This window comes from Chenopodium quinoa, unplaced genomic scaffold, assembly GCF_001683475.1.
Source record: "Chenopodium quinoa cultivar QQ74 unplaced genomic scaffold, ASM168347v1, whole genome shotgun sequence".
In the NCBI taxonomy this organism is placed as follows: domain Eukaryota; kingdom Viridiplantae; phylum Streptophyta; class Magnoliopsida; order Caryophyllales; family Amaranthaceae; genus Chenopodium; species Chenopodium quinoa.
In genome coordinates, this window is record NW_018744151.1 from 4,895,868 (window position 1) to 4,959,482 (window position 63,615).

Below are 63,615 nucleotides of genomic sequence, written 5' to 3' on the forward strand. Positions count from 1 at the left end.
GTACAAAATTATATGTTATTATTATTATTATTATTATTATTATTATTATTATCATCATCATTTTTAATTAGTGTAGACATGATTTGTAATTATCTTTAATACAACTGTTTATACTAATACATACAAAGTAACTTTTTAAAAAGAGATACAATTAGTGTAATTGCATGTATAACAAGATAAAATTGGACTACCTTTTTATAAACCCAAAAGTCCAAAACAAATATTGGAGTAGTGTAAAAAGCAACAAATAAAAAAAATTTGGGGATGGGAAATGCGGCTGCTGGGATTCGAACCTAGAACCAAATATAGAGTGTAGGTAGAATGTAAACCAATTGAGACAGTCATCGACCGTGGTATAATTAGGAAACAAATATTATATATAATATGGAACTATTGCTTTGCACTCTCATTCTCATTTGCATAATTTAATTAATATTTTAATTGAAAAAAAAGGTATATTCCTACGCAAGGGGGGTTATATAAGACTTCACAAAATAACTTATTCACCAACATCATCCACACATAGATATTCATCCGAAATGAGTTCCTCCACCCCTTCAAATCTTAACCCTTATGGTATCCCTTCCATACTCGGTCCACCACGTAGGAAAAGGAAGACTTCTAGCGGGCGTCACAACCTCTTGGAGCAGTTAGCGTGTGGCATGACGGTCGGAGGAAGAAAAGGCCGCGCTAGACTGCAGTCTCATCGTTCTGTTCCTGACCTCATTGAAGATCCTGTACATGACCTTACGAAACCAAAAGGAACTGTTGCCGAAGAGAAGGTTGCTGATGCTGAAGACAACAAGAACGTCGTTGCTGCTGCTGAAGAGAACAAGGACGTCGTTGCTGCTGCTGAAGAGAATAAGGACGTCATTGGTGCTGCTGAAGAGATGGAGGACGTCGTTGCTAATGCTGAAGAGAACAAGGACGTCATTGCTGCCGTAGAAAACAAGGAGGATGTTGCTGATCAGGAGAAGAAGGACGTCGATGGTGCTGAACAAAAGAAGCCCGTTGCTTCTAAGGATGTTATTGTTGAGATAGAAGATGATGAACTTGATGTTGTGGTTGTCATGGCCCCTCCTACTGCTAAGCCAGAGCCTGTTGCTAAGATAGGGCCAAGGTTTAGGAAGGAAAGGCCTGGAGTATTAGCTCCAAAGATCTCTTTCAGGATTCGCAGCCTAAACGACGACGATCCAGGGCTCGAGTATGAGCTTAGGATTAATGAAACATTCCTGAAAATTTACTATGACTATGCTAGGAGGGTGGACTGTCATTCGGATGATATTACTATAAGGAATGCTCGTGGGATCATTTATTGTACTCACAATCCAATAGTGGCTGGGATTGTGAATGGAGCTGTCCTGTGGGTTCGTGGCCACCGGGTAACTTAATAATTTTATTTTGCTATTGTTCTCAGCAAGTTAAAATTTTAAGTCATTTTAGGTGTTAATTTCATTAAAATTTAATTTTTAAACTCGTTGACTTTTACCTGCTAAACACGCAAATGAATTTAATTTTTAAACCTGTTAAAATCTAATTTTTAAAGTCGTTAATTTCATTCAAATTTTATTGTTAATAGTCGTTAAATTATTTATGGTGTTAATTTAGCTAAATTTTAGCTATTAATCCTGATAAACTTTGTAGATCTTACTGTCTTTAAATTTCGGCAACTATTATTCAGTTATTAATTATTGAAGTACTTTATGGATTTTAACTTAATGTGAACGACTCAAGTGGATTAAATCCATTGTAAAACTGAATTAAATATATAAAACACGTTTTTGGATTTTAGTTGTTAATTTCGGTAATTTGTAGTTCTTAATGTCGTTTAGTTGAGTTAAAACAAAGTTGTTAAGATAGCATTGAATGAAAGTGGTTAAAAAAAATATTAGTTGAGTTAAAACAGAGTTGTTGAGTTAAGATAGCAATGAATGAAAGTGGTTAAAAAAAATATAGTTTATGTCATTAAATTTAGTTAAAATGTAGTTGTTAATTTCTGCTTTGATTTGATTTGTAGAACCATGCTGATGGCAACATGGATGTTCGTAAGAAGCTAGTCATTCTTCGAGAGCCGCGAACACGGTCAGTGAAGAAGAAGATGTTGGTTAAGCTGGACGACTCTCTAGACGGGCTGTTTCGAGCTTGGAGTGAGGAGGTCAATGTAAGGCCCAACAAAATCCTGATGATTCATGAGAACAAAAAGGTTACTCCAATTCACCTAGTTCGGGGTGCGGCCATGAGGAATGGGGATGAAATATTTTGCTTCACAGACAAGTAGGTCATGTGTGAACAAAATCATGTATTAAGGGTCTAGGGTAGATAGTGAATGCAATCGCCTTTTGTAGGAAGCCCAAAGGACCTATGTATTAGAAAGTCCCCTTAGTATGGGCATTATGATGATGATGTATTGCTTTTGAACTTGAAGCTTTTAAATTGCTTATGAACTTGATGTTAAGTTGTTTTAATTAGCACAATATGCAATTGTTTGAATTAACAATTATCCCTGCAATTATCACACTAAAATTATACACTTGAGCACACTTATGAAATCTATAACATACAATTATAAATTATACAATGCCATAAAATTATGACAAAGTCCATTTGACATAAAATAAGGCCAAAAATAAAATTGACCAATACATTGGGCCAAAGGAGCCCACAAACCCACAAACCAAATATCAGGGGCCTTATTTCTGGGCTTTACCCTTACACATTCCAAATTGGAAACTGAGTATTCAACATAACCAGATATCAGGCCTTTTTTACTGGGCTTTACCCTTACACAAATTGGAAACTGAGTTTTCAACTTAACTGAAAATTGAATATTCTTTTGTCAAAAAAAAAAGAAAATTGAATATTTAATTAAGTTAAAATAGGAATAAGAATATCCAAATCCAACAACTATCATCATTATTCTAGAACATTACACATTCTAAAAACTGAGCAAAATAAGCCCAAAAAAAACCAGATATCAGGCATATTTTCTGGGCTTTTCCCTTGCACATTCCAAATTGGAAATTGAGTATTCAACTAAACTGAAAATTATATGTCACAAAAACAAACTACAAATTATATGTCAAAAAAACAAAACTGAAAATTATGTGTCAAGAATTAACCAATAAGTAAATATAAGAATATCCAAATCCAGCAAATATAAGAACCCTTAATACATTACACATTCTAAACTTAGAATTGTGTTCAACACATGCTACATATTACACACTATACATATTGTTACCTCCCTTGCAGTTTAGAATCACCTCAGGCATTCGGCCCCTTCTTTGCTTAGCCTTGAAGTTAACCCCAGGCACTGGTAAATCATGCATCTGCATCCACACAACATAGATTCAGATTCAACGTACACAGGTGAAACAACTACTATAAGATCAAACCTCACATTATTCACTCCAGCTTGGGGTCCAACGCTATCCCGTGCATCCCTTGGGTGTTGTTCACCATAGGCAATATCCAATAGCTTGATCCACCACAAGGAAAGACCGCACAAATGAAATTCAAATGAAAATTGGTTACTCCTCTCTACACCATATTTGTTTGAAGGACTGTGCAATAAAACACATACAAAAGTGCTTACCCTAAGTTTCCCGTAGTCGCCAGACAACAATTTGTCCGACTTTGCTGCCATCCCAATCTGCTGCATAGTCCACACTTTAATTCTAGGAAAAACACCCCACTGAATAGGATCCCTATCCAACCGATCCAAGTACAATATCTGCCAATATGTTGAAAACAAGCAATTACTAAGAAAGGAACCACAAAGAAAAAACAAAACAAGCAATAATACACTGAAACACACATACTACAGCAAACATTGCACACCCGCCGCATCCACTGGCAAACCCATTAGCATATAAACGTCGAGCAAAACTTTGTACGCTCTTCAGCAACTTCGACAACACTAAAGAGCACCAGTCATACTCAACTGCCTCCATAGCACAGCTTATTGCAGGTAGTAGGTCAGACGCAAGCCGGGGTGACTGAGTGGGACACAACACCATCTCTAAAGCAATTATAAAGAACAACGTCTTGAATTCCTCTTCCTCTCCAGCATCGAAGTACCCCTCCAAGCGACTCATCATATCTGAACTTAATGGTATGCCTACAGACGTGTAGACCTGACCAGACTGTCCCCCAGACTTGGACTCCCACAATTTACCATACTTCAAAATTATATTCTGAACCTTTACACGTTCATGATGGTTCATGGTTTTTGTACAAGGAACTGTCCTAGAACCCATTGGTATCCCTAGTACCCACCTAACCTGATTCTTTGAAAACTTAAACTCTATACCGTTTGGACTTCTAAACATTTCACCAATTGGATCCATCCGTGTCATGACCCAGTATGCCAATTGTCTTGGTAAATGCATATCTAAAGCAAAATGTAAAAGACTACCAAATCCCATCTCACAAACCCAACGTCTTCTCCTATCATCAAATTTCTGACATATGCGCCCAAATGACTTGATGCGGCAACCCATGTTAGGAGGCTGCCAATGAAATCACATTAATAAAGTTAATGTTCCTCTCCTAGACCCACTGACCACTTAATCAGGAAGCAAACTTACCCGACTTGATGCCTTGGTATGTTCAGCCATCACCTCCGCTCTACCTTTGACAGTCCCTCCATAACTTAATCTGTCATCCTAATCACACAAAAAAACAGTATACTTAATTCATTCGTAAACATTAATCATGCAAAAACACAGTGAGAACAATCTTAGATTGAGTATTGTAGTACCTTAAACAATTTTGGATACAAATGCATGGTCTTCTGCTCACATACCTTACGCTTCTTACTTAGCCCATACCCCTCTTCAACATCTTCAACCACAACCCCAACCTTCATCCCAAAACCCCTCACCATTGTACGTTTATTCTTACCATTCCCCGCTGACATTTTGATAATCATGTCCGAAGAACGATTATATCAAATTTGCTGCCACAAAACTCAATCTACCCACAAACAATTAATGACTGCATAATTCACCTCATTTAATTAACACAATATCACATAGATATAATGAGTAATGAGCACCAGTGAACTGGCTTCTTGTTTTTTCTCAACCCTACATCATTCGAAGAAACAAGAACCAAGCGCCCAGTACGAATTGAGAAAAAACAAGAAGCCAGTTCGAATTGAAATCAAAAAATTGAAATATAAATCAGTGAGAACCTGGATACAATGTTTTAGACAAAACATCCAAAATTGGTCTTCTTGTTGTCATTTGACTTTTAGACAACAAGAAGACCAATTTTCTCTTAGCTCCACAAGATTTCTTGATCGGTCGACGGAATCCTCTTGTCGTACTCCATATTTTATAATTTTATTTTGATAGCTAGTAGCCAATTGACAAGAAATTTAAGGATACTAAATTAGCCAAGTAAAATTTAGGATAAAATACTCTTGTAATGTTCATCACGAATTCACGATGTACATCATGATGTTGAAGGCATGAGTTATTTTTGTTAAATTATTGATTTGAAACCATCATATACGTATACTATAAGTCTATACTATTGTTAAATTTTGTTTGCAGAGTTGAGCATCCTTAAACTATATTCCTATGTCAAAATCGATCTCATTATTTTTGTTCTTGACAGCTTCGTTATCTTTATATATTACGGAGTACATAGTAGCAACATCCTTAAGACAATTCTTAATAAATAATATAGAACATTACATTGTAAAGACATTCTGTTGTTCATACTTCTAATTCTTTCTCAATTGCTTTATTTAATTTTGCTTTCTAAATTCTAACTTCTAAAAATGGCTACCCCTTTCCTTTACTTTTCACCATCATTTCGAGTAATTCCTATGTGTTTTCTTCTAATCTTTGCCCTTCTATCCCTCTCTTTTATTCGGAATGTTAATTCGATTTCGTTCACCTATCCTCGTTTTTATCCAGACTCAACAAACATAAATTTCCAAGGGGATGCTAAATATTCCCTTGGGAACATAGAGATGAACATACATACAGAACTGTACCGTGTTGGTCTAATTACTTATGGTGACAAGGTACAACTTTGGGATAAAAGTTTACAAAAAATGTCCGATTTTAATACTCATTTCACCTTCATAGTTGACACTTTAGGCCAAAAAAATGTTACCAAACATGGCCATGGATTCACATTTTTTATTGCTCCGGTTGGTTTCGAAATCCCCCCAAACTCTGCCGCTGCCTATCTAGGCCTCTTTAACACAACAACACGCGATTTATCAACTAATCAATTGATTGTAGTCGAGTTTGACTCGTATGGAAATGGTGGATTTGAGCCTTATTATCAGCATGTTGGTATCAATGTCAACTCTGTTAGTTCCTCTGTTAATAAACCTTGGAATGGTAGTGAGCATAGTGGAGACTCTGCTGATGTTTGGGTAATTTATAACGCGACTACTGAGATACTGAGCGTGTTTTGGTCTTATAAGGATGATCCGAATTTTGGTAGAAATGTAAGTATGTCTTTACCAATTAATGTTATGAAGATCATCCCTGAATGGGTTAACATTGGTTTTTCTGCCGCGACTGGGGTAAGTAAGGAGAGACACATTCTCAAATCATGAGAGTTTTATTCTAGTTTGAAGTCAAATGATAATAGACATGTTTTGTTTAAGGAAATAAAGTTCAAGGAGGTTATGATAATTGTATCGATAGGTGTTTTGTTTGTGATTTTGGGAGGAATTTTAGTGTTCTTTCTATATCGAAGGAAGAAACAAGTCAAATTGCAAAAAGATGAGTAATGAGATTAGCATCATAATTATCTAATAATTTTCCTCTTCTGTCATACTGCCAAGTCAGAGCATCAAGGAATATTTTTCTGTTTTGCTAATTTGTTGTTTTCTTATAACGGCTTCTAGGTTCATTGCATGTATGTTGAGCTGTCATAAAGCTGTTAGAATATTCTCTCCATAAGAGCATGTACTGGAATGACTGAGGCAAGAAATCTAATACAACTTTTGATCCTTCTAAAATTCTCTCTGAATCCTCTGCATTGAAATGATTGCATAATCAATCTAATTCATTCATCAATGAGGAAAGCTCATTCAATGATGAACTCGAGAGAGGGACCGGACCAAGAAGGTTTTCTTATTTCGAGCTTAAATCAGCCACCCATAATTTCTCTAGTAAACGAAAGCTGGGAGAAGGAGGGTTCGGATGTGTTTATAAGGGCTATCTTGTTGATTTTGATATGCCAATCGCGGTTAAAAAAATATCTAGGGGATCAAGGCAGGGGAAAAAAGAGTATGTTGCCGAGGTTAAGATTATTAGTAAGCTAAGGCATCGAACCGGAAGGCAGTTAAAGGATCCAATTGGTGAAGGAACAAATATGGTGGGTCTAATACAATGGGTGTGGGATCTATATGGCAATGGGGGGCTACTTTCGGCCACTGATCAAAGGCTAAAAATGGAATTCGATGCTAAACAATTCGAGTGTTTGATGCTAGTTGGTTTGTGGTGTGTTCATCCTGATTACAATTATAGGCCATCTATAAAACAAGCTATTCAAGTGCTTAATTTTGAGGCTGCTTTTCCTAGTCTTCCATCTACAATGCCTGTTCCGATCTATCATGTACCGGTAATGACGCCAATCCCGCCATCAGATGGCTCTATTGGCCCTTCAATGATTAGTACAAGCCTTGAAATTGGTCGTTAGATGTTTGTAATTTGTTCCATATTCGCATATGTTCATTTCTTGGTGTTACATTCATGAATTTTTTTTTTTTTTTTGAAGCATTACATTCATGAAGTTGAACACACGGTGTATTGTTTTGTAAAATTCAAATTATTTTGCTTTGTAGTTTGTATATCATGAAATTGCATTTGTTGTTTCATACATAAGAGAAAATTGACTTTTTTGTGTGAAAATTGATTTTTTGAAGTGATTGGAATAATTTGATGTGCTCGTGTTACTTAACGTTGTTGATGTTGGTTACATGGTTAGGACGTAATTGATTTTTGTTTTCGGACAAAAAGTACCTTTATTTGATTAATGTAATTCATCTTAAGAACCTAACATAGAGTAGATTAATTTATATTTGGGGGTTAAATCTCCTAGAGTGTTTTAACTTGGGTACATCTTACCATCAAGTTAAAAAATACTTCTAATCTGTAATTATATTTGCTTTAAATTAATAGTGCTTAATATCCTTCAAATTAAAGAACTTGTGTGAGGGTGACGTATCTAAACCTAAACTTAGTATATGAAATAAATCAATAATGAGTACTTATCTTTTTTTTTCGTATTATGTTACGGTGAAATGACATCAAATTTTTTTTTTTTTCATTAATGGCGTTAACTGTTTGTTGTTTCACTAATAAAATACTTAAATGAATTGGGTTTGTGGGGAAAGGATGAGATGATTGTAAGCAACATGAGTATACAATTGTTTGTACTGTTGATTAGTTGTTAGCAAACATCATCAATCTGGTTTTATTATTAATGTATACAATTGTTTGTTAATTAAGGAGAAAGAGCCACTATTCAAGATGAATTAAAATTGTCATGATCTATCAAACTCAGTCTAATGCATGATGTAAACCTTATCTCAACATGTTAATACTTAATAGTAACTAAACTTGGTAATTGGATAGGGCAATCCAATGATAATTGGGTCAAGGTCAAGCTTAAAGAATCTTTAGTAGATATGACCCTTATAGGTCAGGGTAGGGTCTATATAGCCAAAGTATTTGTCAAATTTAATAGAATCTTTTTTTTTTTTTTTTTTTGACTTGGTTGTCTTCTTCCTCAGCACTTCATGTCTATCTCATTATGTCATTCATGTCTATCTCATTCTAAAAAGAAGGGTATGGAGCAAGTTCAGTCGAACAATTGTAAAGAACACAAAATATCTTAATGAGACATAGAGGGTACAAAACTTTAAGACAATGTTTCATTTTGTCACTTCACTTTTCTTCAATTTCATTATGCACACTGTGATAATACATATAGCATCAAAACAGAGATTCTCTCTCTAAACCCAAAAGGTCTGTTTTCTCTTCTCAACCCCTTAAAACCCTACCCCTGCTAACCCTAGGAAATCGTCGGAGTTCCAACGTCGCGGCCGAACTCCGGCGAGCCTCCTCCTCTTTTTCTCTTCTTCTTGTCCTTTCTTCTCCCTTTCCTCGTCCTCCTTCGAGCGTCTTCATTAGTTAAACACCTTATCGCTCCCGCCATCCATCTCGGCCTGCTACTGTTGCCGGAGTTCGGCCACAGCTCCGGGACTTCGGTTAGCCTCCTCCTCTTTTTCTCTTCTCATTGTCCTTACTTCTCCCTTTCCCCCTCCTCTATTGAGCGTCTTTAATTTCTCACACTATAAGAGCCGACGCCATCACCTTCTCAAGTTTAATTCTTCTAGTTGAAGGTGTTTGTGTGAGCTATCCCTGTTAAAGAAGTTTTGAGATGAGTAATTCCGAACGTTGGACTCCGTCACCTTCCCCACCTTAGCGTGTGTAGAAGTATATCGTTAAAAGGGTCTCTCTGCCGGTGAAACAAGGCCTAATTAAGGACTAGGCCTAACGCCGCCGTCATAGGTCATTGGTAATTGACTGTTACGGAAACGGTAAGTTAGGGTTAGGGTTTTGTGGGTCCTTGTGCTGGAGGGCTAGGCCTAACGCTGCTGTCAAGAGAAGTTAGTGACGGAAACGGTGAAGTTAGGGCTAGGGTTTTGAGGTTCCTCGTGTTCTTGGGTTTGTGTTCTTGTGTTCATGGTTTCGGGTTTTCGGTTTGGAAGGTGCTCTCCTCTGGTTTGTTCTCTTTCCTAAGTATGTTTTTTGTTGGTTGTCTTAGTTTGTTTTATGGTATTTTTTAGCCCCCTTTGGTTTTTTTGCGAGCTATTGAGTTGTTTTTGCCATAGAATTTCAAATGGTTGTGTGCAGAGGGAGTTAGGATCCTTTGTTAAGGATTGTGGTGTGGTTAAAGTGGTAAGAGAGTTTATAGATGTGGTTGTTGGGGTTTGAACAAGAAGTTGGCCTTGTCTAAGATGAAGTGTGTATTTTATTGGAGTGGTATTGGTTTGGTTTCTTTTCCCTCGGTTGTACGTAATGATTCTTGGAATCATTACTCTTGAAATTTATTATATGAAGCATGCACCCAAACTTTGTTTTGGGGTTTCTCGAGCCTCAACTTTATCAAAGCTTTCTTGCCAACAAAGAAAGTTATTGATTGGGAGGTCACTAGTTCAAGTGACCCGTTTGATGACCTTACTTGGTGATGTATTGATCCCGCCAGGTAAGGATTCTCTCTGTTGCTCTCTTTATGGTGTGTAGTAAGTTTTTGCTCCTTAGTTTGTAAGGAGTCCCTAATATGCGAATTATCCGGCCAATTCAAGTTTAATTTTGTTTTTAATGTCAAAAATTATTGTAAAGCCTTAAGTGTTAAAAGCCATGCTTTAAGTTTTAGTTCTTGTTCTATATTTTGTAAAACCTGATTTTATAAATACATTTCTATTGTCCCCCCCCCCCCCAAAAAAAAAAAAAGACAATACATTGCTTAACAAATTTGCACTCAGGCCCAATTGACGCCTTTGATTGCCTAATCCATCGGGCATGAGCCCTCGTCTCAACCATGTCTTTTTTTAGTTGCTTCGAATTTTGTTCTCATGCATGACACAACTAATTCGCCCGGCCATGCAATAAGAAAATACCACGCCCTAATCGATTATTTAATTTCTCTTGATTGGAAAGGCATGACCTTGTTAGCAAAACAATGTTTCTCTTTTAATTTAGGAGAACATGGTGTTCACTCTAGTTACAAGCTAAGCCTTTATATATATATATATATATATATATATATATATATATATATATTCAGGCCTAGCTTGTTCTTTTTGGCTAATGTGGTCTTCTCTACTCTGCTTTGTTTTGCTAAAATATGCTCTGCTAATATCTGCTCTGTTATGCCAACATCTGCTTTGCTATGTTGAAATCTAAAAAACATGGCGTCGACAACATGGTGAGCCAACCAAGAACATGCTCTTACCTTATTTTGTTTCTCTTCATATGTAAGAGACATGCCTTAGCTTGAATTTGTTACAGGTTTCAATGTAGTGAGCGATAAGCAATCGATCATTAGGAAGCTCATAGGCAAGTTGGGGTTCGTTCTGATAAATTTAGCGCTATAGCTCCAGGTGAGTGAACGTTACCTCACAACGAGTGAAGGTTCGGCTTGGTCGAGAGAGAGCTTGCTCGACAGCAGCTGATGAGAGGTCTGTCAGTGCAACTCTAAAAGTCGTGCTTGTTTTGCTTCTTTAATACATTCATGATATTCCGAAGCACTATACATAATCTTCTAGGGCTTTATGTAGTACAATTTGAAATCCGTGAGACAATCACTCTGTTCGTTGATCATTCTGTTTCTATTCATTTTATTTAATCTATTGCCTGGCCTAAATCTGTTTTGAATCTATAATATGTTTTTCCTCTAGGTCACTCGCTTAATTGGCCATCGCATTGTTAGTGAACCGCGTTAAATATGTGTTTTTTTTTACTTGTTAATTATTTTACATTCATTATCTGTTCTTTTCACATCCGTTATAATTGACCTCTTTTCGACTATTTAGAGAATAAAACAAATCAAACCCTAAACATAATAATTTCATAAAAAAGATGTGAGTAGTTCTTAAAGTAATTTGAGTCTTCCAGTGATTTAGATATGAAGTTGGAAGGTATTTGTATGTGTAAGCGTGTAACTTAGTCCAAGGCACAATCATCATCACTAAGAACCTCGTATTGATGGCGATGATATAAGTTCTAGGGGCAGGTGTAAAATGTGTCACAACTCACAACTTATATACGATTACAAATGAGTATTGTCTTCTTCTCTAAATTTGTTTTCATGGTAACAACAATTTTATTTCTAAAATATCAAATCAAAGTAGACCATATCAAACTCGCGAAAAATATGACCAAACTAGAAAAATTCATAATCAACCTAGGCCAATCTAGAAAAATTATGATTATAGACAATAAAAGTTTAAAACCGAAAACATTGCATTAACTCACCATTTTAGTAGAGGTGGTTTTGGGCAGATGTAGGGTGGTCGACGGAATCAAACAGGCCCCCCAAATATTAGATATATACTTGTATATACTGTCAGATAATATAAACTCCTCGATTAGAGTGATTTTCATTGATCAATATTTATAGAGTTACAATGAGAAACCTAATCATATTAGGTAACTATAAGATATGTACAGATATCAAAGATAATCTTATACAAAATATATCCTAAACCTAGGATGAGAATATTCTATGGATATTCTCTATCACACCCCCGCAGTCAGAGCGGGAGAAAATTGGATGCTCAGACTGGATCTTAATCACGCAGCGAACGGTAAGGATAGTATAATAACCCATGATCAAAAGAGAAGTAGTAGACGTGTGCTGGTGATGACGATGAGAAGCAACAACCACGACCTACGTATAGTAGAGATATGCGCTTTTAATTAGGCCGAAGGAGAAGAGTCACGCATATACTTGGGCCAAGTTGCAGATCCAGAGAAGAATAAGTTAAGGGATCAAACCATCATCGGGGAGAAGACACTACACTACTACGTGAAATCACAGTTGAAGAAAAACAAATAAAATTGCGCAAGAAAAGATTAAATTCCACCGCTTGAAATTTATCAATTCTCAAAAGAGAAACCAGGTAGCAAGAATTAATACTCCACAAAGATTCCAAGTGCTGCAACAATAAAAGGAGCTAACTTGATAGCAAAAGAGATGTGGAAAAATTTGACCTTATTGTAATATACCACCACCAAAACAAAATCTATGTGATTATGTGTAGAAAAAACCAATGAGGCAATGTAATAATCATTGTTGGTCATGGGGAGGTGGAAATAGAGTGAGGCACATGGAGTAGGTTGGCATATGTGGTTACTGCCAGTAGTGGGAGGCGGTAGTGTATGCGATTGCCACCCATGATGGAGGACGCTTTCACGGTTGCTACTGTTGGTGGGAGGCGCAAGGTTACGTAAAGATTCTAAAAAAAACTTTGAGAAAAGAATGCGTGTTTGCGGAAGCATAAAAAACTTTGTATATCCCGCCGGTGGATTTAATTTTCTAACCCACCGGCAGGGTAAGAATTTTTTTATATGATCCCAAGATCTAACCTAAGTTGTGATACCATGTCAGAGGACCATCTCAACCAAAAGCTTAAGCTGACACAGTTGAAGCCCGGGAATATGTTTTATACTCTGTCACGTCCCCTCACACGAGATATGATTAGGTTTCTCATATTAGGTAACTACAAGATATGTACAGATATCAAAGATAATCTTATACAAAATATATCCTAAACCTAAGATGAGAATATTCTATGGATATTCTCTATCATATACATGTTTGTTCCTCATAGTCAATGATATGTTTAGTTGGAGCAATGGTGTAGAGTACATGAGCATGGCACAAACATTATATGTCCCTTATGGTCAATGATATGAACAATACTTTTTTTTTAAAAAAAAAAACACGATTTTATCTTAATTTTTTATTTATTACCAATTAATCTACAAAAATCCTTCAACTCCCTAATTAATTATTATCACTTCCTATTTTTCGTTTGATAAAATCTACATTTCTAAATTATATTTGTTTTGCAAGTATTGCGACAATAGTGATTGAAAAACTCTCACGAAATAGAGGGCATTAGGGCCTGTTCACATTTACTTAATTTCAGTTCGGTTCAGTTCAGTTCAGCTCTAAACAGTTCAGTTCAGCTCCAATCAGTTCAGTTTAGCTCCAATCAGTTCAGTTCAGTTCAGTTCATCTCCTAATTTCCCTCTTTCATAAAATATTCAGTTCAATTTAGCTCCAATCAGTTCAATTCAGTTCAGCTCCAATCAGTTTAGTTCAGTTCAATTCAATTCAGCTTAGTCCAATAAATGTGAACAAACCCTTATTTTGATAAATTGCACTACAGGGCCTCAAACACATTGCGTTATTGTAACCTGGACACTACATTTTAAGCATATTCAATTCCTCAATATTAGCACTTACAAGAATATGTATACCCATTAATTTTTCTCCAATTTAAATATAATTAGTGCTCGTGTACTATATGTAAATTGAAATTTTCTGATGAAACTTCAACCATTTTATTTACTTATTGTAGACTTGGATAGTTGGATTATAATACTTTTTTCTTTTTTCATCTTTTGAACCATAAATAAGGGAGCTTTTAATATTTTGTATGATGATCGCCATAATATTGCATCAATTAGGCAGGGCCCCTTAGTTGATTTGTTAGGTCTTGCAAGGTCCACTTCATATCTTCCTCTATATATGACAACCCTTAGAAGTTGTTTTGATAGTGATAGAGATTTAATATTAAACATTTATACTACAATTATATATTAGTGGCCCAACAATTATGGAGAATTAATATCTTACCCCTCCCCATCAACTACCCAAAATAAGGAGACAAAACTAAAGATTAAAATCAGACCACGTCTTTTCATTTAGCCAAATGAAAGGCATCATTATTGATCGTAAAGGGGTATTTAGTATTCTATCATGCTTAGCATCTACAATAAAACTTATACATCGACAAATGGATCAGTTTATAATGCATAATTGCATATACTTTGTATGTAATGTCAACATTTAAACTTGTACATATCCACTAATATGTCGTTAAAAACATTGAGAGTAAATATTAAACTTAAAGAGGCATGCTACATGTGGGCCTAACTTAATCAAGAAATTCATAATACAAAGGCCCCAAAGTAGTTGTATGTTGCAACTAATTTTTATACACACACACAATTCAAACTGCCTCATCATGCCATTGTCATCTTGTCAATAACGTATATAACCGACCAAGTATGTTTAAGATACGTTACAAGAGATGAAAAACGAATCATCTGGATATGATTTGTTCTTGGTCAGATTATGTATTGAGTCATTCACTTCATTATCTTTATTGGTAAAGTCTTAGGCTTTGTCTCCCCTAACTAAATAAGGTGTTTTGCATTGATTTTAAAATACAATCTTGCTTGTTTAAATTAATCTGTAGATACAGTCTGATAATACAACAACTTTTGTGTATGGCTGGCTACATCGTGTGGCCAGGTGACACATACCAAGTAACCCCTAACCCACAAGTAATAATCCCTAACTAATCGAATAACCCCTGACCGATCGACCAAGTAGCTCCAGGCCAACTTAGTACCCGTTGATCGAGTGAGTAATCCCTGACCGACCGAGTAACTCTTGACCGAGTGAAGTACCCCTATAGCACTAACAAATTAACCCCTATAATGATTGGCCACACGATGTGGCCAATCACATATAAAAGTTTGTATTGATCATAATATTTGATTTGTCTGTACTTTAATTAACTTTGTTAATTTACTTATTAGTATACTTTCTCTATTGTTTTAATATATTCTAACATGGAGAGAGTGTACAAAATTTTAAACAGTGAAAAAGTGGAAGTGAGAAAGAGATTGGCAAAGTAACAAACCTTATCATGTGGTTGCAAGCATTAAGTTAAGCAACAAGTTTTGAAGAGTATATATATATATATATATATATATATATATATATATATATATATATATATATATATATATATATATATATATATATATATATATATATATATATATATATATATATTTGTTTTTTTTGACAACAGCAAAGAGTATATATGTATATATTGGGTTTTTGCAATGAGAAATGGGATACTTGTTCTATTCTATTTAATTTACTCGCAACAACTTAATTGATACTCTATTATATTTAACCATCTTTAGTAAATATGCATTGCAAAATATAGTCAACATAAATCTAAATTGATTCATCTCAACACGTATAATTATAATTTCATATAGCAATTTTTTAATCCTTTTATGTTCCATGATTAATAACCAATACAATCAAATTAGATACACATTTTAATGTGCAATATGAGTTTGAATATATGTAATTAAATATTGATAAAAAAATATATATATTAGTAAATTTCACAATAATATCAGTCTACAAGAATTTTACTTGATACTATTTTTTTTTTTTACGTACATTACTAAAAATTGTAGTTGAAGTTAGTGTAAAATATTCATCAAGTTAGAAGATCCAGTTTGTCCAAGTATGAACTCTTCTGATATAGTCTGATCTGATGTGATTAAAAGTAATAAAAATATATAATAAGTTCCAAAATTTAAGACCTATCATTATCAATTTCTGTAATACATAAAAGATAAAAATTAAATCAAAAAAAAATTGTGATCCAAGTTAAATCGAGCTGTCTAATTTTAAGCTCATTGCAAGCAGAATATATTATAATTTAATACGGACATTTTTGTCCCATCTAACTGTAAATGTAAATGTAACTGATAAATGCTTAATATACAACACTCTAGAAAGTTTATAAATTAAGACCTACAGACTATATATATAAGTGCTCAACACACATATTTACATTTACATAAAATAAAATAAAATTTCTTTTCATGCTATCTTTGACTAAATACGAAGTATGTCTTTGTGTAAGCAATATTATTGTCCAATTTTGAGTTTCTTACTTTGTTTTCTGATATTGGCCAGTGCTTTAAAAGTTGGAAATGGCCATAATCTAGAAAAACAAAAGCCAACAAATAAATCATCTATTACAGCAGTTTATATATTTGGTGATTCGACCGTTGATCCAGGCAATAATAACTACATAAAAACAATTTTTAGAAGTAACTTTCCTCCTTATGGTGTTGATTTGCCGGAGGAAGCTCCCACCGGAAGATTCACTAATGGAAGGCTCCCCACGGACTTAATAGGTATGTTTTTCACGACATTTTTCGTTCATGGTATATTAGTTTATAACAAGTTGGTGAATAAAAGATTTTATCAGCTAAGCTAGCTAATAACATTATTATAATGTATGTTTGTTATGTAATCAAATAATATGAATTATGAAAGTGTTACGTACTAACCTAAGGATTAAAATATGTGACCATATCTCCTTAAGTTAATTCATGTGTGTCGTTGCATGCAGCTTCATATGTTGGTATAAAATCATTAATTCCAGCTTATTTGGACCCAAATCTTAGCTTGAAGGATCTTATTACGGGTGTAAGCTTTGCTTCGGCGGGTACGGGTTATGACCCACTTACAGCAGAGAGAAATGTAAGTAGAATCATTTCTTGCCTCACATAAAAAAAATAAAAAAAAAAATCAAAAATTGTTACTACGCTGTGTCCCTAATATCTTCTTTACTATCCCAATTTAAGGGGAAATTGATATTTTATTAACTAATTTTGACACACCTCCTTATGAGAAAAACATTGCGATCTCACGTTGCATGCATGACTGTATGTGTCAAAATCAATTTTCTTAATTTAATCTATTATGTATTATTTTCTTTTATTTGAATAAAGACAGGGAATTAAAGAAGTTTTTTTTTTCTCCATTATCCATTTTGAGAAAATTAGGCGAAAGTAAAATGGGTACCCTTTTCTCTTTCACACGTACCCTACTCTCCTTTCTTCCTTCCCTATTCTCTTCATAAATGTTAACCAATTATATTGTCATTGTAATAGAGATATAAGATTCGGAAAATATACCAGATATATATATTTTTGATATCATATCTCTAACACGTTGTCGTACATAATATACATGTGAAATGATCATTTTTACTCTCAAGTGGATCAAGTCTCAAGGCTTATCACTTTTTCTTAGCTTGTACTTGTAACTTGTAAGGATCGAACGAAACATGACTTCATATATGGAGTACTTTGTTTATCTGGTCTCATTCAGATCGTCCCGTTTAATAAATTTGGATGTCCCAATGAGTTTATTTGATATTTATTATTTTATTATATTTTCACAACTTGTAAGTAAAGAGTACGAGAAAATCTTAGTGAGACAAAGAAAGAAGAAAAGATAGTTACTCATGTGACAATTTAATTAGCCACTTAATTTACTTGATTCGCTTATAAAATAAATCATAAAGAAACATTACTTTCACACTCATCAAGATACCTCTTTTGTTCACCTTATTTCCACTCATACTCATTGCTTGTGAGAAGAGTAAGTTTGGATAGAAGTTAATAAGTTCTGAAACACAAGTTCGGATAAGTTTTCATCAAGTTTATTAAAGACTTCCTAGATTCAATTTACAAAATCGATACCCTTTATTTCCTAGCTTGCTTAGTTCAACCATACAATAGATTCACAAACTAAAGGAAGAAGGAAGTAGCTAGCTTAAAATAAGAGAGTAGACACTAGCATGTGTAAAATAAAGGTGATACTTTATGGGTAAGAAGAGATAGTGATCGCAATAAGATATTAGGGCCCTGTTTGGTTTGATGTAAAAGGTTTTCATTTTCCATTTTTTTCCCATTTTCCTTTGTTTGGTTTGTTAAGGAGTGGAAAACAATTTTTCAAGGGTGGAAAATTCCATCCTTAATGATGGAAAACATTTTCCTTCCAAAAACAAGGGAAGCCACATTTTCCTCTCTCCTCCTTACCTCTTTTTTTACTTCCCTCTCATTCATCCTTACATTTTCACTCTTATTTTTTTTATTTTTCTTGGACTTTTCTTGTATGCAACCAAACAAAGGAAAACTAATTTGCAATTGTGTTTTTCCTTAAAAATATATTTTCCATGAAAACTAATTTTCCATTAAAAATGTTTTACATTAAACCAAACGCGGCCTAAGTGAACAAGTGCTTGCCAAGAGTAGAATAAAGTATTAAGTATAGGTGGGTATTATTGGTGCTTCTTATTTCCCGACCTAAAACCATACGAAGTAATACAAAAATTGTACAAAAGAAAAATTTCTATATTGATTATTGTAATTAATGTCAATTTAAATTAATATTTGTTTGACCTTTTTTGGCTTTTTATAGAGCCCTAAATTAACTAAATTTCTAACGGCCATATATTATCATAAAATAAATACTTGGCCTTATAACAAAAAAAGAAATTTTTTTTTTTTTGAAGTCGGGGCCTAGCTTTAATTAAAATGGCCTAACATTAATTATTTACAAGATGGTTCAATATTTCTTGGTCATCACATATTGGTTTTACCTAATTTCAAACATACAATATAATCTGCATGTCGAAAGTCCTCTTACGTAATTACGTAAATCATTGATTGGTAGAGCTCTCGTCAATTAGGATATTTAGGTTGATTTGAGTCAGATCGTGTTAGACAGATCTTGGATCATACTGATAAAGTCTCCTTTTTATGAAGTTTAGTTTGAGTTACGATTGGTTGTTTACCATGTTGCCATGTTGGGTATAGGTCTGGTTTGGCTTGAGTCAACAATGAGTCGAGTTAAATTTCAAGTTCATGATGCGTCGAGTTGGGTTTAGAGTGGGTTTATATACATGTAAATTCAAATTTGAATCATGTTTGAATTGGCTAACTATTGGATCAAATCAACTTCAAATCAAATAATCAATAGTAGTCTTGGGTCAAGTTCAAGTCAAATCAGTGCCAATATAGGCACATATCATGGGCGGATCTAGAGGGGGTTCAAAGGGGTTCATTGAACCCCCAGATTTTTTGAAAACAAATTATAAGTTTTGATTTTTTTAAAAAAAAAAGAAAAAAAATAAGGTTAAAACAAAATTTTGTGAAGTAAATAAATAAATATGTAAATTTGGCACATTGGTAAGGGAGTGACTAATAGAGTAGTGAGGCTCCTCCTGATCATGGGTTCAAGACCAGCCACCCTAATTTTTTTGCTTTGTTTTGTTTTTTTTTTTTTTTTTTTTTTCCCTTTTCGATTTCTTCCGTTGTTCTTCATGAGTTAGTCCATAGTTGGTTCAATAATTTTAGGAGTAGTATGTTGGTCATTTTGTTAAGTTAGAGAGTCAAATGAATTTAGAAGTTAATGAGTTTATTTAGTGGGTTTAATCATGGCATTATACTTTCAGTTTTTTAGCTTATTATTTGTTGTTTGTTAGCCTACATATGTGGCTCTTGTATTTAGTGAATTAAGCATGAAGAAATATTATGAGTTCTTTATTTTACTTGCTTCATACTTATCTAATATTATTATTGTTTTTATCCTTTAATACGTATTAGTTTCAACAGTCTCCTTATTCCTCTACTCCTCTTAATTATTAAATCTTTATTTTTTTTGTAAATTAGTGATAATTAGATTAATTATTGATTTGTTTAATTAGTTTTGATATATTGTTGACGTACAAATTGAATTTAGAAACTTAGAATTTAAAATTTTTACTTGGTCTTTTAATTGATAGTTTAATTAGAAAAAAATTTCATTGTCAAATTTGTGTTTATTGGGGACTTGGGATTTTTGTTTTTTCGTGTAATATTCATTTTTTGCAATATAATTATAGATTTATCATTTATAGAAGTAGTAATGTTTTAGCACGCTTTCAAAGTATAAAACTCGAAGAATGCTTTTGTATGGTTTTTTTATTTATTTATTTATTATTTTGTAACTGTTTAATCCATCCATTTGTAATAAAAAATTTGAACTTATATATTGAATATTTAATTAATATATAAGCATCGTTTGTTTTTTAAGATTCCGAACCCACAATTCGAAATTCTTGGCTATGCCAGTGGTACATATATATAACATTATAGATAGTTTAGCTATTAGAAAACTTGTCTAACATATGATTCAGTGCCTATTGCCTATATAACCATGCATATTGGTCACATATGTACCTCAATTGTGGCCGAATTGATTAGTAATTTGGAGTAGACGGAGTAAGTCGGTCTCATTGTTGTTGTAAATTTCATGATGTAATTTATAGTACTCGGTACTTTATTAAAACTAATTAACTCTAGAGATCTATGATTGCAGAAAGTAATTGATATGGCGACCCAATTACAATACTTTGATGAATACAAGAAAAAACTTCAACGTATGGTTGGGAAGAAAAGGATGGAGTACATCATTGAAAACTCAGCAGTTGTAATTAGTTGCGGCACAAACGACATCGTTTACACATATGTACCAAACTATTTGCCTCAGCAGCCTGACAAAGTTGCAGCTTACCTACACTTCATGCTAGACCAAAATCATGGCTTCTTACAGGTGATAATCCATTAACCAATCCTAACGAGTTGTACGTAAAAAGTGAGACAGAGGATTAATATCATGAATAAATATGATGGAAAGATATGAATTTACATGCATATCAACTTCGATTTTTTCCCCTATAGTTTGTTTGAAGATTTATGTAGAAGCTAAGAATGTCCACTTGTACATTTAACGAGCAAAGGAAGTTTTTTTTTTTTTTTAGTTATATACTACCTTCGATCCAATTTACTCGTAACAAATGACAGAATAATACCCCTTTGTTGCGAGTAAATTGAACCGGAGGTAGTATATAGGAAAATAAATCCTTTTTATCATGTTAAAAGCTTTTAGCATAAGTACCCTTAGTAATAAACTACACAAAAAAGTTTATTGTAGAGTCTTACAAAATCTAGTTTAATTGGGAAATTTTCAACTTATAAGAAAAAAAAATTTAAAAAAAATTACCCCATATGGTGCACTATAGAGTATTTCTCGACCTCTACATATATTATTCATATATGTTTTAGTAAGCATACAAAGCTCATTTTAAAGTATATCTACTTTGTAAGACGAATTCACTTAAATTTAAATTTAAATCAATATGCAGGCGTTAATTGATCGTGGCGTGAGAAAGATAGGGGTAGTGGGGCTACCACCAGTGGGTTGCCTACCCGTAGTGATGACTCTGCATAATTCTCTATATCAACCACGTAGTTGTATTGAATCTTTTTCATCAATTGCAAAAGATTTCAACCAAATGCTCAAACGTCAATTGACAACCATGCAAGCTTCCCAACAAATTGCAACTATTGCGTACGGTGATATATTTGAACCTTTACAAGACCAATTTTACAACCCAAATAAATATGGTAAGTTGTTATTTAAACCTTTCTTGTCTTTGTCTTTGTCTTTGTCTTTGTCTTTTACACCATTTTATAGCTTTTTTGCATTTATATCTAGCTCATCTTTCCCCCACATTTCATAAATAGATAAATAAACGTGTGACTAGATTTTAAAGATAAAAATAGGAAGTTGTTAAATATCGCCCTCAAATATCTAACTAATGCCCGCAAAATAAAATAAAATTACGTATTTATCCTTATAATAATGATTATAAAAAATAATTAATTTTACCTCAATTTCACACTTTTAGCGTACACAATTTTTTTTTCCGTTCTCTTAGTGGTCAACGGCCACCAACGCTCATCGATGGTATTATTTGCAAAATCAATTTCGTTAGATCTTATGGACAACGACGAAATACAAGAAACACAACCTTATACGCTTGTAGAAGGCTCGTCAAACCGTATGAAATCGGTACGTCGCGATAAATTTTAAAAAACAATTCAAAACCCAGGAAACACCTAGTTGGGAAACGCCTAGTTTTTTAGAATACCCTAGGCTGAAACGCCTAGTTTTTTAGAATACCCTAGGCTGAAACGCCTAGTTTTTTCGAAACATCCTAGGCTATTCGAAAAAACTAGGCGTTTCAGGCTAGGGTATTCTAAAAAACTAGGCGTTTCACCTCAAACGCCTAGATTTTTCATACAACCACACGGTTGTTCACAAGAACTAGGCGTTTGAGCCTAGGACGTGCGAAAAATCTAGGCGTTTGCCGCAAATTCAAAAAAAATAAAAAATAAAAACATTTTCTCCGTCGGCGACCGACTTTCCTTTATCCTTACTTGTCATTACCGCGGCTGTGTAGATCGTGAAACCGAAGGTAAGGAGTTGGTGGTTAAAAGAGGAGGAGGTGGTGGTGGTGGTGGGTATAGTAGTATGAAGAGGGGGTAAATTGAGGGGGTAATTTTTTTGATAAAAAAGGGTAAATTTGTAATTTTAGTTTATTTTACGGGCGTTAATTAGCGATTCGAGGGCGACGTTTAGCTTTCCACTAAAAATATTATTTTGGTGAGGAGTCATGAAAGTAGATGAATAATTCACAAATGATTTAAAGATGTAGTATTTAATGGATCCTCTTCAAGAACCCCAAGTGTACACAAATTTATTGCTCATTTATTTATTTCTTCTACCACCATAACAAGTAAATGATGTCAAAAAAAAGAAAATAAAAATCATTGAAGATAGTTTTTTTTTTCTTGATATTGCTTCAAAAAAAAAGTACACTTGTATTATTGGATGAGTCACATCGTATTTTTATTTGTTACATTATGAGTCTTACCTTCGTCAATAAGTATGCCTCTCTGATAACAGTTGTATTTAATTTTGATAAAATGATATTTTGAAAATACAATCAAAGTTAAATCTAACATGCACGATTTCACTAATTATGATTTTAATGTTTGTAATATTATACTCCCTCCGTCCTTTTATTAGATTTCTATTTCTAACATTTATTCATCGCATAAAAGAGAGAAGTAAGAATCTAATTAAGGAACGGAGGAAGTATAGCTAGTTTTTATAATAAAAGTTTATGAAATTCAAGAGGTAACAAATAATAAGGTTTAAAGAGTCGACTATATAAAGAAATCTTTGATTATAAAAACTAGCTATATAATATTATTGTACAAAAAGAGGTAACCTTACTCTTAGATTATTATACAAGAACCATGCTTTTAATTAATATTATTATTTTGTCAAAAAATAAATTAATATGAGTTATTGATTTGTAATGTAGGATTTGAGGTTGTTGACAAAGGGTGTTGCGGTACTGGATTAATTGAAGGATCATTAACATGTAACTCTTTGTTGCCAATATGTGAAGACCGATCTAAATACCTATTTTGGGATGCAATTCATCCAACTGAACGATCGTATTACTTGCTTTTCGAAGCTCTTCGTCCTGTTGTTGATTTTATACTATCCAATTAGAAAATCAGGAAACATTATTAAGTAGTATTGAGTATAAAAAGTGAAATTTTGGAGTAATCCTCAATTACCCTTGTATTACATGAAAATTCATGTTTGTAATTATGTTATATGAACAAATTTTCATTGAAATTCAATTTATGTGTTTACACTTAAATCTTTCGTCCTCAATTATTATTACTATCCGGTGAAGGTATTGGAGAAGTTCATATATACCATTATCCACGAATTAATTACCAATGAAAGAAAAAGTTCTCTAATCAAGCTTTAAATGTAAAATCCCACATGAAAATAGGAAGAGTCGCAATCTTTATAAGTGTCCACCTATCTTTATTAGTACGTAGTCTACGTACGAGGTCTTTTAGCAAAGAGTCTAAAAACTAATTTGGGCGGGCTAGGCCCGTAGCAGAAATTATAATAAATTTAATATTGTGTGATTAGAGTCAAGGTGAGAGTGCAACCCAACAAGTCTGGATGCACCATGCACGGGTTCTATTATCCTAACAAGTGGTATCAGAAGTTGTGGGCTACATTTATGTTATGTGTAGAGCCCTCAATGCGACCTCACAATCTATCCTGATCATTGTATCAACGTAGCTAGTTTGAGAGTTTTTGTTTTCAAATTTGGTTAATTATAAAATCTTTCATATGTACTATAGTTGTGTAATGTGAAATTGTGGATATGAAATCTTTGGGCAATTTCAAATTATTTTTTTCTAAAATAGAGGTGGTTTTGACTATAACACATTGACTTAGTTAGGATTGGTTTCCTTTATTCATATCTCCAAGGAAGTAGGGCAAAAATGGACACTAGACCCACCATAAATTATTTTGGCCTAACTAATTATTAATCTTTAACGACTATTCACAACTACTACTATTATTGTAACTTTAACATATATGGGAATTATAATGAGTCATTTTTTGGTTTAGAAAAGTTGGCAAATGGTAGTTGAGAACATGAACAAAGTTATGTCTAATTTTCCATAACAAAGCGACCTGCCTATAATGCATCAAATCATCGTACAAAGACTATGTAACACACTTTAAACTATAAAATGAAAAACATATTATAAATACAAAGTTTTCAATTAACAAATTATTAACCCACATTAGTCACCTAGAATTCTGCCATGTTTCTTGGCATGAAAACCTCCATGAACACAAATTTAACCTCAATCCATCATAACTTATTATTACTAATTGTTCTCTATAGTTTCATATTTATATTGCGTGCTACAGCCCAATCTACTCTCGAGCCTAAGGCTCCAAAGAATTCGGTCCGAGCAATATTTGTGTTTGGTGATTCTACGGCGGACCCTGGAAACAATAACTACATAAGGACAGCATTTAAGAGTGATTTTTCACCTTATGGAAGGGATTTACCTAGCCATGTTGCTACCGGAAGGTTTAGTAACGGAAGATTGAGTACTGATTTTATTGGTACGTAAAAACCTTGAAAATAATTACTACTTCTGTTTCTTATTAATTGTAACAAAAAAATATTTTATGTCTCACAAATAATTCTTTTTAGTTGCACATAATAAAAAAATAAAATAAAATAAAATAAAAAAAATAAAAAACAAAGGTAGTATTATGTTACATCAATTGATAATCGTGAATTTATATATTTTGTACACTAGAATTTTATTCTTTTAATTTTTTTAATTTAAATTTAATTTTTGCATGCAGCAAGCTACGTTGGAATAAAAGAGCTAGTTCCACCATATTTGAACTCATCGCTTAGTATAGAAGAGTTGATGAGTGGAGTTAGTTTTGCTTCTGCTGGATCTGGATATGATCCTCTAACACCAACACTAAGTGTAATCTTCCTCTCCCCCTTTCGTCGATACGATTAATTTAATAAGAACGTTATTTATTTAGCATGTTCTTATGAGAAAATACAAGTTTATCAATATAAATTGTAAATAAATTTATAGTGCCTTTACAATGAACTTATATGAAGTCAAAGTTGCTCAACTTTTTTTTTTTTTTTTTTTTTTTTTTTTTTTGAGGCCAGTCAAAGTTGCTCAACTGATGATATCTTTTGTATGACTTTTTTTTTTGAAAGTGTATATTTTGTTCACAATATAATAGTTCTTTCCATAATTGTTTTTGATGGAAATTCGTTGTGCTTTATGCCAAATATATACATGCAACATGCACATACAATCTCTCTACTTTGTCTTCGCTAATTCTTGTGCAAATAGTAAATGTTAAGAACATTATAAAACGGGTACTTTATACACCAAAAGGAAAATCTATCTTGTTTTTGTATGTTTTTACTTCCTATACGTTATGTGCTGTTAATGACTTTGATTTGTAACATACAGGGAGTAATTCCAATGTCAAAACAACTAGAATATTTCATGCAATATAAATCAAGAATTGCGGCAAGCATTGGTCAGGAAAAGACCAATGAACTCATCAACAAATCGGTATTCATTGTTAGTGCTGGAACTAATGATTTTGTGGTCAACTACTTCACACTACCAATTCGGAAAAGGATGTATACTATCCCTCAGTATCAGCATTTCTTGGTCCAAAACGTTCACCAATTTATCAAGGTTAGTCCCTACTGCCTTTCCAAATAAATTAAAGCACCGTTTTAATTGGCACGTTTTCCTATAAAGAACTTTAATAAATAATACTCGTAAATTCAGTTAATTACCGATAAGCTATGTTACTCGGACACTTTCATTTACATCATGTGTCCGTGTCGACACGACACGTGTCAGACACAGACATCGTACCGACACTTGGACACTTCATTTTTAACTAAAAACACAACTTGTTTCAAGAAAATGGGCGATTCCGATGCTTGGACACCCGTGTCTAATTTGACACTTCATCCGAGTCCAAGTAACATAGCCAATAAGCATAAACGATAAAAAGTTGATATTAAGATATTATAAATTGAAACAACGCTAACAAGTATTTACATGACTATGTTAATCTTTTATATTCTGTATAAGTTCCAAATACGGAGTATTTATCAAGGTGGTGTATGTTTCTGAAAAGTGTAAAAATCATAGGGATATTTATTTAGTACGGAGCATTATTTTTGATATGTTTGATTGAATAAGTATTAATGTCATTATCAGAGCATTAGGAATGTCGTGTGAGAATAGATGATTCTTGTAAAACATAATTATTAGTCCGTATGTTATGTTAAAGTTGATGTATACCAGAATTTGAAAGAGTTTATGGTGACAACAAGCTTTAATTACTTGAATGGGACTTGATATAAAACAAACTAAACTTTATTATTTATAATATTTATTACTCATCTAATAAATCATTATAGGTCGGAATTTAGAAATCACCTCAAAAAGTCCTCCATAACTAGGAAAAGGGTACAACTTGAACTACACGAGACATGACATTTAGCAGTAGTGAAATCTTGACTTATAAATCATGTCATTTGTCATCACTATTAGGTGACTTAGGTATGAAGAATTAGCCAACTTCAGTCAAAAAATAAAACCTCATTTCAATCATTAGATTGTATGTTAATCTTTAATTAAAACACACAAGAGTAATATATCACTTTCGCATTATTTTATTCATTTGTAAATCAAGATAAGGCTAGAATTATCCGAAGTATGTACTAATTTGTAAAACACCTTAAATTTAGAGTTTCCAAGTAATTGAACATGTGTAACTAAGTATTCGTGTTCACTTGATAGATTTCGAAAAATTGATACTTTATTTTCAAATAAACTTTACATTTATCGATATTTAGTTACTACATTTCCATATCAATAAATAAGATAATTTTTTAAACTGTAGGCCGATAATTATTAATTTAGTACTCTCTTGTTTTCTTTTTTATTTGTTATATTTTGACTTTTACAGTCTTCAATACACATCTTTGATCACAAATTTGTTCATTCGTCATATGTGTAAAATCAATAAAGAATTAATATTTTATAAACTCATTTCAATTCGAATTTTCACAATATATATATATGTGTGTGAATTTAATCTTTTTTATAATATATTTGTATAATAGTCAAATTTATAATAAAAATTGTCCACAACCATCAGAATTCGAAGGTACTTAAAAATAAATACTAGTAAAATAAAATAAACAAGTAATTTAAAATGACATTTTATTAGTTTACATTTTAATGATTTTTATGTTCCAAAAAATAGAGTTTGTGGGACCAAGGAGCAAGGAAAATAGCAGTGGTTGGAATACCACCAATGGGTTGCTTGCCAATTGTGATCACCATGGCATCAAACAACTCCATCACACGACGTGGCTGCGTTGAATCTCAATCGTCCGTTGCTAAAGATTATAATCAACTTCTTCAAACTCAGCTTAATTCCACGCAGCTTAGCTTACAAGATCAACGCACTAGAATTGCTTACATTGATGTTTATTCCCCATTGTTTGACATGGTTCAACCTTCTTCAAATTCTAATTATAGTAAGTTTCTATGCTTAACTAGATTAGAAAATTGTCGAATATAAGGATTAGAACTGGCAATCTCCCTAAATTGAATTTTTCATGTCGTCCTAAGATTATGTAAAGAATCCTAAACACAAACTATTGTGGCTCGTCTATTAAAAATTATTCTAATATTAAACTCACCCTATATACTTTTAAATTTTCTATAGAAAAAAATTGCCTAAAATTGACCTTACAACTAAACTTTGTTCCAACCCATTGAGGACCTGTTCACATTTACTAAATTGAGCTGAACTGAACTGATTGGAGTTGAACTGAACTGAACTGAGCTGAAATGAATATTTTATGAGAGAGGGAAATTAAGAGCTGAACTGAACTGAACTGAACTGATTGGAGCTGAATTGAACTGAACTGAAATTAAGTAAATGTGAATATGCCCTGACTTGAATTGCCACCCTTTCATATCTATTTAGTGTATACTATAATTTATTCCAATAATTAATTTTCATACACTAATTAAAATTTTGGGTTATATAATGTGTGTAGGTTTTGAATATGTGAGCAATGGATGTTGCGGTACAGGTTATCTAGAAGCAGCATTTATGTGTAATCCGGCGTCGTATGTGTGTACTGATGCATCCAAATATGTATTTTGGGATTCAATTCATCCCACTGAAATCACTTACTATCTCATCTTCAAGGCCCTTCGTTCAGTCATTGACTATATTATTAAAGATTGAATTAGTCACCCCTTTTTTGTGAAAATTTGTGTTTATCAATTACATTCATTTATTGAGATTTTCTTGTGCTAAGCTCATTCTTTAATTTTTTAGGGTTTTTAGTAAAGTAAATCATTACATGTATGTCAAGGATCGGATCTACTTACTTCTCGAACTAATCAATAGGGTTATTTCAGACAATAATTTTAAATATTTTGTATATAATTCATCAAATTAGTTATACTCTTTAAACATGCGAAAATTAAATGTTTAAAAAATAATCAGTTAGTCTATAAAAATTACAAAATTAAAGTAAAACATACATGAATCTATTTTTTACCAAGCTGCATGCACTTTCTAATGCTATGTAGACATGTTCTTATAATGTGATCCGATCTGATCCCTTAAATTTTGTCTCATTTATCTATTTAATTGATTTGTCTTTCTAAATTTATTCCATAGTTGAATGAAAATAAAGATTCACCATTATACGAGTATATACTCATACTTTAAGATCATTCACTACACTTGATTTCATTAATTTTTATCTTCCATCAACTCCATACATCCATTAATAATTAATTAATTAAAGAAGTACTCGTAACAATTATAGAATATATGACAAACAAAAGGAGACGAAGGAGAAAGTAGTATACACAATGAACATCATGAATGAAGATAGATAATATTTGGAAAAACGAATATTTAGTAGACAGAACTATACTGTAGAAGAGAGTTGCCCCCTTAGAATTGAAAACCCTTCTTATATTTAAAACACAGAGCAATGCATGCTCAAAACCTTACATAGGTGTCTTTGAAATTTCACTAGTTAATTGCATGCATTTACATCAGCAAAAGAAAGTGGATGGGATAGACTTCATGGTCACTTGAGCAAGGATTTTGTACAGCATTTGAGAAGGATGAACAGCATCCCAAAATACATATTTATCTGGATTTTTGCATGTTTCTGAGCCTTTGCATGCATCACCTACTTCAAATGTTCCTGTTCCACAACATCCTTTTGTTGTCTCACTAAAACCTGTCAAAATAATATATATGTATGATTTAGCATTAATAACCTTTTTCATGCATTAAATTTTATTTTTTTTAAAATTTAAGTACTACGTACATATAATTAAATTAAAACTCATGAAACAGTTATTGTTTGAATGTAATTAAATTAAACTCATAAAACAGTTAGTTATTGTTTGAATCATCACATATATTGAAACGAATATACATGCAATTCTGCGCTGGTTTTTTTTCCTTCATGTGAATCAACATGCACAAATTTCAATGATTAATACCCAAGGTTAATGTTTCTAGCTTCAACTATAGTATTCCTCCTAATTAGCATGTATATACAATTTAGAGACGAAGAAAATAATTTTTTGAGAAAATAGCACAAATCATCAAATTAAAAAGGAAAATCGTACAACACAAGCTTCTAAACAGAAGTTGGACTTACCATATTTCTTTGGGTTGTTAATTGCGGAACTTACGACTTTGTAAGCATCAATAAAGAGCGTTTTCATGTTCAATTGAGTCTGAATAGCCTTCATTTCTTTCTCTATTTTTAAGTTAAGAGATAAGACTGCTTTGTTAATTTTATCAACACAATGTACTCCATCACCTACAAATGTTTTCACCGCGGGCATGCAACCCAATGGTGGTACACCAACTACGGCTATTCTTTTTGCTCCAACCTTGTGCATCCCCTACAATTCAAGATGAAAAAATTGATTAGGTTAATGGCAATGCGCATTATATATCATCTTTCCTTTTTTAAGGTTGGAATCATATAATTATATACTACGTATTTGATATTATCTTATTTTGATATATGAAAATATGATTAAATAACTAAGCTAGGGCCTATTCACATTTACTGAATTGAGCTGATCTGAACTGAAGTAAACTGATTGGAGCTGAAATGAATATTTCATGAGAGAGGGAAATTAGGAGCTGAACTGAACTGATTAGAGCTGAACTGAACTGAAATTAAGTAAATGTGAACAGACCCTAAGGCTATATTCTATGGACAATTATTGAATGTCAATGTTAATTGTTATGAAAACGAAGATGACCATTATTTTGAAACAGAATGAGTATGTATAAGTGTACTTACCACAATGGCATGGCGCATGCGAGAGACCAAGTGTTGATAAGTATTAGGTGACTCGTACTTCGTAGCTTTGTCCGCCCGATCGGGCGGACATTGCCCGGTCTGACCGGGCGGTGGGGGTTGGATACGTTGAAGCATTCGTATGGAGTTTTCTTCTCGCGCCCGATCGGGCAGACCTTGCCCGGTCTGACCGGGCGGAGAAGGAAAAATGCGGAGACGCGGATTTTACGATTTAAAGTTATCTTTTATGTTATCTTTTTGCCCAAGTATCTTTTAATTTAGGGATTAATATAAAACCTCCCTAATATTAGTATAAGGGTTAAGAGAGAGGGTGAGAGCCGTTCTTGAGAAATACAAGAATCATCTTTGTAATCTTTGCAGTTTATAGTGAAATCATTCGATCTCGGTGCCCGTGGACGTAGCTATCACATCGATAGTGAACCACGTAAATTCTTGGTGTTGTTCTTATTGTTTGCATTGAATTTCTTTATTGTTTTCTTGTTTGTTTTCGACCTTTGCTTCCGCTGTCGCACAACAATTGGTATCAAGAGCTCAGGTTCAATCCTTGGAGAGTTTCTTGAAGATAACAATGGCAGGAGATTCAACAATAAGAATTGAGAAGTTTACCGGGAAAAATAGTTTCGGGCTATGGCAAATTAAGATGAAGGCTCTGTTAAAACAACAGCAGATATGGCGTCCGTTGGCTCCAAAGAGTACTACTTCGGAGTCAGAAGATGGACCGACTGACCCGCAGTTAGAAGTTATGGAAGAGAAGGCACACTCTACCATATTACTTAGTCTTGATGATCAAATCATCACGGAGGTGGCTGATCAGGAAACGGCGGCTGGATTGTGGCTGAAGCTGGAGTCATTGTATATGACTAAGTCGTTGACCAACAAATTATTACTGAAACAGCGGTTGTTTAGCCTCCGGATGCAGTCAGGTACTTCCTTACGGGAACATCTAGAAAAACTTAACTCTATTTTGCTTGATTTACGTAATTTAGATGTTAAAATTGATGATGAGGATGCTGCGTTGATTTTACTTGTATCTCTACCGTCTAGCTTTGAGAATTTTGTAGAGTCTTTTGTTGTTGGTAAGGATTCTATAACCTTAGAAGAAGTGAAGGCAGCACTTCATACTAGGGAACTCAGAATGAAAGCTACGAGTGATAATGGGGATAATGGTAGTGGGTTGTTTGTTAAGTCCGGAAAGTCTAAAAAGAATAAGGGGTTTAACAAGGGGAACAATGCTGGGTCGGGTGCTGGAAACGGCAAGGATGGATCTAGTAAAACTACTACTAAAACATGTTATTACTGTAAAGAACCGGGTCACTTTAGGAATAATTGTCCGGTGAGGAAAAACAAGTCCCAGGCTGCTGTAGTTGAAGAGAAACCGAATGAGAGCTATAATTCAGAGGAAGATTTAGCATTAGTCAGTTCTGCTAGGTCTGATGATTTATCTGATAACTGGGTTCTAGATTCGGGGTGTTCGTTCCATATGTGTCCACGTCGAGATTGGTTTGATACATATGAACCTCGCAATGGGGGTATGGTTATAGTCGGTAACAATGCTCCATGTAAGGTCACAGGTATTGGTTCCATGAGGTTGAGGACTGTTGATGGGCGGAGGTTAACTTTGACTAATGTACGGCATGTTCCTGCTTTAGGAAAAAATCTGATTTCATTGGGTACCCTGGATGACTTGGGGTACAATGGTGTGTTTTCAGATGGGGAGTTGTGTATTTTCAGAGGTTCTGAGTTGGTACTTAAGGGTATCAAAAGGAACACCCTCTATGTTTTTGAGGGTGTTACACTGCCTAGTTCTGCGGTTTGCGCATCTGTATCTCACCAGGAGATGACTAAGATTTGGCACATGAGGCTTGGTCATATGGGGGAGAAGGGGATGCAGCTATTGTCCAAGAGGGGTCTTCTATCCGGGGTCAAGGTTGCCAACCTTGAATTTTGTGAGCATTGTGTGTTTGGTAAGAAACACAGGTCAAAGTTCAGCAAGGGTGCTCACATTACTGATGCAGTGCTCGATTACATCCATTCAGATTGCTGGGGTCCATCTAGAGTTGAAGGTATGGGAGGTTACCACTATTTTGTGTCATTTGTTGATGACAAGTCCCGATACACATGGCTTAGGTTGCTTAAGTCAAAGGATGAGGCCTTCAAAGTTTTCAAGCAATGGAAAGCTTTGGTGGAAAATCGACAAGGAAGGAAGATCAAGAAGCTACGAACGGACAATGGGCTAGAGTTTTGCAAAGACGAGTTTAATCAGTTCTGTGCAGATGAGGGTATAGGTCGGCATCATACTGTCAGGAAGACACCACAGCAGAACGGTGTAGCAGAACGGGTTAATCAGACACTGCTAGAGAGAGTTCGATGCATGCTCTCTAATGCAGGGCTTGGGAGGAGGTACTGGAGTGAAGCTGTGTTAACAGCTTGTTATGTCATTAATAGGGGTCCTCATTCTGGAATTGATTCCAAAATTCCGTTTGAGATCTGGAGTGGTAAGTTGCCTAATTTTTCGAATTTGAAGATTTTTGGTTGTGTTGCTTATTATCATGTTATTGAGGGTAAGCTGGATCCACGAGCCAAGAAGGGGTGTTTTGTTGGGTACGGGGATGGTGTGAAGGGGTTTAGAATTTTTTCACCTTCGGAGGGTCGGGTCATTCTTAGTAGGGATGTTACTTTCGATGAAAACACCATGTATTCAATTAAAAATGCAGAGATTTCAGATTTGAGAAGGGAAGGAGACAATTTATTACAGACAGATGGGGTACTTGAGGTACATCAGTCTACCATTGCTGATTTACCTCGGGTACAATATATTGATGATGATGCTGATGTTCCAGTGCCGGGTACTCCTGAACCTGAGATTACTCCTACTCATTCTAACTCTGGGGATGAGGTGGAGCAATCTAATCAGGGGTCATCTAGTCAACCTGACACCATTCTTGAGATGCCTAAACGAGTTATCAAGAAGCCTGTTAGATTGATTGAAGAGATGGAGGGAAGAAATTGCTGTGTTGATGCGATGACAGGTTATGCATTGAGTGTAGCTGATGATGTAGAGTCATTTGAACCTGCCACATATAAACAAGCAATTAGTTGTAGTGAGTCTGCGCAATGGCTTGCCGCAATGGGTGAAGAGATGCAGTCTCTTTACAAGAACAGAGTGTGGGAACTGGTAAAGGTACCGGAAGGGAGGAAGCTTGTGGGTTGTAAATGGATTTACAAGAAGAAAGAAGGGTTGTCGGAAACTGAGCAAATACGTTTTAAGGCTAGGCTAGTTGCTAAGGGGTTCAGTCAGGTAGAAGGGGTTGATTTTGTTGAGATATTCTCACCTGTGGTTCGACATACTTCTATCCGTGTGTTATTGTCAATTGTAGCACATTTTGATCTTGAGCTGGAGCAGTTGGATGTTAAAACGGCTTTCCTTCATGGCGATTTGGAGGAGGAGATTCTGATGAAGCAGCCCGAAGGATTCGAAGTTCCTGGAAAGGAACACTATGCCTGCAGATTGCTAAAGTCATTGTATGGACTTAAGCAATCCCCCCGACAGTGGTACAAAAGGTTTGATTCTTTTATGGTTTCACAAGGTTTTGACAGGAATTCATATGATTGCTGTGTGTATCATAGTAAGCTGGATAATGGTTCCATGATTTATCTTTTGTTATATGTTGATGACATGTTGGTTGCCACAAAGAATAAATCTGATATTGCTAGATTAAAGGAGATGCTTAACTCGGAGTTTGACATGAAAGACTTGGGTGCAGCTAGGAAGATTTTGGGTATGGAGATCTACAGGGATCGGGCTAGAGGTAAGCTTTTCTTGACTCAGAAAAGCTACATTGAAAAGATTTTGTCTCGTTTTGGGATGGAAAAATCGAAGCCTATAAGTACGCCAACTACTGTTAGTTGTAAGTTGTCTTTGTCTATGTCACCTCAATCAGAGGAGGAGTTGTCTTATATGTCTAGAGTTCCATATGCAAACGCGGTTGGTTGTTTGATGTATGCTATGGTCTGTACTAGGCCGGATATTGCGCATGCTGTTAGTGTTGTAAGCAGGTTTATGGCTCGACCTGGGAGGGAACACTGGCAAGGGGTGAAAAGGATTTTTCGCTACCTGAGAGGGACAACTGATATTGGTCTTGTGTACGGGAATGGTAGGGAATGCTTGGTCACTGGGTACAGTGATTCTGATTATGCAGCTGATGTGGATACCAGGAGGTCTGTGACTGGTTATGTGTTCACTTTGGGTGGTTCTGTGGTTAGTTGGAAGTCTACATTGCAGTCATCAGTTACGTTGTCAACTACTGAAGCTGAGTATATGGCTTTAACTTCTGCAGCTAAGGAGTCTATTTGGCTCAAAGGCCTAGTAGGTGAACTGGGTATTGCACAGGATTTTGCTACAGTGTATTGTGATAGTCTAAGTGCGATTTGCTTAGCTAAAGATCAAGTACACCATGATCGGACGAAGCACATTGATGTCAGGTATCATTTCTTGCGTACTGACAAGAGGATTAAGGTGAAGAAGATTGGGACTGCTGACAACCCGGCTGATTTCTTCACTAAGCCTGTTCCGTTTAGCAAGTTTAAACATTGCTTAGACTTGCTAAATATTGATTACTACGTGATGTAGTAGGCCCTGAGGGGCGAAGTTGGGGAGCTCCTGGTGTAGGTGTGTTGGCCTTAAGGTGGAGCTTGCCCGGGGCTTGTGATGCAGGTGGAGCATTATGAGTTGTTATACTTGGAGACGAGTATGTGATGGGTCTTGGTTGAAGACTTATCGGGATGTATGGCTTATGCATGAGTCTTGCATCGGGTTTGGCTTGAGATGTTTTTCCACTATGTCTTGATGGGGTCGTTTGCTGACTACGAGTTCTCGTCAAGGTGGAGATTGTTGATAAGTATTAGGTGACTCGTACTTCGTAGCTTTGTCCGCCCGATCGGGCGGACATTGCCCGGTCTGACCGGGCGGTGGGGGTTGGATACGTTGAAGCATTCGTATGGAGTTTTCTTCTCGCGCCCGATCGGGCAGACCTTGCCCGGTCTGACCGGGCGGAGAAGGAAAAATGCGGAGACGCGGATTTTACGATTTAAAGTTATCTTTTATGTTATCTTTTTGCCCAAGTATCTTTTAATTTAGGGATTAATATAAAACCTCCCTAATATTAGTATAAGGGTTAAGAGAGAGGGTGAGAGCCGTTCTTGAGAAATACAAGAATCATCTTTGTAATCTTTGCAGTTTATAGTGAAATCATTCGATCTCGGTGCCCGTGGACGTAGCTATCACATCGATAGTGAACCACGTAAATTCTTGGTGTTGTTCTTATTGTTTGCATTGAATTTCTTTATTGTTTTCTTGTTTGTTTTCGACCTTTGCTTCCGCTGTCGCACAACACCAAGTAATCTTGGTACTTATCTAAGGTGAATTGCTTTGGACGAGTAGGCTCCAAGAAGTAATTTTGTAGGTAATCGTTGGTGCCCATGCTCATTAGTATAGCAGCCTTACTTATAATTACGTCGGCCTTTTTGTATCCTACAAATTGTCCCAGGTGTATCTTGTAATGCTTGAAGTATTCTATTTGTCTAGTCAATGATATGGTATTCTGTCCATGAAACAGAAAAACAGTTTAATGTCATACACATATATATTTTATAACGGCAAAAATGAATAAAATGTCTTTTTTTTTAAAGTAAAGATGAATGTTTCAATTGACCTTGTTGTCCTCAACTCTTCCCACAATCCCACGTGTCTCACATATTAGCGAATTAGGGCCCTTAGCTTGGAACTAATTGAAGGGGGTGGGGAGGGATTTCCCTACCCCAGCCCTAACTGTTGTACCTAGTTGAGGTTATTGGAGACACAAATTCTAATTAATGGACCAATTTGATGTATGGAGTAATAGTTAATTTGCTTGAATATTAAAATTGTTTGGATACGTTTTTGAATGGATCTGTTAACCGCATCATGATCAATAATTAAAAACAATGTGCATTTATCAATTTACATAAAGATATTAATCCAATTTTTAGTACGTCTCTCAATCACACGTACACGTATGCACACATATATGTATCACGGTGAAAAGATACAAAGAATTCATAACTTCATTTGATAAAAAAAAAATTCATCTTTATTGTTGTTGTTAATTTATGTGCAACTTAAGGCTTAGTAAGAGAGCTTACAGTGAGATTGGCAGTGAGGTCATCATAACCGGAGCCAGCAGAAGCAAAACTAACAGCATGTAGCAAATCCTCCTTTGTTATATTTGGGTCTAAAAACGCTGGTACTGTTTTTGCATAACCTAATGCTTCAGCTGTTAAAGTTAAACACCTAAATTAACTAGTAGCATTCGAGTTATTAGCAATAAATTACTAATGATACGTAAAAAATAAATAAATAAATAAATAAAAGAAGAATAATAAAGTGTTAAATTGAGAAATATGAATCATATATATTTCAATTAATATTTAATAGGAGGTCATTATTATTGTTTAATCATTATAGACGCGTTCATAATTAAGCTAGCTAAATCTCCATCATCACGATTTATTATTGATCGGAATCATGGATATAAAAGCAATACTATATGATTACTTCGTACTCCATTTTTATTTACACACTATACCCCTCTTCACCACAAAAATTGTGCTTGTATAAATCTATTATATAACCTTCTAAAAATCAAATTGTTATTATTTTTTTATATTTTAGTAAGAAAAAACTAAGGGACCATTGTGAATGCACGACAAAATGGACGGACCATTTTATGTTAAATACTAAAATGCAACCCGCGTCCTATCATCTCAAACATATAGTGTGGCTTCTCTTGCTAATATAACACAAGTAGACAATAGATGGAACAGGCCATTCCTACTTCTTTTTTTTTTTTTTAATCAGAAACTAATAAAACTTAGTTACAAGGTAAGTTACCCGACCAAACGGGTTATTAAGGATGTTACTATAATATTGATACCTTTTATTCTTATAAGTGTTTTAACCATGAAATAAAGAAATTCCACTTATGACATTTTTCTTGTATATATACGAACTAAATGAAATACCAGTAATTACATGCTCTTTCTCTTTGTAGAAAGCTGCCATTTACTTTCAACTTTGCACTGTACCAGATTTCTCTTGTACAGTGTATGCTTGTTAACCATAGTAGGAGTACAAAAAAATACAGTAAATTAATACGGAGTATTTCAAAAGATTTATAAATAAACACTTTATGTATGTATAAATATTTAATAAAAGTACTACTATGCATTTTATTATTTAATTTGCATGATAGAAGTTTCTTTTTAAAAAAATGCATGATAAAAAAAGTATCATATCCAATTTCAGCTACCGTGCTCTACGTTTTCTTTTACGTGCACACTGCACATACAATCACTGAGGTACACGTATGAAAATAATAACAATTTTCGTTATGTATTACCATATTAAAAATTTATTTATGAAATGCTCATTAATTATAAAAATCATTAAAACAAATTTATTAACAAGATCTTATATAATAATATTTTATATATATACTCCGTAATATGATAGAGTTGATTAATTTGAGTCCAAAAGAAGCATATATGTATGTACTCCTTACTCGTAAGAGTCTTAACAAACATGCAAAATGCAATGAAGGGAATAATAATATAATATTTACCTACAAAGTCACTTGCAAGTTTCCCATTACTAAACCTTCCGGTAGGGTGACCGCCCATGAAGTCCTTCCCATAAGGTAAAAAGTTGCTCTTCGACGAGGTTGTGATGCGATTGTTGTTGCCGGGATCAACACTTGAATCTCCAAACACCAACAAACTCGACAACCGGTGTTTAGCTCTCAACTCTCGAATCTCCGACACCGTAAGAGCATTCAAAAGTGTAGGCATAAACAACATGAAAAATAAAATTGATCCTAAACAAAAAGTTCTTAAACCCATGTTAAGATCTCTTTGTGTGAATAACTAAGTGAGAAATGTACGTAGCAAAGTAATACACACATATATAATAAGTACTAGTAGCAATAAAAGCTAATTAAAATATTGTTTCAATAACAAAAATAAATAAATTTTTTATACAAAAAAGGACAAGCAGTCATAGTTAAGTGAATTTATTTGACAGAGCGTAATTTAGATGGTATTGGTGAAACATTTATGATTAAAAGTTAGGTTTATCTACTGAATTTATACTGTACACTGGTACAGTTAGTTCTTTATACAGATTGAATGCAATAATTATTAGCCGGCAATATTATTGGATATATTTGGAGATTTGGTTAGTACTTGATGAGTAATGTTCTCATGTGAAATGCCAGATGAATATATTATCGGTGTCGATAAAAATACATTTTTATACACAAAGTTTTATATATATGACTGGTCACAACGTCAGGATTACTTCGCCAGTGTTATAAGGTTACTCGTTTAGGGTTACCTATTCAGTGTTACTTGGTCACTATTATAGGGGTTACCTAGTCAGTGTTATAGGAGTTGTTTTGAGAATTCTTTTATAAGTGGTCACACAATATGACCACCCACACACAACACGCACTGATTTTTATATCTTAGTTATATTTCCAAGATTAATTATGCACACGTCTTTACATTAAAACGCATCAATGATAAACTGCCAATTGTTTATAGTGGATAATATTTAGTTTTTTTTTAATGATTTAGATAGGTCACTAGAGAATGTAGTTGTGCATTAGCTTCCCCCCCCCCCCCCCCAAAAAAAAAAAAAAAAAAAAAAGAAAAATTAGCTGGGATGGAGTTAGGGTGGTTACATTTTTTGGCCTTTTTTTCTGAGTAAATATAATAATTTGAGTTTTGGATCATACTTGTTCCAATAATTTTGGACTTCATCTTAATAACAATAATAATTCATGAAGTTCAATTCAGTTCAACACAGTTTAGCTCAAAAAAATTAATGCCTTACTTCTCAGGTTGTTATGTTGTTTTGATTAAAAAAATTTAAGACAAATGAAAACTAATTGAAATATTTTGGAGTTAGTTTCTGATCGAGTTATAATATGAAATAGATATGTGTAGGGGCGGATATAGCATGTATCAAGGGTATGCCTTTGCATACCCTGCAACTACATTAAAATAAAATTTGGTGCAACTTTTTAGCAATAAGTAAGTGTAGTCAACCGGTTATCCAAGTGTTTTTTAGTCTTTTTTGAATTTTAACTCTAGTCAAAGTTCAAATCCCATTGCAACACATTTTTTCCAACCATTATTTTGCTGACTACAACATGATTTTCTATAAGTATATAATTGTGCACACCCTTTATGTGAATCCTGGATACGCCACTGGATATATGTAGAGTAATTAATAAAAGAGGTGTACAAAAATTATGAAGTATGTCAATAAAGATCACTATAGTCTATGGAAAGTAATTTGTAAATCATTAAGCATAATTTATTGAAAAATTTATTCATAGTTCAATGTAGGAAGTCATTTATTAATGTACTATTTAAAATTAATTGTTTCAATTTCCTACGATAAATTGACAGGTTTTAGTTGTAATAGGTAGAAACTTCTAATATTTCATTTTCAAAAATGTTAAATATATAGCACCACAAAAAAATAAAAAATTTAAAGATGACATTATCATTGCATTTAGACAGGAAATTTTTTATTAAGAGAGCGACATGTGGGTAGTGGTGACGTCAGCATTTTCTGTTTTTAGTAATATTTAATAGGTTGTGGTCATTTCATAACATGAAAAAATGAACCAATCATATTGTGTATCATCAAAATAATATAGTCATTTTTCAAACGACCGATGTTCTACTTAATATAGAAAAAAATATATATATTATTTTCATACAATTAAAAAAAGTGCTCCAAATATGCTTGAATAAGATCAATTTAATTATCATAAGCATGGTTCTTGTGCTGATGTGGAATAAAATATCAAACATAAAACATAAAACATATACGATTATACAAAGTACTACTTAACTAAACACGATATTAAATATATTCTATTTTGGGGGCAAACAAATAATGGGATGACAAATGGTGTATACGAGATTTGATCCCGGCCATATACTATGTAACATCAATCCACAGTTGGCAATCTTGACATCCAATATGTTTTTTTTTTTTTTTTTTTTTTTTTTTTTTTTGATATAGTATGAAATGTAGAAATGCATAGTTCAAGAGGTAGGTCTATGTTTTATGGGCTTTTAATCTTAGTAGGTGTCATTATTATTGCCCATAAGGCCACAACCTAGCATCCAGCTACTTGTGGTTTAAAGCACTGGATCAGATCAATGCTATTATTTCTAAATTTGTATTAGTGGCAATTATTACTTTTATTACAACTATTATTAGCCCTTATACTCTTAATTGCTTCGAAATATTTCCTCACCTATAAACCAATGTAATTATGAGTATGATTTTATGAAAGCCAATTAGGCGTGCATACTTATATGATTGGAAGCGTAATCAGTTGTGAAATTTAGATTGATAATTGTATTTTGCAAAAAAAAAAAAAAAAATTACATAAAAAAATTATTAAAATAACATTATTTATATGTTATTTTGTACTCGTACTATTTATTTATTTATTTATACTATATAATTAGTTCCAAAAAGCTTGTTATATGAGTGACAGTACAAAAGTGTGAAAAATTATCATTGTCAATTGCTAAACGTACACTTCAATTTCGCCATAAAGGTATAAACCGAACTCTCAATGCTCAAATTGATAATGTAATTTTTTTTAAAAAAAAAATATTCTTGTATTCATGGTAAAGTGTGGGGTTGTAGAAAAAATTATGTCTCCTAAGCTTCTAATCATCATGGCAAAATGTGGGGGTGGAGAAGAAATAGTTGTGCCTTCAACTCTAAAGTGTTGTAATTGCTACGATGAATCAATTTTGAGATAAACTATTCTAACGTTGGGCATCTTTCTTTTTTAAAAAATGCTACATTGAATGAAGTGTAACCAAAGTTAAATATATGTGTGAAGATGTTGCATTAATTATATTACCTTGGGTTGTTAGGCATTCCATGTTTCATTTCTTGATCAAGTTACTAACACTTTTACAAAAACGGCCTTATAGAGTTGTGCAACTTTCACTCATGTAGATCGATGAATTTTAATTTTCCTTTCATTTTAGTACACTCATGGCTACATGTCCTCCATTATTCAACGTGTTGGTAAATTAATAAAATTAGATTGACATATTTAAGAGAATGACGATACAATTCTATATATCTCTATTTGTTTCAAAATAAACACATTTCTATATCTTTGATCAAGGTTATACATAGAAGAAAGTAATGTTCGTTATTAGTATTAGTGTAGAGAAAAGATCCTTTAAAGTGGAGTCATAATTAAGGAGTTGCTTATGCATCTGAAGGAAATAATTGAAGCTAAATAAGTTTGATCAAACTCAAAGCTAAAAACAAGAGAGCATTCGCCTGAATTTCATCTTGGTTTGCATGAACTCGCTCGAAATTGATGCTTTGTTTTATTTAGCGGCCTTCAATTTCTTCCTTTTCGATGTGAATGCTTCTTCATCGTTGGATTTTTATAAATTCCATCCCTACATTGTACATTTTGCCTTAAACTTTGAACATCTAACTTGAGAGATTTTATGAGAAGCAGTTGACTTTCATACAATTCATGCTTGTATATTTGACTCATTCGTTATCAATACTATTCCCTCCGTCCCTTTATTAGATTCCTATTTCTAACATTTATTCCTCACATAATAGAGAGAAGTAGGAATCTAATTAAGGGACGGAGGGAGTACTCCATAGTGCAAAGGTTGGTTTTTCTCCTAACTCTCGAGTTTCCCACAATAATAAACTTGTCTTTGCTTTTGTCATGTTTTTTTTTTTCGATCATGGCTGGTTGCTTGCCGCTCTTGTTTTGTTAATTGTTAGTGTGAGTGGCAATTGCAAAACTAGTTTCATATCTAAATCACAAGTAAAAGGAGCATGAGGTAGAAGCTTACTCTTATTTTGTTGAAGGTAAGGTTGGTGAGGACAATTGGTTGATTTTTCTTGCCTGGGGCACGTGGGGGATTACTTTTTAACCTATGGCCATCTATCTAGGTGGCTAGGGTTAGGCTTTTTTTTTTTTTTTTTTTTTTTTTTTTTTTTTTTTTGAGGAAAGTTAGTAACCCGTATTATTAAATTATATCTAATTTAATTCTGCGAAAGTTGTAAGGCTTTGGGGGAAGGAACCCAAAATAACGTTCTCCATATTATATCCGGTATCCCATCTCGCAGCAAGATGAGCGATCGTATTACAATTACGCTTAACATGGGAAAAATTACAGGCATCAAAGACTAGACTATCTTTCCTAATATCATCAAAGATAATGTTAATAGGGGCTCTGCTATCATCCACCATACTCATAGCTTGAACAACATTTGTGGCATCTGATTCCACCCGGCCCACACACGATTATAGCCCAATATTTGCACTAGTTGGAGAGCATATCGGACGCCCAACACTTCAGTACATTCAGCAAGAAGAGGCGTGAGCATCTGTGTTTGCTTTCACCCAAGGGTTGGGCATGGATTGAGCCATGTATGCTTATGTGTTGTGCCAATGAGCGTGTAGGCCTATGTGTTATGCAAACAAGCGTGTAGGCCTATGTGTTATACCAACGAGCCTCATGCATGCTCAAGCAAATCATGCTTAAAACAAGCTAAAAAACTAATATTATTAGGCTCGTGTCATTTAGAACCCTTTCAAATAGTTCTTATAAAATTGGCAGGTCGTTTAAGAATATGCGGGTTGACACGCAACGTTCATGCACAATCGGCCCATCAACTTTCCCTTGCTGTAGGGCGAGCTTGTGACAAGCTCATTTTGGGTCGGATCTTTTCGGTTCCAACCCGGCCCTTGTCCAGCTCTACATAAAACCCATTACTTTGAAAGCAAAAAATAAATAAATAAATAAAAAGCTTGATCTTTAACCTTTATTCCTTTAACAATCCACCAACCAAAAATCCCATGGCAATGACATTATTATCATCTCACTCTCCCCATTACCTCTCTTCATCCCTCTTAAATCCTCTTCTTCTTGTAAAAAATTACTCCTACAATAACAAACAACTCCAAATTCAACGAAAAACCAGAAATTCCTTCTTTATTACCAGAGCAATGAGAGCTGTTGTTCAACGCGTCACCTCTGCTAGCGTTGAGGTTTGTCCACTCACTCTCTCTCCTCATTCTGTTTTTCTGCTGATTTTTCATTTTTTTTTGACGCTTTTAATCTTCATATTTTTGTGGGTTTTGTGCAGGTTGATGGCAGCATTGTGTCCCAGATTGGCCCTGGCCTTCTTGTCCTCATCGGCGTTCACGACTCTGATTCCGATTCCGACTCCAATTACATGTAAATGTTTCTATTACATATTTTAATTTTTGCAGAAATTTAAATTTGTTTTATTCCATTATACACCCGGGTTTACCTAAAGTTTTGTTATGTACACCCAAGGCTATTTTAATTTAAATCGAGATAGACTTGGGTGTACAAAACTCGGGTGTATAATGGACACTAACTCAATTTGATTGTATTTGATGGAGAATTAATAAGTCAATGTGGATTTGTCATGATTTTATAGTGAATGAATTAATGAGTTGTTGGGTATTTGTATGAGTTTATGATAATGTTTTTGGGAGATGAATCTAAGAAATGAAGTTTTAACAGATGCAGGAAGGTGTTAAATATGAGATTATTCCCAAATGAAAATACAGGTAAAGCTTGGGATCAAAGTGTAAGACCCACTATCCTCTACATATATATGTATGTATCAAGTTTTGTTTTGTTTTTAGTTTTTGAAAAATCATTTTACTTTTGATGTTTTTTTGGAAAGTATATATAATTTGTTGATTGTTTTGATGTGATATTTCAGGTTATGCAGAAAAATTATGAGGTTTTATTAGGTAAGATAAAAGTTTTTTGTTTTGAATTTTGAGATTTTGTTTTTTGTTGGAAAACTGAAGTTGTTTTTGTGAATTTTTCAGTGAGTCAATTTACACTCTATGGAACATTGAAGGGTAACAAGCCGGATTTTCATGTGGCTATGCCTCCACAAAGAGCAAAACCATTCTACGAAACTGTGGTGGAGAATTTTCGCAAGAGTTACAACCCTGACTCGATCAAAGGTAGCTTCTTTTTATCCTCTGAGAAATGTGAAACACTTGCTCTTAATGTGATTACCTTATCTGCACTCCAAAAGTACAACTTGGTAAAGAACACAAATAATCTCTACTAAATTTCACCTGTTTGAGTGTTGGCCATATTGAAATTTGAATTATGCTGTTATTTATCATTGTTGTCAACTATTCGATAACTGTTATGATATGTTATTTATCATTGCTGTCAACTATTCGATAACTGTTATGATATGTTAACTGAAGGTATTCTACTCTAAGTGACCCAAATTCTTTTCTTAAATATAAGTGTTCTTAGATAATAGCGGCTCACATAACAAGCCTGATTTTCATGTGGCACATTTGCTAGAAAAGAAGTATCTTAATTTTTTACTTGAAGGGATATCAAGTTACCGCTTTTTTTTTTAGTTTCAGACGAGGAATTCTGTTTGACTGTTTAAGATTCTTTCTGCCTCATTGCTTAAGTGATTTCCACAAAGAAAGTTTCATGCAAAGTTTGAATTGCTTCTAGACTTCTAGTGGAGCACTGGAGCTCGGGAAATCAGGAAAGAATTAGTCCAAAAAGAAAGTTACATGCAAAATTTGAATTGCTTCTAGTGGAGCACTGGAGCTCAGGAAATTAGGGGCTTGCCATTTTTGTTTCTCACTGAGAAACTTGTATTTACTCGAAAATTAGATAAGAATTAGTCCCCAAAGAAAGTTTCATGCAAAGTTTGAATTGCTTCTAGTGGAGCACTGGAGCTCAGGAAATTAGGAAAGAAATAGTGGTTTAACTCAACATAATTTGTGTTCTTATATATGAAGTATACATTTGAAGTATGGTTGCTCTTTATCTCTGAGTCTATGACACATTGTATGTACCAATTTGTCACCTTGGGCTATATGTTTGCTTTCTAGAAAAAAGTGTTCTTAGATAATAGCGGCTCATACGTTAACAGCCTCCGTAACTATAATCTAATATCTATAACATAAAGTAACTAGTTTGCCTGTGTTAACAAGGACTGATGGATCACCGCCAAGAAAAGCTGTACTTGAACTTGCAGTGGAAAAGGTGAAATTACATGTACCCTATAATAACTATGATCTTGAACCAAATATGATAAGATCATTGTTATCATTTTACATGTAGATTTTTTTCTTTGTAAAGATGAGCAGTGGCCTGCTGGCCTTATGTACTCAGCATCACATAATCTCCATAATAATTGTGCTGGCCTTAATAATTGTGGTAATGGGAATGAATTATAGTGTAAATTAGTATGTAAAACAACCCATAATCTCGATAGGAACACAATCTCAACCCCTCAAGCAATGTGTTTTCTTCATGTTTTTCCATTACCATCCATTACCACTTGCAAGATGGTACTAGATGGGAGTAGAAATTTATGCAGAAAAGAGACAATTTGGGATGGTCTTTAAGGTCATGGGAATGAACATTGATTTTATTTCCAAATTTACATACAGATTCTTTCACATACCATTGTTTATGACCGGTTACCAAACGAGTCATTGGTGCCGAGGTAAATTTTTTGGGTTTGTTCAGTAATGACATGCGTTTAAGTATAGGGGGAAAATTTTCTAGGCTCGTTAAAAAAATTTAAATTTTGATAGTATCTCTAATTTATCTCTTCCTTTGCAAGACTAAAATTATATCAATTCTCCACAAGTTGCCCTTTACATATAGCTTTGAAATATACATACCAAATTTTCTTAAGGTCTCATTTAATGAGCTTTAATCCCTTGAATATTTTGAGATACGCTTGGTATGGTAAATCTGAACCTAATCTGGATGGCTAATGGCTATAGACCTAGAATGAATTTTGATCATGTAAAAGAAAAGCATTAGACTGATCTTGATCATAAGATTGGATTTGTTTGCTAGGGTTTGACGCTCGTTCAATGGTTGATAGTATGGTAATATGTAATATCTCACTTGCTCTGTTTCATTTACATAACTGCAGATGGCATCTTTGGAGCAATGATGAAGGTAATACTTCTTACTTTGTATTAAGTATTTAGTTTGTTCAATATCTGTGTTTTTGTTGCATACTTCTTCGAAAATTTATGCTTTTTACTGCTTTGATGTTTAGGTCAATCTGGTTAATGATGGACCAGTAACATTACAACTGGAATCACCACAGACATCTAAGTTAGGCACATCTAAGTAAGGCTTTCTAGTTACTCCAAGTTTATTTATACTATACTTTATCAGAATCTAGGGCTACTATTACATTATTTTGTTATGCTGACAAGCTAGCAATGTCATGTTAGGAGTAACAATGACGCGGAAGAACCATAAGTCCGTTGACCATGGTTATTGGATCAGAAGCTGAACTTGTGTTACCAGAAAGTTGTTGGAATATATTTTGGTGGAAGACCGAAGACTTGTGTTCTTGAAGCTAATGCGGAAATTGCAAGGCTTGCACTTAAACAGTTTTCAGGGTAGTTTGTGTTACTCGGTACCAGAGAATGATATTGTTGCAACTTAGGAAAATTTAGAGGGAGTAGAGATTGTTACTTATACTAAATATTTCCGATTATTGCTTGTCTACTCATTGTGCATTCAGGCACAAGCCATAGGTTGAACGAAAGAAGACCTTATTGCAAATTGCAATAGAAAAGGATACACAAGTTCAAGTTCTATGACTTTTTTACTAGCTTTGATTGCCAGATATTTTGTATGGCCACAATTTTATTTTTTTTTTCTGAAACCTGCAATGGTTATTGACAACTCTTCCCTGATTTATATAAATTGTTAAGAGAACAAAATTATGCAAATTATATTTTTTCTGATACGAGCTAAGATGCTACTAGAGTTTTGGTGTGCACCATAGAGATTGTATAGAGATTGCAGTAACAAGTTATACACTTCGTGCAGTCTTTCTTTCTGCTCAAAATCTCATGTATAGGAAAAAAATGATTAGCCTAAACTTTCTAACATTTAAAGTTTCTGAACTTTTTTCGTACTCTTAATTCACTGAACTTACTTTTGCTGTTATAAAACACCAGAGCCGAAGCAATTCTATACAATATGCTAATTGGTAGAAGCCAGAAGGAAAAAAATAGCTGACAATTAGATATCTTACTAAAGAGCAAAGGAAACCAATGATTAGTCAAATTCATTATATACAGTAGCATCATCTAGTACTATAATGTCGCAGCATATTAAGTGCTACCTAGCTGCAGTCCAGAAATGAAAATTCTTTACAAGCACCTTCCTAAGCTAGCTAACTCCCTACAGGATAGCTAAATGCTGTAACTTCCAAAATCTGGTTGACAAAATCGACAAAAGAAATGGGCAAACACGCATTCCTTGCATGGCCAGGAAAAAGCATGTTCTACTCGGAACAAAAGAAATGGGCAAACAAGCAAGTTATGAACAGGCAACACAAGCGTGAGCAAGTTAAATTTTAAAGAGCAACTGGCCTGCAGATACCTTCAAGATTTGTAAAAGAAGGTGAACTCTGGAAGGATTTGAGAGCTCCTATGACTTGGTAGAAAGTACACTAGCAGCTGTAAATAGCGCTTCCTTACCAATAGGTAATATTTGCAAGTGCCTGCACATAAATTGTAAAGTATTTCCATGTTAGTTCAAGGTTAGTAACATCATGACAGCTTGCTGAGCAACCATCTACAACTAGCTCTTCAATGGGTGCATACTTCCAAAATCAATTTCTCAAATGAAAAAACCAGAAATACTTGGAAGTTGAAAAAGACATCCGGAACTCTTGACCAGACTATAAGGTCTAGGCTATGATAGAGCTAAAATTGTAAAGGCGAAATATTGACCACCATTCTATCTTTGTTTGTTTTATTATATCATCTATATTGATTAATGAACACATAGTCAATCAATTAACTTACTCTATGCTAAGTATACTATCATATTATAGTTAGTTTTAATACTTTAAAATCATTGATTGATCAAATACACTACTTTATATCTAGTGCCATATCATTTGTCTATTGGCATTAAAAGACTCAACAAGACAGTAGTGAGTATTCATGTCAAAAAAAGTGCAACAATATCATTCCATGCTTCAATCTTAAGATCACATGTAGTTTATAATTAAGCAAACCCAATGGTATATTAAAATAGAGAAACATGTACGTGGAGAATGTAGACTTCAGAAACTTACTCATCTGTTTCCCTGAGCTTGGTGAAGGCTGAAATGATATCGTTGCAAATGCTTACCAGTGGACTACGTCTAGCATCATTTTTTGAATCAGATGCTAATTCATGAAGTTGCTCCTTGGGTATTGACATGCAAGCCTACAGAAAAACATGTTCAAAGAAAGTAATGTCATGTTATATTATGCTTTCAAGCAAACAAAATTATATGCAAAATTTATTTGACAGATTTCTCGTCCTTGTTGGGGAAACTACCACCTCATCCCATATAATCCTATTCCTCAGTTAATCTTTGGCCAAATATTAATCTAAAAGGACCTTCTTCAATAACTAAAAACAAAACAGATTTGCAAACAGTTCAACAAAGATAATATGCCTCCATAATGGATTGGTGGAAGACAGTATAATGACTATAATCACCTGCAGAGCATGAGCTAACATCACTTGAACTGCCTCAGCACCAACTTTCTTAACAATGGCTTTTGTACTGGTGCTATTCAAGAAGCAGTTAAAGAATCCAATAACTGCCGTATCATCTTGTGAGTCATCTAACTTCCTCTTGCGAGTAGATGGCTGCAAACCACAATAAAAACCAATATGTAACAAAGTAAAGAGGATAAAACACTAAATGATTTTAGAATCTTTACAACTAACAACATTTGTTAATGCCAATTACAGCCATGCGTAACCAAATGAAAGGTGAAAAGAATTAAATTCATTGAGCAATAAAGAAAATATTGGTTCAAAGTTGGATACAATGTCTTCACCACCACATGGAAGAAGGTGAAAAAGGATTAGATTCATTGAGCGTTAAGGAGCATTTTGGTCCAACATTGAATGGAATGCTTACACCACCACATGGAAGATCCTTGATAATGTTAATGCTGCTAATTATAACACAGGAAACAAGGAAAAAATGGCTCAGGTAATTCAGAAAAGACATTAAGTCAAGTATGAAGAGACAATGACGTGTGGAAGCAAGAAGAAATACTCCATGACAGGGACTACTTATACCAATCAGGGGCGTGATCAAACTTACAAAGAGTCCCAGGCATACAAGGTTAAAAATAAAAAATAAAAAAAAAATAACTGTTAACTGGAAGTCTTTACGAAGATACATTACTATGCATTTTAAATGCTACCAACATTTTAATTCAGAAATGAGTACTTAGATAAACATATATAATCAAGTATACTGTAGTCAAACTAATAGAAAACTGAGATTGTTTTTGCAGTTTGATGCACTAGTCAGATATAGAGCTTACTTTGACATTGTACTTATGAATGTATTGTGAAACTATTTCCAGCTTCAATATAGGATCATCAAAGGCCTGCGGAAGTTTGCAGAACATACAACGATGTCAGACATTACAAACATGAAAAGGTCATCTCCATTATATTCATGATGATTTCCTAAACAAAATGGCATGAATAAATCAACTGCACTTCTAAACATGAAACGAAAAAAACAAAAAAAAAAATGTCATAAAACATTAAAACACCATTTCAAAATAATTCTAAGAGCAAAAACCTAAAATCAAAATATGAGCAATCAGCAGGAGCAGCACCACTGAGTCAATTGGGAGTAAGAATTTGTACTTCTAGAAACTATACCTGAAGAAATGGAGAAAGCAGGTCTTTGTCATAAAAGAGTTCATCCATTATCAATTCAACCATAGGAGTTCTGCAATCATGCCAGAACATAACTAAGGTTTTAACTTTATAAAAAATAATACCAGACAGACACCAGAGAATGCAGAGCAAAGGCATGTTAGAAGAAACCAGTCGTGCACAAACTACATTCATAGGTTATTCGGTATTGTTTTAATAATGGAAACAGAAAGAAGGGAACAAAAAGAAGGGAAAAGATAGTAAAAATAAATTATAAGGAAGGAACATGAACAGTTTAGAATCTTCTTTTTTTCAATCACTTCCTTTCTTTTCCTATAAATCTCATATGAATTTAAGAGACAAATATATAGTATTGTTGATGAATTGGGATGTGCCTTACTACAGCAATATGACTTGATACTGGGAACAAATAATGAGCAATACGCCAACATTTCATAATAGGATAGGGGATACCTTACACCATCTGCTCTTGTAGTGAGGCTTTGCGCATCTGCTTTCTTCTTTGACAAATCAAGATTTATCATCTGGAAGCAACAACCATCACAGTTTATAAGGGTTGAAATAAAGTTGTCGTGTAACCTCTCTCTCATATAATGATGTTACGGTGTATAAGCATACCAGTTTAAGAAGTTTCTCTACAGCTTTAAGAGTACACTTCTCTACCTCCGGTAAAGAAAGAGCTAAAGCTGAATCATTATTGTTATGCATATCATCTGAAGAGCTTTTGGTAGTTCCAGAATTACTGTTTGTTGGAGTCCGAGCAAGGAACAAATTACATAGAACAAAGAAGGTATCCTTTGCCACGTCTTTGTAATTAATTCGCCTTGACCCCTGTCACAAAATCCACTATGAATGTCCCTTGTGCAAAAATGGTTGTTTAAACTACAGAGTAATTCAGTGGACGGAAAACGGATTCTTAGCTAACAAAAACAAAAAAAAAAAAAAAATCATAGTCTTTAAATCAAAAAAACATACCAGAAACTTGTTAAGCAAGGAGTCTTTAAGAGAAATCCAATTTGAGTTCTCTGAGACAAAAAAAATTAAAGCTAGTCAATACACCAAGAAAAGAAAAAAAAAAAACCTACACACTTTGAAAAGCAAGTAACATAGACAGTTTCTGAATTACCTAGAAAGTCACGGTTACGAGGTAAAAAGTCTGCCTCAAAAATATAGATTAGGTATTGCAACATATACATCTTCGCCAGGAGCTCTAACTGTAACATAAAATTTATTCATAATATTTATTCATAATACAATGATATTAATAAAGATAAATTAATTCAATAGCTGCAAATGATATCACTTGGGTCTTGAAATCCAAAATAATTATAATAGCTAAATTTACATAACTTTCTATCCTTGGAGTGAGATAGCAACAGTATACCTTTGTTTCTGATGATTCTATTCCTTCAGCCTCTTCATTGAGACTTTCTAACAGAAGCTTAAATCCCTGAAATACCAATCAAAAATGAGATTATAATCCTTATGCTAAATTATTTTGAGGGGCTTATGACTGAGAAGTGAGGAGAACAACTTGGTTGTTGGTGAGGATGTGAAAAACCTAAGCTACGTTGTGAAAAGCAAACAATATATAAAGAAAATAGATAATTTCTCATATGTTAACAAAACCCAAAATTACATGATAAAGCAATTATGAAAGCTTAATCTTCTTCCTCCCTTCCCTCCATTCCCCTCAAATCGTCAATAAACAACAGTTACAACTTACAAATCAAATTACCTTATAGGCATTCAAGGCATGGAACAATGTAGAAACTATGACACATATTGTATTCCTTAAAAAAGTATGCGACATCTAAGAAAATACTCCCTACACGAAAACAGTTGCCACATCAGACCAACACCATGTGGATTATAATATCATGGTTTCAAAACTATGACCATGACCATTAAGCTAATAATAGATAAACCATTCACGCACTCTCCCCTTTGCTCAATTTACATGAGGACATTTTGGCAAGTCCGATTTTAAAGCATTGCGCTTTAATGGAGGTGACAACTATTCCAAACATTCCAAAAACTAATATCCATGACTATGAGACCATGACCATTAGTTTAAAACAACAGAAAAGTTATCGAGGCAAAGGATAAGAAAATTACAGCCATTTGCAATTACCATAAATAAACACACAAAAAATAGGATAATGTAACTCACAGAAGGACTAATAGGTTCTTTAAACCCTTTACTCACTACACTCCTGTCACTCGAAGCCATGTCAGAGCCAACAGCAAACGGCAACCAAGCCTATAAACACAATATAAAAGTACAAACCACATTTCAAAACCAAAGCACCGAGTACCAAATTTACTCAAAATTGGAAATCAACAACCCCATAATACCTCTTCAAATACAATTAGCTTAGCAGATTTGCTAGAAGGCGCTTCCTTAACATCCTCATTCGATAAATAAACCCGAGGAAAGTGCTACACATTACATAATCAAACATAAGAATTCCCATGATTGTATAACTATACACTCACTTAAATAGTTAAATCAATCAAATTTAGCAAGTTATACCTTCTCTAATTCACAAAGAAGCTGATAACTAGCAACTACAAGTTCCAAAGACTTCGCTTCCCTCATAATCTCAAAAATCGCCTCCATCATTTTACTAGAATATTTACCAATAATTAAAATTTGGACAACAAAATACAAAAATCATCAAATATACATAAATTAACACCAAATTTAATCAGAAAATTACTTGGTAGGAGGAGTTCCATTTTCAGGAACAATCGAAGCAAAACGAACCGCCTCCAGAAACGCCAAACCTAGGGTTTCAAATCACCAATTTTCGAAATTCAAACAAAATCCAAAAAAAAAATCAAAAAAATTTAAGAAAAAGGAAACTTACGATCATCATGAACATGAGAAGAATCATGCGCGCAAAAAGATTCAAGAATAGCCATGGCATTCTCTTCCATTCCTCTGTTAGTAATAGTTGCTCTTCTTCTGAATTTCTCCATTTTTAGAGCTTTGATTTTCTCTCTCCTCTTTCGATGAAATTGGGGATGGAAAATTGGAAACCCTAATTTTGTGGAAATTGGAAAATGTAAGCTTCGTTGGGAAGATTGAGTAGTGGGAGTGTTGTCGTTTGGTTGATGTTCCCGCCAATTTTATAGTTAGGAAAGAAAAAAAAAAGAAGGAAAGAAAAAAGGATTTTCCGTTGCCGGGACTTGAACCCGGGTCTCTCGGGTGAGAGCCGAGTATCCTGACCAACTAGACTACAACGGATTTGTTGATTATAATGGATGTGGAAAGAATTGTATACCTTTTTTAACTTTATTTGTGAGATACTCATATACTTCCTTCGTTTTTTTATTATTGCACCATAGGGGTTGGGTACAAATATTTTGATAGTGGAAAAAAGTAAGAGAGAGAAAGATAAAAATACAAAATTGCCCATGTGATATATTGATAAACTAAAAAGTAAGTATGAAAAAGCAAGGGTATGTTGGGTATTTGTAGTGTGAACACAAATAATTTTTTTTCCTAAAGAGGAAATGGTGCAATATTTGTGAAACTTCCTAAAAAGACAAGTGGTGCAATAATAAAATAACGGATGAAGTATAATAATTTAAACTTGCAACTGAATAATTAGCCCATTTCTAGTGAAGGTATTCTAATGTCGGACTTCTGATTTGATAATGAGTAGTGTTAAATTTCGAAACAATATGAAATGGGTCTGGGCAACCCAAACAAGGAGGAGGAGAGTTAGTCCACAAACAAAGATTAGGAGCTTCCATAACCAATTGGCAATAATAGGAGTAACTCCTCTACCTTATAAAGTGGAACCACCTCTCCTCTTTCTCCAATGTGGGACACTCACAAGTGGACTACAATGAGTTTCATTAAGTAGCTAATTATTTTGGTAATTAGCTTGTCTATTATTAAATTCACTATGTTAATGGTTGGGTCCAATTTCGTTTAACTATTTTAAATACAATATTGGACATATCCAATAACTAGAGAGAAAATCGAGCATCAAAAACAAATTAAAAATAAAAAAATTAATGGGTATATGTATAAAATCTCATTACATGTGCCCGTCAAAAAAAAAATCCCATTATTACATGTGCGAACTACAATCTTTCCTCATTTCCCCATGTTTTCTTCCTCTTTTCAAATGAATGTTTCCCATTTTTTCCATAGCTTGAGCAAATGCTTTGAAAAACTTCTGTTTATCCTTGGATAGACTTTGTACAATAGGCTTAGTTCTTGGATCTAAGTATAAGGCTTGGTCCGTTATCAAAATTCCCATATTTTTCTCTAGATTTCCATAATATGCATGATCAAATGTATAAGGTGTGGTAACATCAAATGGAACCACAATATCTTCATTTCCACCATGATGTGGGCAATACATTCTCAAAGCTTGCAACAACTTCGGATCAATGTTTGGTTGTGGTTGTTTAGTACCTTTGTAATTATATATTCGATTGATAATGTACTTGCAATGTGAATACCCTATTGTATGTGCACCTGACACATAGACAAATATAAATTTAAATTTTAAAATTGAGGTATCAAAGTAAAGCAATATGAAAATTAAAAGCGGAAAATGGAGATAGATTAATTACACCTTGTATAATATATAGAATATATGATCCGCCACTAACCTGAAAGAACAACGAGATCCTCCATATTTAGCCCTTTTGAGTTGAATAGCTTCAAGAGCTCATCAACGGTGGCATTAGTGTGAGGAATGTTAGAAGGCACACGCGATGCTTTTGATATCTTTCCATCCCATTTTCCCTTCTTCACTTCATAATAAGGACCTCCTGCCTGTAATCATTCATACGATAATTCAATAACAATTATTTATTGGCGGAAAAACGGGTCATACAATTATTCAATTCCTTACCACCTTCAAAACAATTGTCACATGTAGGTATAATCCATCTAAAAACTTATAGTTGATAATGTAAAGCATGTCAATATATATATACACACACGTATGTGATTAACATATGAGTATAAATATTCATAATATACCCTTAGAATTTTTTTCTTCTTATACTTAGAATATAATCTGAAGATGGTAAAAATTAGGATTTTTTAAAAAAAAATTTAATCATCCAAAATCTAGATTAATTTTGTCAAAAATTTCATTAGTTATTGTCTTTGTAAATTGTTCAAATAATATTAATTGACCACTACATATTGTCCATATATTAATTCCCACTATTGGGCTATTGGGTAGTTTAACATCTTGTTTTTTACAAGTCTCCAACTGCAGTGTTCTGTACATAGCTCAAAGCACCACAATTTGACCTTGCAGTTTGTGCAGCTTTTGACTCCCAACTAATGAAGTATTATGATTTGCCCCATAATAATTTGAGGAAACATACATATTATATGGTCTCATCATGCACTAATTATTACAATATAATTTGTCCTACTTGCTAAGAAATCTAGAAAGATTTTTCATTGTCACGGGTTAATTTTGGTTTTTTCTTCGAAATAAGAAAAAGGTTGATCTGATTTTGTCGTTTGATTTCAGTTTAAGAGCCTCTTCTCCAAGATAATACAATAAACCAAATTAGAGTATTTGTTTAATCTTAACTTGAATTTGTTTTCTTGTGCAAAAGTTGGCATGGATATGTTTTGTAATTGTCTTAGTTTGGCTTTGAGTTGCACTATTTTCTTGTCCTTCTCAAGTTATAACAAATTAAAAATGACGAGTCGTCCTATCATTAACAACTTAAATGAGGTATACGTGAAGATGAATAGGTGATCTGAAGTCAAATCGCGTATAATCAACAATTGACCTAGCCTAATCAGATCATATGTATTCAATTAAATTATTGGAGTGAATTTAAAGATAAAATAGTTAAAAAAAAAAAACATTTCGATTCTTATAGTTATCTTTTCCAAGGTTCAAATCCATTTTCGGTTAGAAAAGGCTACCCATACAAAGACAAAGTCCGAAATTCGGCTTGAGTGTAATTACTATTATAATTCTCAGCTTTTAAGGATGAATAATTTTGTCAATACACGTTTATATAGTCTTGCTCCTAGAAATTTTTATGTACAAAAATTTGACACATTAGTTTTCAAGTAGGTAAAAGAAATAAGATTAGGACAACTTACCAAATGAACATAATCCCTAGTTGAGATTGTAAGAATGTCTGTACAAGATACAACTCCGAGACATTTGCCCTCTACTAGAGCTTTGGCTTTGTTGATACCTTCGAATGCTTCAATAGGTAAATTCTTGTTTTGTGATGCATCTCTTTCGGCTAATTCTTTGCTTCCTAGCTTAGACGATATCAATATTGATGCATCACATCCCTAGACCAAAAAAAAAAAAAAAGAGGGTATGTCACCATAATTAATCACGAAAAAGGACATAACCTATTTTGATAATTCCTAAGTATGTATTAGAATTAAACAAGGAAAGAACATAACATGTTATAATAATTCTCAACTGTTATATATAACAAAACTCTAGTGATCGATTGTTCAACTTATGTTTATTACTTTTAGATCAAATTATTATATTGTGGTTTGAATTCGCCGATAATAAGATTTAACAGTAACACATTTTTGAGGGGGGGGGGGGTAAGAAGGGTGGGGGGTTTATTTAGATGATCAAAGGGGTGAGTAAGATTGTCGATTTGTCATGGACCTTTTGGTCTTTCTAAAAGCCTAAATAATATTCTTACTTTCTACCTTTTAAGGACACCATTGTTTTTTTTATGTTCGTGTAATTATACACGCTAGAGTTGCATCACATTACACTTTACTGTGTGCAACAACTAGTCAATTTTCCATTAACAAGAACGCATAAATTTCCATCCTTTTCAATAATTATTATTTTCCCTTTTGGTGCAATACACTATACTCATTAGTGTACCATCATAAATTCTTAACATGCATTGGTCCTTCCCTCAAACTAACAGAACTAACCCGAAATCATTGGACCATCATCATCATATCATGTATTTACTACCTACGCTACAAAATACCCTAGACACTTACTCCAATTTGCACAAGAACTAATTAAATTAAGACACTAACAAAGAGAGTGTAAAGGTGAAACAACAAGTGGAAAAATGAGCGACTGTTAATTATTTATGGAGTAACAATATTAGGTCCTATTCTTTTGAGCTTTTGAGTAAGCTAAAAGGAGCTGAACAGAGTATACCACAACAGTTCAAAAGGACAGAAGGTCAAATCTTAACAGAACAGAGCATATCACATCAGTTCAAAAGGATAGAAGGTCAAATCTTATACGGTACAAAAATATTACAAGAGAATGAATTGTGGTGGGTGAGTGAGGGTTATATGGTAAAATTTTCTTGCAATAAATGGAACAAAATAAAAATATAAAAACATTAAAGAATTGTAACAAAATATTAAATAAATAAAAAACATTTAAGAAAGAACTATTAGCAATGGATGAAGTATAATATATCTTATATCAAATTCAAGAAATCCATTTTATATCAAATTCAAATTCATTTTATACATACCGAAATGGTTAATTAAGTAATGAACATATTCAAAAAAATCATATATCCATTTTTGTTTTTTGAGAGCACGTAAACAAATAGCAAATTGTTATAGATATGAATTACATATGTGCTTTAAAATAGTGAAAGTGTAAAAACGAATTTGTAATTAAGACTCTAATCAAGGAGCCTAGTGTACTAGTAATTTTTGGGATTAAAATTATAATTAAAGAAGAATAGTTTGGAAAGTATATGATACATTAAAAGTATATTACACTACATTAATTGTTACTATTCATATAACAATTGTATCATAATCATTAAGTAGCCCTCAACCTACGTATATGTGTTTATAACATAAAGTTACAATAATTAGATAGATAATGTAATGTTATGCATGAATATAATGTACCTCAACAAAGCAATCATGGAAGAAAAGCCGAATAGTAGCGGAAGCAATAGCGGGAGCAGCTTTAAATTGCTCCGACGTGACGGAAGCCACAAGCTTCTCCACCTCAGGGCACGTCTTGGCGTAGTAATCTATCGATAGCTTCCGATGGTGGCCGTGAGTGGCGTTTTTAGCGGCTTTGATCACCGGTGGTGGCGGACCGCTTACGATAGAATGTGAGGTGGTTATGGTGGTCAAGAGAATAATAAGGATGGTACATAGTGTAGGGGTAACGTAGGAGGTAAAAGAAGAAGAAGAAGAAGAAGAAGAAGAAGAAGAAGAAGAAGAAGAAGAAGAAGAAGAAGAAGAAGAAGAAGAAGAAGGAGAAGAAGAAGAAAAAAGAGAGGACATGTTTTGTTTAGGAATTAGGATATGGGTAGCTTAAGGACAAAGTGAAAAGTGTATGTCCAGGAGTCATTTTGTGTGCACTGTGCAGAAAGAATATATGGAAAAATATTTTAAGGACCACTTATGAACGAAAATTTTAACTTATGGTGTAGGATAGTCGACTTATTGTATGGATTATTATATTACAAAGGAATCCGTATAATATAATTGTCCCGTTAAAAAAAAAAGTATAGTATAATAGTATTTGTAAAATAATACTGTATATAGAATGTTAATGTTGAATTTTGTTATAAGAAGTAAGATAAATATCAATTTATTAATTAAATATGGTTATAATTATGTAACTTTAGTATTAACATTAACATTACCCCAACATTTTGCAGAAACTCGATCTGTTAATCTAAGAAAGGATAAGTGGATTAAATAAATGGAGACTATTTTCAAGTGTATGGCCTTAAATTGCAATGATTATCTATATCACTTTGATAGTTTGATGGTAAATATCAATATTTGTATAAAGGAGCACCTTTTTGTAATCAATTAAACGATTTTCTACCTCCGTTTCTTCCTAGAAGTTGAAGTTATAGAACTAAAGTTTAATTTACTTCCAACAAATTAAAGTAATCACTTTTTGTTTGAAAGTATGTAATTCAAAACTAGATAATGTGGATTTTATAAATTCATGGAATAGGTTAATAGGATTTGTTCTCTTCAGCTTAATTTCAGTTCAGTTCAGCTCCAAACGGTTCAGTTCAGTTCAGCTCAACTCCTAATTTCCTTCACTCATATACAATTTATCAGATCAGCTCAATTAATTTAGTTCAGTTCAGTTCATTTTATCTCAATTCAGTAAATCATAACAGGTCCTTCTTAATAGAAGTGTTTAATTTTATAAATAATAATGTAGTAAGTTGAAGAAAAATGTACAATAAAAAAACAGGTATAAATTTGGTGTACTTGATGGTATAGCGCATTTGCGCAACAGAAAGCAATGTAGTGGGATTAGCACTGTCAAAACGGTTTGACAGTTCGGGTTCGGTTCGGATTGAAATCGGTTCGGTATTAAATCTGGTCGGTTTGAAATCGGTTTAAATGTATCACGGGTCGGTTTCAGCTCGGTTTAAATAGTTATCGGTTCGATTCGATTTCGGTTTATTCTTGAGCGGTTTTAATTCGGTTCGGTTGTAAACTGTTCGGGAAGTAAACGGTTCGGTACGGCCGGGTTGCGGTTTGTTAACGATTCGGTGTTAACGGTTTTTATACCGGTTCAAACAGTTTCGGGTTGAAAACGGTTTCGAGTTAGAAACGGTTCAGTTCTTTTTCGGTTCAGTTTTATTTTGGTTCGGTTTGTTAACGGGTTTGCTTTTTATTCGATTTAACGTTATTTGGATCAGTTCCATTTCACGTTTACTAAATTATGGTTCAGAATGGTTTTTTATTTCAAAAAGTCGGTTTTTAATCGGGTCGTTTGGATTCGGGTAGTTAAACAATGGTTTGAAATTTCATAGTACTTGCTAACTAACCTTTTGTTGGTTAACAAGTTTTATATCAAGCCGAGACTTCATCACTTCATATTTAGGCATTAGGCCCATTATATTATATACAAATTCTCATCGATTTTAAAAATACATATCATGTTATTTTCAAGTTTAGTCATATTGATGTTACTAGTTTATTACGAAGTAACTTAGATTATAAAAGTTTAGTGTATTAATGAATTATTATTGTTTTACTATCACATTATTAGCTGCTTCTTATTCATTCATCTAATTGATGTGTCATAATCATGATTTGATGAGTTATTGTGAGATCGAAATTACAGTTTCATTTATAGACAGTTCGGTTTATAAACGGTTCGGTGCAAACGGGTTGCAGTTTGTTAACGGTTCGGTGTAAACGGTTTTTACCTCGGTTCAAACGGTTTTGGGTTGGAAACGGTTTCGGGTTAGAAACGGTTCGGCTCTTTTTCGGTTCGGTTTGATTTCAGTTCGGTTTAAAACTGGTTCGGTTTGTTAACGGGTTCGGTTCTTATACGGTTTGACATTATTCGAATCAGTTCGGTTTCGGTTTTACTTAAATACGGTTCGGGTCGGTTTTTGGTTTTACAAAATCGATTTTTTATCGGTTCGGTTCTTATTTAGGTCGGTTGGTTTCGAATAGTTAAACGGTTTCGGCTTGAAATTTGACAGCACTAAATGGGATCCATAGGGGAATCAACTTCAAGCTTCAACACCTACCCGTGAATGCCACAAAAGTAACTAGGTACTCCGTACTATTTTAAAAGATCAAGCTTCAACACCTACCCGTGAATGCCACAAAAGTAACTAGGTACTCCGTACTATTTTAAAAGATCCTATCAAGTACGTTACTTAAATTCTTGCAGTTACTTTTTTCAAGATGTTATGTTATTATTTAGTTTGTTCGTTAAAGCTTAACCTAACAAAATTTATAATACCGCTATTTCATATTATTTGGAAAAATGTCTAATCATTGTAAATAATATAAAACGAATATAGTAAATAATTAGAGGTTATGTATGTACTAAACAATTCATTACTTATTGATATAACTCTTTTTTTTTTTTTTTTTTTTTTGGTTTGATTCTATAAATGTTCTATAATTGAAGGTCACCGCAAATTGTATTATAGTCTGACCGGGCAAATAACAAATTAACAATACAATGAGCTATGTTGAAAGTTTTGTACAAGATATGTATTACATGCTTATATAAATACTCACATCGTGGTATGTTTTTTCATCTAATATATTCAATTACTTTGTATTTAAACTCATTTATATTTAAGTGAACTTATTTGAGCATACTAAACCTTATTACTCAGTATAATTTTTAGTCAACTTAAATAGCTCTAATTAATATTTATCATGATTCACCTACCTTATCTAATTGACTAATTAGTATATATACTTCTTTTCTTCTTCTTGAGATGATCAAATGAAGTTCATAGAGCTTTAAACTTTTTCACGGGTATTTGTAGAGTTATTGATAGTCAATGATTCTCATCAAGAAACATAATAATTAGATTGTCGCTTATTAGATGAGCTAAATTTTATAACTTTTCCATCTTCTATTATTGTCCTTTAATTTTTGTCTTCATTCTCCCACATCCTCTTGTGAATCAATACTAATGCTCACATAACCCAACTAATTACAAGTATTATTAACTAGTACTCCCTCCGTTTTTAAATAATTGCTCCAATTCTATTTTTTGTACTATTTATTTGTCATACTTTGACTAATGTTTGTGATTTCTACATAAGAAAAAATATAATCTTGTGGGTACTTGTCAGAATCATCTCAATGAATAGATTATTAATTTTCAATTGTTAGAATTTATACTTATTGATAATTAAATATATTAGTGATCAAATATTAGCATCGGCATACGTACTGCCCAAGAGAAATAGAGCAAGTATTTAAAAACGAAGGGAGTACTCCGATAGTTGTTTATTTAATTTGCTATTATGCTAAACATTGAAGCATAGACAGAGAATTTTAGGTGAAATAAACATTAAACAACTACTACTCGTACTAGTTATTTTAGGCTAAGCATAGATATTGAACCATAGACAAAGAATTTTAGGTCTAAAGAAGAATAAGAATTTTATTTTGTGACAGAATTTTAGGTCAAAAGAAAGAAAAGAATTTTATTTTGAGACAGAAAATTTTAGGTCAAAAGAAGGATAAGAATTTTATTTTGAGATAGAGAAAGTACTACCCAAGCTACTTAATTGAAGCATAATACAATATGAATTTCAAACATAAACATATTTGTTTTTTTTTTTTGGAAAACATATTTGTTTTTTAAAGTAAGCTTCTTCGACACCTTAAATAGCATACTTTCTCAATTTCATAATAATCGCAACACGTTGACTTTTGCACTATTCATATGCTTACTTTTTTATTTCTTAATAATATATAACTACAAATATTAATGGTCAAAGTTATGCATTGACATGTGTGTCAGTCAAAATACTGCGAACTTGCAATTATTATAAAACGGATAGAGTAAGTAACTATTTATCATGAAGGTAAGAGAGGAAGTACTTTAAATTTACACCAATTATTTAAGTACTTTAATCCCTCACTAATTCACTATTCATTTCATTTCTTCTTAGTTTGTCACTCTTTGAGTCTTTTCCCCCCTTGAAAACGAAAACTCGACCATAATTAGAGAAATATACTAGTATGAATATATGGCTGCGTTATTTACTGAGAATTTATGATGTGCAATTGTGCATAAATTCTACGAGTAAGGTGTAACCGTGTAAG

General features: G+C 33.5%; 6 protein-coding genes, 1 non-coding gene and 1 pseudogene across 9 annotated transcripts; 4 read left to right on the forward strand and 4 right to left on the reverse strand.

Moving 5' to 3' along the window:
* Positions 1-5,791: 5,791 nt before the first annotated feature.
* On the forward strand, positions 5,792-9,310 carry LOC110693736 (annotated as a pseudogene).
* Positions 9,311-16,443: 7,133 nt separating this feature from the next.
* Positions 16,444-24,006, forward strand: LOC110693711 (GDSL esterase/lipase At5g45960-like). The gene is made up of 5 exons (XM_021870884.1): positions 16,444-16,799; positions 17,018-17,148; positions 20,818-21,051; positions 21,644-21,905; positions 23,675-24,006. The coding sequence occupies exons 1-5, from the start codon at positions 16,508-16,510 to the stop codon at positions 23,866-23,868; spliced, it is 1,113 nt and encodes a 370-aa protein (XP_021726576.1). The 5' UTR covers positions 16,444-16,507; the 3' UTR covers positions 23,869-24,006.
* Positions 24,007-24,945: 939 nt separating this feature from the next.
* On the forward strand, positions 24,946-29,234 carry LOC110693712 (GDSL esterase/lipase At5g45960-like). Its single transcript, XM_021870885.1, has 5 exons — positions 24,946-25,308; positions 25,558-25,688; positions 26,199-26,432; positions 28,024-28,300; positions 28,829-29,234. The coding sequence occupies exons 1-5, from the start codon at positions 24,999-25,001 to the stop codon at positions 29,020-29,022; spliced, it is 1,146 nt and encodes a 381-aa protein (XP_021726577.1). The 5' UTR covers positions 24,946-24,998; the 3' UTR covers positions 29,023-29,234.
* A 433-nt stretch (positions 29,235-29,667) lies between these two features.
* LOC110693714 (GDSL esterase/lipase At5g45950-like) lies at positions 29,668-39,141 on the reverse strand. 2 transcript variants are annotated; one of them, XM_021870886.1, is made up of 6 exons: positions 38,806-39,141; positions 37,328-37,458; positions 36,541-36,747; positions 31,130-31,156; positions 30,470-30,719; positions 29,668-30,040 (listed from the first exon to the last, which is right to left on the reverse strand). In XM_021870886.1, exons 1-6 carry the CDS (start codon positions 39,080-39,082, stop codon positions 29,850-29,852), a joined length of 1,083 nt encoding a protein of 360 aa, XP_021726578.1. In that variant the 5' UTR covers positions 39,083-39,141; the 3' UTR covers positions 29,668-29,849. The 2 variants fall into 2 exon arrangements, with proteins under 2 accessions (XP_021726578.1, XP_021726579.1); XM_021870887.1 differs by lacking the exons at positions 31,130-31,156; positions 36,541-36,747 and having other exon boundaries at positions 38,806-39,138.
* A 4,729-nt stretch (positions 39,142-43,870) lies between these two features.
* LOC110693716 (D-tyrosyl-tRNA(Tyr) deacylase-like) lies at positions 43,871-48,066 on the forward strand. 2 transcript variants are annotated; one of them, XR_002505663.1, is made up of 8 exons: positions 43,871-44,319; positions 44,418-44,509; positions 44,825-44,891; positions 45,030-45,060; positions 45,142-45,282; positions 47,171-47,275; positions 47,379-47,452; positions 47,560-48,066. XR_002505663.1 is itself a non-coding variant. In XM_021870890.1 (8 exons), the coding sequence occupies exons 1-8, from the start codon at positions 44,128-44,130 to the stop codon at positions 47,585-47,587; spliced, it is 651 nt and encodes a 216-aa protein (XP_021726582.1). In that variant the 5' UTR covers positions 43,878-44,127; the 3' UTR covers positions 47,588-48,066. The 2 variants fall into 2 exon arrangements, 1 of the variants encoding a protein (XP_021726582.1); XM_021870890.1 differs by having other exon boundaries at positions 43,878-44,319; positions 47,250-47,275.
* A 277-nt stretch (positions 48,067-48,343) lies between these two features.
* LOC110693715 (negative regulator of systemic acquired resistance SNI1-like) lies at positions 48,344-54,421 on the reverse strand. The gene is made up of 15 exons (XM_021870888.1): positions 53,926-54,421; positions 53,776-53,842; positions 53,589-53,682; positions 53,411-53,494; positions 53,226-53,315; positions 52,437-52,502; positions 52,179-52,266; positions 52,028-52,077; positions 51,671-51,883; positions 51,506-51,576; positions 51,035-51,104; positions 50,686-50,751; positions 49,841-49,993; positions 49,428-49,561; positions 48,344-48,845 (listed from the first exon to the last, which is right to left on the reverse strand). Exons 1-15 carry the CDS (start codon positions 54,035-54,037, stop codon positions 48,773-48,775), a joined length of 1,431 nt encoding a protein of 476 aa, XP_021726580.1. The 5' UTR covers positions 54,038-54,421; the 3' UTR covers positions 48,344-48,772.
* TRNAE-CUC lies at positions 54,233-54,305 on the reverse strand. The gene has a single exon. It is a non-coding gene; the product is annotated as a tRNA-Glu (tRNA).
* A 449-nt stretch (positions 54,422-54,870) lies between the features above and the next one.
* LOC110693717 (peroxidase 19-like) lies at positions 54,871-59,449 on the reverse strand. Its single transcript, XM_021870891.1, has 4 exons — positions 58,941-59,449; positions 57,165-57,365; positions 55,691-55,856; positions 54,871-55,553 (listed from the first exon to the last, which is right to left on the reverse strand). Exons 1-4 carry the CDS (start codon positions 59,325-59,327, stop codon positions 55,141-55,143), a joined length of 1,167 nt encoding a protein of 388 aa, XP_021726583.1. The 5' UTR covers positions 59,328-59,449; the 3' UTR covers positions 54,871-55,140.
* Positions 59,450-63,615: the final 4,166 nt, after the last annotated feature.

What these genes read in the sequence shown, in the direction of transcription:
- LOC110693712 (XM_021870885.1), top strand. Translation starts at nt 24,999, where the DNA reads ATGTTTCTTGGCATGAAAACCTCCATGAACACAAATTTAACCTCAATC. An exon ending in CTCTAACACCAACACTAAGT is followed by an intron (nt 25,689 to 26,198) that starts GTAATCTTCCTC and finishes TGTAACATACAG; the next exon opens with GGAGTAATTCCAATGTCAAA. An exon ending in TTCTTCAAATTCTAATTATA is followed by an intron (nt 28,301 to 28,828) that starts GTAAGTTTCTAT and finishes TAATGTGTGTAG; the next exon opens with GTTTTGAATATGTGAGCAAT.
- LOC110693711 (XM_021870884.1), top strand. Translation starts at nt 16,508, where the DNA reads ATGTCTTTGTGTAAGCAATATTATTGTCCAATTTTGAGTTTCTTACTT. An exon ending in GCTCCCCACGGACTTAATAG is followed by an intron (nt 16,800 to 17,017) that starts GTATGTTTTTCA and finishes CGTTGCATGCAG; the next exon opens with CTTCATATGTTGGTATAAAA. An exon ending in AAAATCATGGCTTCTTACAG is followed by an intron (nt 21,052 to 21,643) that starts GTGATAATCCAT and finishes ATCAATATGCAG; the next exon opens with GCGTTAATTGATCGTGGCGT.
- LOC110693715 (XM_021870888.1), bottom strand. Translation starts at nt 54,037, where the DNA reads ATGGAGAAATTCAGAAGAAGAGCAACTATTACTAACAGAGGAATGGAA. An exon ending in AATGGAACTCCTCCTACCAA is followed by an intron (nt 53,683 to 53,775) that starts GTAATTTTCTGA and finishes TAAATATTCTAG; the next exon opens with TAAAATGATGGAGGCGATTT. An exon ending in TTCATAAGTACAATGTCAAA is followed by an intron (nt 49,994 to 50,685) that starts GTAAGCTCTATA and finishes TGTGGTTTGCAG; the next exon opens with CCATCTACTCGCAAGAGGAA.
- LOC110693716 (XM_021870890.1), top strand. Translation starts at nt 44,128, where the DNA reads ATGGCAATGACATTATTATCATCTCACTCTCCCCATTACCTCTCTTCA. An exon ending in TCACCTCTGCTAGCGTTGAG is followed by an intron (nt 44,320 to 44,417) that starts GTTTGTCCACTC and finishes GGTTTTGTGCAG; the next exon opens with GTTGATGGCAGCATTGTGTC. An exon ending in AAATTATGAGGTTTTATTAG is followed by an intron (nt 45,061 to 45,141) that starts GTAAGATAAAAG and finishes TGAATTTTTCAG; the next exon opens with TGAGTCAATTTACACTCTAT.
- LOC110693717 (XM_021870891.1), bottom strand. Translation starts at nt 59,327, where the DNA reads ATGTCCTCTCTTTTTTCTTCTTCTTCTCCTTCTTCTTCTTCTTCTTCT. An exon ending in TCCATGATTGCTTTGTTGAG is followed by an intron (nt 57,366 to 58,940) that starts GTACATTATATT and finishes TTTTTGGTCTAG; the next exon opens with GGATGTGATGCATCAATATT. An exon ending in CTAGGGATTATGTTCATTTG is followed by an intron (nt 55,857 to 57,164) that starts GTAAGTTGTCCT and finishes GAATGATTACAG; the next exon opens with GCAGGAGGTCCTTATTATGA.
- LOC110693714 (XM_021870886.1), bottom strand. Translation starts at nt 39,082, where the DNA reads ATGGGTTTAAGAACTTTTTGTTTAGGATCAATTTTATTTTTCATGTTG. An exon ending in ACCTCACTGCCAATCTCACT is followed by an intron (nt 36,748 to 37,327) that starts GTAAGCTCTCTT and finishes TTTCATGGACAG; the next exon opens with AATACCATATCATTGACTAG. An exon ending in TAACAACCCAAAGAAATATG is followed by an intron (nt 30,041 to 30,469) that starts GTAAGTCCAACT and finishes TTATTTTGACAG; the next exon opens with GTTTTAGTGAGACAACAAAA.